General features: G+C 35.0%; 2 protein-coding genes and 1 long non-coding RNA gene across 5 annotated transcripts; 2 read left to right on the forward strand and 1 right to left on the reverse strand.

Annotated features, from left to right (window-relative positions):
- Positions 1-18,486: 18,486 nt before the first annotated feature.
- On the forward strand, positions 18,487-24,589 carry LOC114262900 (protein CANDIDATE G-PROTEIN COUPLED RECEPTOR 2). 2 transcript variants are annotated; one of them, XM_028203328.2, is made up of 6 exons: positions 18,487-19,134; positions 21,479-21,670; positions 23,521-23,683; positions 23,794-23,896; positions 24,004-24,085; positions 24,186-24,589. In XM_028203328.2, exons 1-6 carry the CDS (start codon positions 18,826-18,828, stop codon positions 24,261-24,263), a joined length of 927 nt encoding a protein of 308 aa, XP_028059129.2. In that variant the 5' UTR covers positions 18,487-18,825; the 3' UTR covers positions 24,264-24,589. The 2 variants fall into 2 exon arrangements, 1 of the variants encoding a protein (XP_028059129.2); XR_014327727.1 differs by lacking the exon at positions 24,004-24,085 and having other exon boundaries at positions 18,542-19,134; positions 23,794-24,003; positions 24,086-24,589.
- Positions 24,590-28,304: 3,715 nt separating this feature from the next.
- On the forward strand, positions 28,305-35,243 carry LOC114262901 (PLASMODESMATA CALLOSE-BINDING PROTEIN 2). The gene is made up of 4 exons (XM_028203329.2): positions 28,305-28,548; positions 29,529-29,768; positions 30,569-30,602; positions 34,617-35,243. Exons 1-4 carry the CDS (start codon positions 28,497-28,499, stop codon positions 34,888-34,890), a joined length of 600 nt encoding a protein of 199 aa, XP_028059130.2. The 5' UTR covers positions 28,305-28,496; the 3' UTR covers positions 34,891-35,243.
- Positions 35,244-64,738: 29,495 nt separating this feature from the next.
- On the reverse strand, positions 64,739-69,704 carry LOC114262956 (uncharacterized). 2 transcript variants are annotated; one of them, XR_014365764.1, is made up of 4 exons: positions 69,294-69,704; positions 67,700-67,735; positions 66,573-67,091; positions 64,739-64,998 (listed from the first exon to the last, which is right to left on the reverse strand). It is a non-coding gene; the product is annotated as an uncharacterized LOC114262956 (long non-coding RNA). The 2 variants fall into 2 exon arrangements; XR_003629498.2 differs by lacking the exon at positions 67,700-67,735.
- Between the last annotated feature and the right edge of the window lie 2,385 nt (positions 69,705-72,089).

Genomic DNA, 72,089 nt, shown 5'->3' on the forward strand with positions numbered 1-72,089 from the left:
AAATCAGGGTTCATCCTTAATCATACGTGGTGCATCCATTAGCGCTAACAAAACAGATACAGAATAGATGGTGGTTATGTATAACTAGTTCCATAAAGGAACCTTCAGATCCAGGTAACATATAACACATATGCTGAGCTCCATGATGAGCCTCCAGTACGGATAACAGATAACACATATAATAAGTTCCATAATGAAACCTCCAATATCGGGTAACAGTTAGCAGATATCACATAATGTTAAGGATGCTACGAATACATATCATAAATTGGACAATCATTCATTGTACAGAACATAACATTTCAGAAAACAAATCTTATTTCATCATACAGAAAATAAATAAAGTTGAACATAGCTTCACTAAGTTATTATTCACAGATGGTCCGAAAGCAGGCAAATAGAGCAAACAAATCAGATAGCTTATGGCGCGTGACCTACACAAATAGAACAGATACATACTTGAAACACACACTCGGATAAAACTTAACTTAGTTCTTTCTTAACTTGGCGTGTTTCTAATCCTTATCATCATTATTATGTCTTAATCTTGGCTTAGAAGTGCCTAGGATACAATGAGGATGCGGAAGTGCACTTAAAAACACTTAGTCAAATATGCTGGAAATAGGGGCCTTGTTTGAGCGTAACTTCTTCCTCTTGAGCGGAGGATCAATTATGTGAGTGGTCGCTCGAGCGCAAATTCCTTCGCTCGAGCAGTCTGCAAACTTAGCATAAGTACTAGTTACTTGATTTTTCCACTCGACGCATGCTTGACGGTCACTCGAGCGTAAGACTGATGTCTTCACTCGAGCGTAACTCTAGTCGCTTGAGCAGTCTGCAAAAATGTGTAAACTTCTGAGAGTATACATTTTATGCTCGAGCTAACTTTTGGTCACTCAAGCGGAGATGCAAAATCAGGAATGGTCGCTTGACCACAGGTTCTATTGCTTGAGTGGAAAAACTGAATATGGAATTTCCAAATTACTCTTCCAAGTTCAAAACTCGAATTCAAAGCTGTAAAACACAACCTTTGGGCCCCCAAGCTTGAGAAAACACTTGTAAACTTATGAAACATCATGAATTAAGGTTCATAACACAAAATCAAAGCCTAAAAGCATGTGAATTCTTCAAAACCAAACTTGACCAATATGTATACATAATATGCATGTGTTGTCAAGAACTTTAACCTTCAAAAACATGTGTGCAAAACCACAATGAGCTCCCATAGTTGAACAAAAATAGGTCCTTGCATGTGAGAATTTGTTGAAATCAAAACTCCAAATCCATGAAATGCCCTTGTATGTATGAAATGTTCACCGTCTCTATTTTACTAGCCCATTTGTTGCATAATTCAACTTAATCCCCTAGAAATCATGTCCTAAATATCATAATTATATAATCTAAGTGTTGAATCATTACCTTAACTTCTCAATTAAGCTCTAGTTGGTGAATTCACTAAGGCTCCAAACCAACTCCCTTAAGTTCCCTAGCAATTTCTTCCAAGCTCAAGTTTTGATCTTAACCCTCTTGGTCTTCTCTTCCTTTCTCTCACATTTTGTTTCTTGTAGGCTCAAAGATGATAAAGAAAAGATGACTCAAGTGGTGTGTATAGGCCTTATATAGACTTTCTTAGGGAATTAATTAAAGCTAAGCAAATTGACATGAATTATTTTAATTTAATTCGTTTCGAATCGAATTTCAATCAACCATGCCATAAAATTCTAAAAATATCAAATAACACATAAATCAAGTCAATTTTGTGATTAGATGCCCATAAGGCCTTCAATTCGCAGAACAAAACAGAAACACAAACATATATACCTACAATAGACATATATAAGCATAAATAATGCATCACACATGCAATTAATTCAGAGTTTCATCTTAATTACTCATTAAGCATTCTTAATCATGATTTTGTGGCTAATCATAGTTTGGAGTTGTTACAAGTTCATATTTTAGGCTTCGTCGAGTACATTATATATGTAAAAATAAAGTTAATTGGATAACGACAACCACGTGTTCGGATCAGTTTTATATGAAAAAAGTAGACGGTAAAAAAAATAAACGGTTCATATAAAACTGATCCAAAGACGTGGTTGCCATTACCCGATCGACTTGATTTTTGGCAAGGATGATGTATTCAATAAATTTTAAAATATGAACGATTCGAATTGTTAAAATAAGACTAAAAAATTGGCCAAATAGACTTAATTGTCTAGTCCAGTCTGATTTACGATGGGAGAAAGTCCAAGTCCTTAAAACAATATTCATTTTTAAGATTAATACCCCTTCCCCTCTTGTTATAAAAAAAATAATAATAAAAAAAAAACTCGAATGAAACAAAAAAAAAATAATTTGACAGAATGAATCAATTCTAATTGACATGACGAGAAGGCTGAAAAATTGATCATCTAATCGATTAGAGATAAAATAGATTAAGATGGTTATTAGTATTGATTTACAATCTTAAAAATAATATGAGTTTTATAGACTTAGGCCTGATTTGGGATGGTAGAAGAAATTTAAAAAGTTAAAAAGTTATAAAAAAAGAAAAAAAAAAGTCATCATTATTCACAAATTAAAAATATAAAAAAATTAATATACATAATATGTTAATACAAACCAACTTTACACTGTGAAAGGTACTGAATTGATGGAAAAGTAACGTGAAAGGAACAAAAAAAAATTACATATATATATTCACTAAGTTGGACGGTAATGTTGGGCCCGTGGAGGCCCACCACGGGTCTCTTTTTGATAAACCGAACCGTTGAATATGTATAACTCGTCCAGTACTATATGCCTGTAAAAAATCACGTTGATCAGATATCGCTAACTACATGATCAAAACAGTTTTGTATAAAAATTGGATGGTGTTATAGTTAACGGTTGACAAAAAAAACTAATCCGATCAGATAGTTATAGATATCTGATTAACGTGATTTTTTACAAGTATATAATAATCGACGAGTTGTACATATTGAACGGTTCCGATTAATAAAGCGGGACCCATGGTGGGCCTACATTGGCCAAAGAGCACCGTCCTAATGGTTGCTCGAAAAGGAGGCGACCATTTCCTATTACACCACTCTGCAAACTTTGCTGCCCTACACTGTCCAAACTTTTCTTGCACACTAATTTATATAATTTTTTAATACATATTTTTTCGTAAAAAGTCAAAAAGTAACCCAAACATCCATATTTTTTCCTCAACTTTTAAGTCTAAGGGGTTGTTTGGGATGACCTAAATAAGTGTACTTTTTGTCTTTTTATGAAAAGATGTGCAGAAAAGTAGAGAGGTAATGTGATGGAAAAAAGATAAAGAGATAAAAAGATGAATTATTTTTAAATTGCCAAACTTAGCCTAAAAAAATAAAAAATACACTTATTTAAGATGTCCCAAACAATCCCCTAAAAACACTTTAAAAATGTGAGAGGAGCTAATTTTTATTTAGCTACCATTGCAGACTTGGAATACATACAATTCAAGTTGCTAAGTTGTTTGTTTTTTTATTTTTTTCAAACCTTAATTTATAGTTGTAGTAAGAAGGTAATGAATAGTGTAAGTAAATCATAACCCTACATTTGTGAAACACTTTGTGGTGGAGATTTTATTTCTAGAAAGATGTTAAGATAACATTTTTATCTACGGTAAAAAAAATATCTAGAAGTAATCTAAAGATATCTAAAGATATCTAGACATAAAAGGTGAGATGTGGTAGAAAATTCTAGTTTGAATAACAAAGTTAAAAGTAATGACAAATCCATTATTTATCTACGTTAAAAAAAATATCTAGAAGTAATCTAAAGATAGTTTGAAAAACAATGTTAAAACTAATGACAAATCCATTATTTATCTACGTTAAAAAAATATCTAGAAGTAATCTAAAGATATCTAGACATAAGAGGTGAGATGTGGTAGAAAATTCTAGTTTGAATGGCAATGCTAAAACTAATGACAAATCCATTAAAAAAGACTCTCAATTTATTCAGTTCTAAAGAAAAGATGGAAAGACAATGTTTGATTTATTAATCCATTGAAAAATGTTTTGGAGTTTTAATTATTGAATTTTAAATTCAATTTTAATGAGTTGAAAGTAGACTCCACCTACTCTGATGTGATATTTTAATCTTAGTTTGTTTGTTCTTTTCTCTTTGCCATGTTATTAGTGCTCCTTAAAGTACTACAATTAGTACTTTGAATCATTGTTGTAAATTACTCCATTTTTTTAAATAAAATTTTATCAAAATATTTTTAAAATTTCTCCCCTTACCTCAAATTTTATTTTTTTATCAAATTTGAATGAGCTTTTATTTTATTTTATTTTATTTATATATATATATATATATATATTTTAATCTCCAACTTTTCATTCTTTTTAAAATTTTATCAAACTCAAATTTGATTTGATGAGTTCTCAATTTAATAAAAAAAAAATTAATCTCTATTGATTTGATGAACGTTTAATGAAATGATTGAAGATAATTTTTGAACATTTTTCTTTTATATAAAATTTAAATTACAATGAAAGAAATAGTAAAAGATTGGAGATGCTTTTAGAACTTAAAAAAAAAAAGTATTTTACTTGTCAATTATTTAAATCGGTAATTACTAATTGAATGGGTGCGAAACTGTTTCATAAAAATTAGGCATGGTCGCGGATCGGTTTTGGACGATTTGCGGATCGGTTTGGACCTGTCTGCATATATGTGATTTGGAGAAAATTTCACCCGTAACCACCTACAGTGCGGGTTGTGATTTATGCGGATAAGGTTCTCGTATGTTTAGGCTGTTGCAGGCGGTTTGCGGATTGAACTTTTTTCTTTAAAAATTTATTTTGAAGCCTTTTTTTTTCTTCCATTTTGTAAATATTTATTTTAGACCTTTTTTTCCCCCATTTTCTAAAATGCTCCAACAGTAATAATTAATGAATTTAAACTTATAAAATTAAAAACACAATAAAATTAATTCCTAACTGTGGGGAAGTGGTTTTGGAAATACTCTTATGATCCAATAAGACGCTCGAGATCCTCAGCTGGTAACTTGAAAAAGAATGAACACTCCGGTCGGGGGTGCCGGAATTACCACACTGACGGACAAGTTAGTGTATACTCTCTTGATTGCTTTTATCTTAAGTTAAGCATACTAATTTTCACATACCTCTCTTTGGATTATATTCTTCTATTTATATCTTTTTCTTTCTTGGGCTTCATGGCTGGGCCCACCTTCAATTCATTGTACAATTATTTACTCGGCTCCTTTTGTTGTAAACTGCTCTTCACTCGACCTCTTACTCAACTGGTTATTTGGCCGAATAGGGTTCTTCTGGATTTGTATGTATAAGACAGGGCCGAATTTGATATATGAATTTTGACTCTCCGGATCCAACTATTCGGCCTCTTTACGTGTCCCATTATTCGGCTCCCCATAATTGCCCCCCAAACACTCCTCTAACGACAGTTAGCTGGTGTGTTTGGTTTCGAACTCGAAAAGTCAGAGCCGAAATTCGGCAGCTAACCTCATTCCAACGCGGATGTCAGAGCACACGCCTTTCGGTCATCATTTCAACTTCTTACCCCTTCGTACGCTTCCATTTATTGTGATTTAAAATTTTGTCGTCTTTTCGAATACATACACATTTTTGGATGCTTGAAGTTTTTGGACTGTCTTCCGACTCACCTCTGCAACTTCCTTTTAGTCTTCATTATCCTCTCCGTCTCTTGTAAGTTCTCTTCCTCTCTACTTTGAATCTTTTTTCCTGGTTTGTTTTTAGTTTAGCACACTTCTATAGGCTGACGAAAATGGCAAAGCATTTGAAAGACCTTATCTCCGCGAATCGAGTCTCTGGCTTTCGACGCCATTTTTCTATCCCTAATGATGTCAGTCTGCCACTTGTGACAGACGGCACCCTTGATATGGAGAGGGCTGATAAAAGCACAATCGTCTTCCCTCTCTTATCAATCGCAGAGGGCGGAGTCCGTTTCCCCTTTCACCCATTCCTTAGGGCTGTCCTTCGTCATTAGAGTCTAATCCTTTCCCAACCCAATGTCAACATTTTTATAATCGCAATGGGGATTATAGAATTAAATCGTCGTCTTAGAATTAATCTCGGCATATCTACTATTCAGCCTTGTTATGCCTTGGCCAAGTCTTTCGGCCGACATAGACGCTATTTCCTTAGGGCCAAGGACACTGACTATCATTTAGTGACTATGCTTTCCAGTTCTGGCAAGCGAGTCGATGATGTCATGGTCGTTGTCTGAGGTAACTGGGAATTCGACGAAGGCGAGGACCACCTAGATCCTATTCCTAAACGGAGGGGCAAACCAGGTGGCCATATAGCTCCTTGCGTTTATTTTTCTTATATTTACAAGGCTTTGTTTTTGCGGTCTCATGGTTTTGCTTGTGCAGGAAACGATTTGAAGAAAATTTTGATTTCAACCTACGACGCCATTCTTACGGAAATTAAAGTCACGTTCAAATACTTCAGTCGTCCAAGCCTTCAAAAATAAGGGAGGGCGGTGCACATTCTTCTTCGATACGAGCCGACGTATACGACGTTTTCGGCAGCAAAAAACATCCCAATTTCGAGGGGTAAAGAGTTTCTTACGACTCTTGTTTTAACCAACTTCAAAAACTTATGGCAAGTTAGTTTCGACGAATCCGCCTCGGAGCGGGGGGAAGTAGCTGAGGTCGTCGAAGAGTCAGACCAGTCCGAAGCCAAAGTAGACGAAGCTTTGAAGTTGGCCTTTGAGGAAGCCGACCTCAATTTAGCCAACCCTCCGTCCACTTCAAGCCAAGGGGACCTTTCCTTCGACGACATATTTACTAGTTTAGAAGACCTTCTCGGCGCGTATCCCGAAGACATGGCCGGGTTCTCACTCACACAACTCGTCAAAAAGAAAAACGCAGAAAGAATGGCCGCGCAGCGGAGAGTAGAGGCCATTCGATCTGAAGTGCCACCCGCCGCTGATGCTGAGCCCTCCCTGCCTGTTATCGAGGAAGAGACGGCTCAAACCCGAAATACCGAGTCAGAACCGGTTGTGCAGGTGAATCAGGAGGCTGAGCGAATGACGGAGAAACGTCATACCAAAGTCGAGGCCGGCTCTGAAGAAAGCCCCGCCGACAAGCGGCCGCGCTTAGAGAAGTCAGATGTGGTTGTGCCTTTTGTCGTTCAACCAAAGATAAAAAACATGTCGATCTCCTCTGACGCGTCGGCTATGAAAGACCCAGCCGTAGCGTTGAGCATGGCTTTGTCGGTCTCATTGTCGGCTGACAAGGCGACTTTCTGGGCGGAGCCGGATCTGTTGGCAATAGCATTAGTCGCTCAATCAGCTCTTCTAGTATATAACTTGATCTTGTCTTTCTCTTTTATGCATATATTGTTTTGGTTTTAATTTCCTGTTTTGCAGACGGTCGGAAGGATAGCCGAGATAAGCCGTCGCCAGCATAATGCCATCGAACGAATTGGCCGTTTACAATCAGAAGTTAAGGCCCAGAGGAGTAGGGCCAAGTTCGAAGCGGTGAGGGTGAAGATGGAAGGCGCAAAGACCGAGGCCGAGATGGAAAGGGCGAGAAATTCAGAGCAACTCAGATTGGCCGCTGAGGAGAGGGCAAACGCGAGCAAAGATGCGCTCAAGTTAGCCCTATAGGCGATTGCCAAACTGGAGGCTGACTTGGAAGAATTGAAGAAGGCGAAGGAAGCAACCGACTCTGAGACTTCCAAGGCATACGAGGCTGGGGGAAGCACTGCCCTCACAAATTATGTGGAAGAAGTCCCCAAATTTGAGAATCAAGGATTCAAACACGGCTGGCTCCAAGCCCTTGCTGCTACTAATGTGACATTGGCTATGCCGATTCCATATGAGCAAGTGGACGTTAAGCCATTGGATTCTGACTCCGAGGATTGATTAGGGCGACACTTTAGGTGTTTTTGTTTAAGGATTTTGAATGTATTGTTGCAGCTTTTCGTTTGGTAGTTTTTATGTGTAAAATGGCTACAGTTTTTAAGTTTTTGCAAGGCATTTCCATGGATACTTGTAGCTTTTTGTTTAGTAGTTTTCACATGTAAAATGGCTACAGTATGTGCCCAATTTACTAATGAAAATTTCCCTTGTACTTTGCTACTATTTGTGCTTAATTTTGTTATTGATGAATAGTATTGTTTTTTGTTACTTTGGATAAAACATTCGCGTACACTTGCCGATTAGATAACTTAGGCAATTTAGTAATTTATCCTCGTCGAATAGCCGATCAGATTAATAAATCTGCCTTTGTCTCAGCCAATGTATGAACTCCGAAGGCCAAATATCATTAGTTCATAGAGTGGCTGCGGCACATGTCGATCGGCATCAGGCTAAGATATTTGGCCAATCAGATTAATAAATATACCCTTGCCCCAGCCAATATATGAACTCCGAAGGCCGAATATCATTAGTTCATGGAGTGGCTGCGGCACATGTCGATTGGCATCGGGCCTAGATATTTGGCCGATCAAATTAATAAATCTGCCCTTGCCCCAGCCAATGTATGAACTCCGAAGGCCGAATATCATTAGTTCATGGAGTGGCTGCGACACACGTCGATCGGCATCGGACCAAGATATTTGGCCGATTAGATTAATAAATCTGTCATTGCCCCAGCCAATGTATGAATTTCGAAGGCCGAATATCATTAGATCATAGAATGGCTGCAGCACACGTCGATCGGCTTCAGGCCTATATATTTGGCCGATGAGATTAATAAATCTATCCTTGCCCCAGCCAATGTATGAACTCCGAAGGCCGAATATCATTAGTTCATGGAGTGGCTGCAGCACACGTCGACCGGCATCGGGCCAAGATATTTGGCCGATCAGATTAATAAATCTGCCCTTGCCTCAGCCAATGTATGAACTCCGAAGGCCGAATATCATTAGTTCATGGAGTGGCTGCGGCAAACGTCGATCGACATCGGGCCTAGATATTTGGCCGATCAAATTAATAAATCTGCCCTTACCCTAGCCAATGTATGAACTCCGAAGGCGAAATATCATTTGTTCATGGAGTGGCTACGGCACACGTCGATCGGCATCGGGCCAAGATATTTGGCCGATCAGATTAATAAATCTGCCCTTGCCCCAGCCAATGTATGAACTCCGAAGGCTGAATATCATTAGTTCATGGAGTGGCTACGGCACACGTCGATCGGCATCGGGCCTAGATATTTGATCGATCAGATTAATAAATCTACCCTTATCCCAGCCAATGTATGAACTCCGAAGGATGAATATCATTAGTTCATGGAGTGGCTAAGGCACACGTCGATCGGCATCGGGCTTTTGGAGTTTAGCATTAATGAAATCGCCTCGAGAGCACTGCATGCATTAGGAATAAATGGGGTGGGTTCTTCGCGCCCGTAATTCCACTTATTGTGTTCAGACTCAATTTAAACCAGTTTGTTGCGGAAGGTTAGATAAGTGCGGATGTCAAATAGACTATTCTTCAATAGCAGAGGAAAAGGGCGGACATTGGCTGAGCTTGATACTAAAATGAATCGCATTAATAAGCCCGTATACACAGAAAGTAAGACGTCTAGGGAACGGGAAAAACGCCAGCCCCCAAGTCGTCGAAGTAAATCACCCCGAAGGGAAAAATAACAATGGGGCAGCTCCCCTCGACCGCGACTGAGGAATAAGCCCGATGCGACGCCGCAACCATTGAGTTTTGTGGTTTTTGTGGGGAATAAACTGATGACGGAGGCAAATCCTATTGTTCACGACCCAGGTGTAGCAGTCGAGTTCGCTCGACAGATTTTTCCATCGAAAGTCCAGTAGTCGATGGTTGGTCGACAGGATTTTGAAGTGTTTCGAGAGGGCATCCATGGAATAGTGAAAGAGCTGTATACCGCCTATGAAATCGGCATGCGTCTGCACGCCGTGCGGCGGGAGACAGAGAAGAAGGACGAATGAATTCGAAACTTGGAGGCTCGTGCGGAGAAGGCCGAGCGTGAGCTAAAGAAGGCCCAAACTGCCGAGCCGCGTGCGGTCAGACAATCTAATCCGATTGTGGAGGAAATAGTGACCCAACGGCTGATAAGTCATGCGATTGCCGATCGAGATACGACAAGCATGTTTGCAGTAGAGACTGCAAGGTCCATGGGTTATGAAAAAGGCTTCCACGACGGTAAGAAAGTCGGGATAGATAAGACCAAGGAGAAACTCGCAGAGGAGGTATGCCGATACGAGAATTGGGGCTTTAGGCATGGGTGGATTAAGGCACTCCAAGCAGCAGAGGCTCTCCAAGAAGCAGAAGTTGAATCGACATCGCCATTATACTAACGTCATCACTTTCCTTTTGGCGCTTTCGATATTGAGAAGAGCAATGATGAGGGCGACGCTGAATAGAATTGAACATATTGTGAACGCTCCAACGCAGATTGGGCGTCAACTATGTATTTATTGGTTAATTTAATAAAATACTCTGTTTTAAATATTTGCATGCTTCAACTTGTTTATACGGTTTGTGCCGGCTCAACTTAATGAAGCATTTCATTTTGAAACTGTATGCTTTAATTTATGTTTATACGATTTTTGCTAGCTCAACTTAATGACGCATTTCATTTTGAATGTCTGTATGCTTTAATTTATGTTTACACGGTTTTTGCCAGTTCAACTTAATAAAGCATTTTATTTTGAATGTTTGTATGCTTTAACTTTCGCCGTGTATTGTGGTATCCTTGAGGGGCGTTCAAAATCCGGAGTCTTTATTCGGCCCAAACAGGATGGGGCTCCGGATCCAGAGGCTTATTCAGAGCAACCGTGACTTGCGCGAATGGTGCTCCGAATTCGCGCTAATGGGGCTCCGAATCTGGGGACTTAATCGGCTCCGAATACGGAGGCTTGGTGAGTCGTGATATCTACGAAGGGTGCTCCGAATCCAGAGGCTTAGTCGGCCCAATAGCGTCTTGCGCTGATTGGGCTCCGAATCCAGAGACTTATCTTGGCCAATCATGATATCCACGAAGGGCGCTCCGAATTTGGAGGCTTAATCGGCCCAAAAGTGTCTTGCGCTGATGGGGCTCCGAATCTGGAGACTTATCTTGGCCAATCGTGATATCCACGAAAGGCGCTCCGAATCCAGAGGCCTAATCGGCCTAATAGCGTCTTTCATTGATGGGGCTCCAAATCCAAAGACTTATCTTGGCCAATCGTGATATCCACGAAGGGCACTCCGAATCCGGAGACTTAATTGGCCCAATAGTGTCTTGCACTGATGGGGGCTCCGAATCCGGAGACTTATCTTGGCCAATCGTGATATCTACGAAGGGCGCTCTGAATTCGAAGGCTTAATCGGCCCAATAGCGTCTTGCGCTGATGGGGCTCTGAATCCGGAGACTTATCTTGGCCAATCGTGATATCTACGAAGGGCGCTCCGAATCCGGAGGCTTAAGAGTTGTAACGAGTTGAATTTCACAGTGAGGAAATAAGAGACTTTGTATTGCAAAAACGAAATGTGTACATGGTGAATCATTCAAAACGAATACCTTGCCCCACAGGTTGGGTTTAATGATAAAATTTACGCAAATACAAAGAATTACAAGGGCGTGGCAGACTTCTTCCAGACATGTCTTTGAGCCGATATACCCCTGTTCCTGCGATTGAGTCGATCTGATAGGGGCCGTCCCAGTTAGGTCCCAATTTCCTGTCAGCCGGATTCCTGGCAGTTGGAAGCACTTTCTTCAGGACCAATTCGCCTGAAACATAGCGGCGCAGCTGAACACGTTGATTATATGACTTAGCGAGCTGTTGTTGGTACCGTGCTATGGATGCAAGGGCACGGTCTCTTCGTTCTTCAATCAAAGTTAAATCCAAGGCTAACATCATGTCGTTTCGGCCCATATCAAAAACTTTCGATTTCAAGGTTAGGAGGCCGATTTCCAAGGAGATGATGGCTTGATTTCCGACGCACAAGGCGAACGGCGTTTCCCCAGTGGACCGTCTTGGAGTAGTGCGATGAGCCCACAATACACTCAGTAATTCTTCGACCCATCTGCCTTTAGCTTTCTCCAGCCTTTTCTTGATGCCGTCCAGAATGACTTTGTTGAAGGCTTCAACTTGGCCATTGCTCTGTGGATAAGCGGGGGTGGAGAAATAGGGCCGAATACCATACTTGCTGCACAGTTCTCTGTAAACACCGCAATCAAACTGGGTGTCGTTATCTGAGATTAGTGCTCTTGGAATGCCGAATCGCATTATGATATTTCTCCATACAAAACGCTTCACATTAGTGTCTCGGATGTGCGTTAGTGCCTTCGTTTCTACCCATTTTGTGAAATAATCTGTTACGACAATCAAAAATCGCTTGTTGTCCGGGACGCGAGGCAGCGGTCTGACGATGTCAAGTCCCTATTGGGCGAACGGCCAAGGACTGGTTATAGAGCTTAACTCCTCAGCAGGCAGGTGGGTTAAGGGAGAAAACTTCTGGCACTGTTCACATTTCTTGACGTAACATTCGGCATCAGCTCTCATTGTCGGCCAATAATACCCTTGTGTCATAGCTCAATGGGCCAGAGAGCGCCCGCCAGAATGGGCACTGCAGCTACCTTCATGTATTTTAGTTAGGAGTCTCTCGACTTGATCCGGATGAACGCACTCTAGGTACAGGCTAGAAAGGGATTTTTTGTAAAGTTTTCCTTGCGGGTCCAAATAGTATCGCAGGGCTCTATTTCGTAGCTTGCGTGCTTCTTTCTTATCCAACCGGAGCTGTTTGAAAGATAGGAATGCAGCAATGGAGTCTATCCAACTCGAACCTGACTCTATGACATTGATCTGGACTTCCTCTGAAGGGCCAATGCTTGGTTTAGGGATGAAACCCACTTCGATTGTCCGTTTAATCTCTGAGTTAATGACGGAGGCTAGGCAAGCCAGGGCGTCTGCATGTGTGTTCTGATCACGAGTTATTTGGTTCAGCTCATGATGGTCAAATTTTGCCAGCAAGGAATTTGCCGTTTTCATGTAAACGACCATATAGTCGTTTTTGGTCGCGTACTCCCCCTTTAGTTGATTGATCACCAGTTTCGAATCGCAAAATATGAGCAGACGCCGAGTACCCAAGAGATGAGCATTCCACAAGCCGGTTAGTAGGGCCTCATATGCGGCCTCGTTGTTTGATGCTTCGAAGCTGAGTTTCACAGTCTGCTCGATTATTGCTCCCTCGAGAGCCATGATCACTACTCCAACCCTACTGTCGCGTTGATTGGACGATCCATCACAGTACAATTGCCAAATGTCCCCGACATAAATTCTCCAGTTCGGCTTAGGTTGAATTTCATCAACCTTGAAGTCGGCAAGACCCCCAGTGAATTCGGCTACAAAGTCAGCAAGTACTTGCCCCTTGATTGAGGTTCTAGACAGAAACTGAATATCGTACTGGCCGAGTTCAAGAGCCCATTTTGAAACGCGTCCTAACGCCTCTGCACTACAGAGTACTAACCAGAGGAGGTGGTCCATTAGTACTCCAATGGTATGGCCCTGAAAGTAATGCATTAGCTTTCTTGCTGCCGTGAGGAGGGCTAGGATGAGTTTTTTCAACGGAAGGTATCGTGTTTCGGCATCAACCATTGCCTTGCTCACATAACACACTGGCCGTTGCTCCCCAAGTTCTTCCTTCAACAGTACGGCGCTGACGGCCCGGTCGAAAACTGCTAGATATAGGATGAACGGGTCACCTGCCGAAGGTGTTGTCAAGAGTGGTACTGATCGAAGGTAGGTCTTCAGACCGTTGAAAGCGGATTCGCACTCAGAGTTCTATTCAAAAGCCTTGCCCTGCCGTAGGGTGTGAAAGAATTGCGGGCAGCGGTTTGTGGAACGACTGATGAACCTGTTGAGTGCGGCGGCCATCCCCATCAACTTTTGAACCTCCTTCACCGATTGAGGGGAGCTGATTTCTAGGATTGCTGTGATTTGCCTCGGGTTGGCTTCGATGCCTCGGTGATTGACAATGTAGCCAAGGAATTTGCCAGATCTAATCTCAAAGGCACACTTGGCAGCGTTCAGCTTCATTTTGTACTTGCGTAAAATGCCGAATGTCTCTTCTAGGTCGGCCAGATGAGTTTGCTTTTCCTTTGACTTCACCACCATATCATCAATGTACACTTCCATAGTACGACCGAGTTGCTCCATGAACATGGCAATGCCTAGTCTTTGGTAAGTTACCCCTGCATTCTTCAGCCCAAAAGGCATAACCTTATAGCAATAGGTTCCTCTTGGGGTGAGGAATGCAGTTTTGTCTTGGTCCTCCGGATGCATGGCAATTTGATGGTAGCCTCTGTAGGCATCGATAAAGCTCATACGCTAATGATGTGCTGTAGCATCTACAAGTTGGTCTATTCTGAGAGGGGAAAATAATCATTGGGGCAAGCTTTGTTTAGGTCCATGAAATCAACGCAGACGAGCCAAGTCCCATTTTTCTTCTTCACAACCACGGTATTCGAGAGCCATGTAGGGTAGGTCACTTCCCTAATTGCTCCGGCGTCAAGCAACCAGTCAACCTCTTCAACAACGGCGGCAGTGTGTTCTGCGGCTGGCCGTCGGCTTTTCTGTACAATCGGCTTACATTTGGGGTCAACGTTTAAACGATGCTGAGAGATAGATGGATCTACCCCCGGTATCTCATACGACGACCATGCAAATACGTCGAGGTTGCCAAGTAAGAAGGTAATTAGCCGCTGTCTGTCTTCATCATTCAGGGAGGGACCGATCATGAAGAACCTATCAGGGTTCCCAGAAATTTCAACTTGATCCAAGGCTTCCGTGGCCTTTTCACTTGGCAGCCATCCAACATTGTCGAGGCTCTCTCGATCCGGTACCTCAATAGAATTCACTTCTAGTTCTCTTGGTGTCTTCGCGGCAAGGAGATAACATGCTTGTGCCGATTTCTAGGAACCACAGATTTATTCAACGCCTCGTTCAATCGGGAAGCGGAGCAATTGATGATAAGTGCTTGGCACGGCCTGCATGATGTGCAGCCAAGTTCGTCCCATGATGAGATTATACGGCGAATGGGGTTTGACAACCAAGAATTCCACATCCACTGTTCGCGAGCCAACTTTAACTGGTAATGTGATTTTGCCCAACGGGTATTCTGGATTAGCATTGAAACCGAATAATGGATAAGGAGATGGAGAAAGATCTGATTCGGTGAAGCCAAGTTTGGTGAATGTCTTATAATACATAACTTCCGATGTGCTCCCCGGATTAATGAGTACGCGCTCAACGGTGAACCGGTTTACTCGTAACTTGATTACCAAGGGATCGATGTGAGGAACTGTCACTCCAGTCAACTCTGAATCATCAAAAGCAATGCTCGTAGCTTCATGGGGCCGTTTAGCCAGGGTGAGTTGATTTTGAGGGTCGAGATGCGACTGAATTGTATTCACCGCGGGTGTTATTGGCAGACTACACATCATGTGGATCACGCGGAGTGGAGGTGAATTCTGCCATAAGGCTATTGCTTTGGTTGAGTTGCCTTTTCGGACGTACTGTTTTAGCCGACCATCATGTACCAATTCCTCCAGATGATCATTCAATGCATAGCAACTCTTAGTATTATGGTCGTGGTCTTTGTGATACTCATACCGCCTATCCCGTCTTCTCGTGTTGAGAGGTCCCATCATTTTGGATGGCCATTTGAAGAATGGAAGGTGTTGGACTTTAGACATAACCGCGCTGATCGGCTCTGACAACTCCGTATATTTCTTGTCCGCGCGCCTGGTGCGCCTGCTATCTACTTGAAGTTGTTCACTAGCTCGGTGGGAACATTGGTCGTTTGTTCGGCACAAATCCCGTCTCTTGTCGCGCTTAGTCCGACTCCGTGATTCAGGGCTCCGCGTTGGTACAGAGTTTATCGGCTGAACAATCTCAGAAGGGGCCGTCTTGTTAGCCTTGTTTCTGGCTTTAACCCGCAGAGCATCATCTTTCACTTTGAAATATTCCTCGACTTTCTTCATCAACGCCCAGACTATTTTTGGGGGCCCTTCTAGTCAAGGAACTGCGGAGGGCACTATCAGGATGCAACCCTATTTTAAAGGAGGTGATGGCCATGGAGTCATTGCAGACGTCATCCACAAGATTGAAACATTCCCAATAGCGTGCCGAATACGCTCGTAGAGTTTCTCTTGGCTGGATCTGCATTGCCCATAGAAAGTCGGCTTGCTTCGGCTGGACCTCGTTGGTGATGAATTTTGCCCTAAAGGATTTTCTGTAATTGATGGAAACTTTTAATCGATGCCGGCTCAAACTTATAATACCATCTGACGGCCAATGGTTCCAAACTGCTCGGAAATATTCTACACATGAGAGCCTTGTCATCTGCATGCAACGTCATGGCTTACTTATAATGATAGATATAATCAGTAGGGTCCGATTTCCCATCGTACAGGGTGAACGACGGAGCCTTGAACTTCTTGGGTAGTACTGCCTTCGCGATCCGTCGCACAAAGGGATCGTACTGGTCTTCTTTGTCTGAACCATTTCGTCTTCGCTTATGCCTTACATGTGGACTCTCTTCAGAGGAACTGGTAGTTTCGAGTCGTCCCTTCTTTTTGGGCTCCAGAGATAATGAGTCAGAGTCACTATCACTATCTTGTCTCTGAACTCAAGGTTTTCGACCATCCGCTCTCAGAGGTCGTCCCGGATCTTGGCGCGTGACTTGTTTAGACTTTGCCACTTCTAAGGCCAAATCTTGCCTAAGGCACTCTTTTTCAACCTCTGTTCGTTTTGCTTCACATGTTCCATGATCGCTTGTATTGTCTCATTTGCTGAAGTTGAAGGTGAGGTATAGGCAACGGAGTCAAAGTTCAAGGCGCGTCTCGCGATGATGTTCTTCGATCCCAGCATGTTCGTTGGAGTGAGGTCATCTCTCTAGTCGGTTTCGTCAGTGACTATCAAAGGATGTTCCGTTACGCCCGCCATGGATGTGGTTGGGTATTCCCACATACGACGCCAATTGTGGGGAAGTGGTTTTGGAAATACTCTTCTGATCTAATAAGACGCTCGAGATCCTCAACTGGTAACTTGAAAAAAAATGAACACTCCGATCGGGGGTACCAGAATTACCACTCCGATGGACAAGTTAGTGTATACTCTCTTGATTGCTTGTATCTTAAGTTAAGCATACTAATTCTCACATACCTCTCTTTGGATGATATTTTTCTATTTATATCTTTTTCTTTCTTGGGCTTCAGGGCTGGACCCACCTTCAATTCAATGTACAACTATTTACTCGGCTCCTTTTGTTGCAAGCCGCTCTTCACTCGGCCCCTTACTCAACTGGTTATTTGGCTGAATAGGATATTTCTGGATTTGCATGTATAAGACGGGGCCTAATTCGATATATGAATTTCGACTCTCTAGGTCCAACTATTCGGCCTCTTTACGTGTCCCATTATTCAGCTCCCCACACTAACATAAACAAATCATTCAAAATCTTAAATTTTTAAATCAACTCATAAACTAAGACAAGCACACATATTTTAAAATCCTAAATTAGATCATCAATTTTATTCACTATCTACTACCCAACAATACAATTAAATTAAAATCATTCAAAATCATAAATTTACCTAAAAGTAATTCTTCATTAACTTTTGCATTCATCCAAAAAATAATAATAAAATAACAACGGTCTAGGTTAAAAAAAAAATGAGTCAAAGTGCGGGCGGGTTCTTGCGGGTGTGGGTTAAACCTGCAACCCACAATCATGCCATATTCCAAACCACATCCATTCGCATTGTATCTGCGAAATCACCCATTTATATGCGGATCAATTCAGGTTAGCGGGTTGTGCGGTTCGAATAACCTATGCCCAGTCCTAATAAAAATATTCTATTTCATCCGTACCAAGTGTGCTATTAAAATTTTAGGATAAATTATAAATATCATTCTTAAGATTTATTTAAAATATGAATATTTATGTAGTTTAAAAAATTCAAAATACTTTATTATCAAATTTTTTTGTTTAACAGAATTAACTGAAAAAAGTAAAATTTCTAACTAATTTTTTATACAATGATAAAATTAATTAAATTATTAATTGAAATAAATTTTTAACATCATTAAAAAATTATTAATTGACTAGATGATTTATTAATAATAAAAAAATCATTTGCTATTATACTAAAAAATTCAAGAGACGAAATATAATTTTCAAACTGAATGACACAAATCATATTTTAAGTAAATCTTTAAGATCGTATTTATAACTTATTCTTAATTTTATAATAACTAGACCAAAATGTATATATAATGCCTGACAAATTAATAAAAAAATATATTTAAAAAGTAAATATATATAAGAAAAATGAATAGTTATAATTATTTTGAAATTGACAAGTTATTTTTTTAAATATTAAAATTAAATTAATTAAAAATAAAATAAATGATAAAAGTATTTGTATAATTTATTTATTTATGTAATTTAAAACAAAAATTTCAACGCACTAACTTTACTTGTGTTTTTTACATTTAATTAATTAAAATTAATTGTAAGAAAGGATAATCATTTTTTTGGGAAGGTCCCAACCAAACACTGCCTAATCCTGATTCACCGACTACCAAGCTCCGATTATGGTCTCCATTCCTAAGTCTTGGAGCTTTTCTTCCAACTCTGTCTAGGGTTTTCACTTTCCTGCACCAAATTCTCTCTCTCTCTCTCTCTCTCTCTCTCTACACTCATGTACGTATAATCTTTCTTCTCTCTCTAGACCTCAACGATCTCCGCCTAAAAATTTGGGTTTCAGTGGTGTTGCTTTCGATTCAATCCGATCCGATCTTCCCTTCTCTTCGGATGAGAAATCTCGAAGAACTCACATTCGAAATCGCTCACTCTCTATCTCCAACTTCGAGTTTTCCCGCCAAAATCGACGGCCACGATGGTCACGGCCTCTCTCCCCCCTCCCCTGCTTCCTCCGGGTGCCATGGATTCTGGCGCGACGCTGCTCTGGCGGTCCCTTCAGCCCTGTTCGTGCTCTACTTGGCTTTTCACGCCAAGGCGAATCTCAGGAAGCTCAGTCATGGCCGATCCTATATCATGATCTCGTACTATGCTCTCCTTTGGTTCGCAGCCCTCCTAAACCTCGCTTGGTCCTCTCTTCAGGTACTACAATCATTTGCTTTTGCTGTTCGTCTCGTAAATTCTGCAATTTCTAGGTTTTCTTTTTAGTTGGTTACTTAACTGAATTTGGAGTGCACTAATGCGGTTTTGTTTCATGTTGTTTGGTTGGTAAGAAAAATGAAAAGAAATAAACCTAATTGAGTGAGATAATTTGCGCTGCCAGTTAGCCAAGTGATTGATGTTGTCTTGGAGGTTTCTTAGAGGTTCCAATATGTATTTAAAATAGCATAAGCTGGACATTTAGTTCTCACTTTTGACAACCAACCCCCCCCCCCCCCCCCCCCCCCCCAAAAAAAAAATGGTACTTTAATATATCATATCTCCAAATGAAAAGATTAGTACAAAGAGGGTGTGCCAAACTGCCTTTTATTTTATATAATTTGAATGTATGAGATGAATGCATGATTATCTTAATTTTGATTGGATAGTAGAATTTAATTAATTGTGGTTAAGATGAGTTTGAATGAACTTAAATTGTAACACTTCATGATTAACATTGAAAGAAGAAATTAAGATATTACCATTGTTGAAGAATTTGCTTTGGTACATAATAGTTAAACTAATACTTTGTGACCAATTCAGGACAATCAACTAAAGGGTTTAGAAATGAGAATATGGGATTAAGGACTTGAAAAGATAAAAAGATTAGAACTGCTATATTCCCCATCTCCCCTATCCCCTCCTCCTCTAGGACAATTTGAAAGAAAACAAAATACTGGTCCTCCTTTGTAAAGTTTTTTAATTTTCCTTTTTTTAATGAAAGTTCTTTGTGTCGCTGATCAAAAAACAAAAAATTGAAAGAAAACAAAATAAATAGAGGCTATAAGCAAAAAAATGGGGGCCACATATGGGAACTTAGAGGGCAAATTAGAAAAAAATCTGTTAAATGTATAGGTAATATTATAATTTCCAAAAAGTTTAGTATATTGTGTATAAATGACTATGATTCATCGACACGGAATTGTTGTATTTACTTTCTCATTGCAAATATTAGACAGATGCACTAAAAATTTTTTGAATTTCGATAGGTTTCAAGAACTTATGGTTAGTTTTGAAGTTTCAAAATTACCTCTCAGTTTGATGTCCTGCAAGTGTTTGGAAGCTCAATACTATAGATGATGATTGACACATTAAATGTACTTACTGGATACTAGTTTGTCAAAACAGTGTCGAAGTGTTACTATGCTGAAACATATTTTATGTGAATTTGAAGTGCTTTAGTTTGCAGTGTTGGTATGGTCCAAATAGCTTACAAAGATGCAAGAAATGTTCCTAAAATTGTTGCAACTGGGAAACCTGCCAGTTTGTAGAATCGGCTGAAACAATTTGGTGTATTGCATCTCAAATGGCCTGACTTTTCCTAGCAGTCTTGGAGCATAAGTGGAATATGTATCCAGCCATTATGACTACTAGTAGTAATTGGTGAAGCATGCATGCTGCCGAATAGGATCAATTTCTGCTGCTATTTGTGTACTTATTAATAGAATTACATTAATTGGGATTTTCACCTTGATTGTGTTTCAGATCTTATCCTTTTCACTATGATTTCTAATGTTTCTACTGCCAGTAAAATGACCATCACTAAGGACACATTTGGTATGCAGGGAATGGATATTCCATACTCATTCTCATTCTACTGTTTGCTTGTTGATATAGAACAATTTTTTGGTTATGATTATGACTTTCCATAATCTGGAATGAAAAGAAATTTCCAAATTACAAATTACATTATATATATATAATCAACATAGCACATTTTGTAAAACAGTATTACAAAAAACAAAACTTGAATAATAGTAAATTACTAATAATAATAATAATCTGATTTTTACCATTTGCTTTAGACAATGTTTCATGGAACATTAGGTCATTAATCATACACAAAAACCTTTAGGAACAAAATTTTTTATTATTTATGGACATTTTCAAAAAGATTTCCTTCGAACATCAATCCATAAGGAGTCTTCATTTGCACTTTCAAATACATTGTGAAGCTACTGAGAAATGGTTGTTCCGCAAACGTATTGTAAGATGACTGTCATGTGTCACTAATTCTTGCCGGATTTTGATTTGGCTCACCAACGACTTGGGATGTTCTACGTTGATTTTTGAAATGCTGCACGAGAAGGGGAAAAAAAAAAAACTGTAAAGCTACCAATATGATTTAATAAAGGACTATAAGAAACCTTTTTTTGTCATTTAAGAGAATATGATTTCACTTGTGTCAACCAGCAGTCTTAATTGTGTCCATATTATCAGCAGTCAGTTCTGAGAGCCACTGATTTGGATTGGTAATTCATCATATGATTTGCTTTCTGTGAAATAGGCATGGCAGTGTTCTCCGGGGAAGGAAGTTGCATGGAACGTGTTGTCAATGTTCACCACAGCTGGGATGCTATGTTTGGAGATTAGCTTATTGGTTTTCTTATTTCAAGATAATTATGCTACTGGGTTGGAAACGCTATCACGTGCTTTTGCTCTTTCAGGCCTCATTGTTGGTGCTGATATACTTTTCAAGGTAACACTTGCTTTAGCTTTATAAATTAGTGCCTGTGATTGTGTGTGTGGTTTGTGCCAGTATGTGTTTGTTTGTCTTTGTATTTTTTCAAGTAACTGCAAATGTCATGTTTGTAGATCTCAAGTGAATATGGTTAGGGCTCTGGTTGTGCTCAAATGTCACAGCCTTAAATGAATGTGTGCGCTTGCAAGTAGTTATGACTTGGCTTGTTTGAGCATTCACCAGGAAGCTTGGTGGTAGTTCCACATATCCTAAGGTAACCTAAAAGTAAGATGGTTATTCTTGCTTGCATCTTCCTAAGGTCTTCTAGAGAGAGTGTCTTTAACCCCTGGGCTGATGTTTAGAGGGGTTGGGGACCAAGTTAGGATATATAGTATTCTAGATGATTCTAAGGTTTCTTGTACGAAATAAGGCTACAAGAAAAAAGGGAAGTCCTTGGGCAGAAATCTTGAAAGGTCCACACTCTAGGATCCCCGGGACCAATGTACCAGCTTGACAAGGACTCTTTGGGCTGGCACACAGGGTGCCCCCATTTTAGGGTGTTTTTGTATGCTCCCAGTCACCTTACTCTTTAGGTCGACTTCAAACAGACATTCTGGACACATTCGAATTCCATTTTTTGCAAGCCGTGTATTGCTGGAGAACTTGAAGAGATTAATTTTGTCTCCCATTGGTTTGGTTGCTAAATTCTTAGTACCATTTGAGTTATGACCATTTACCCTGGCAGGTCAATAAAGAGTCATTTTTGTAAAATATTCATAACTCTTTCATTTTAGATCAGGTGACTCAAGGCCCATTTTATATGCCTGGAAGTCCTTTCAGTAGGTCAAAATGAGAAGTTTTGCACATACAACAATGGGTGCAAGTCGACCTTTTGGAGGGCATCTGGAGGCAATTTGGTTATTTGCTCTGTTTCATGATTTAGCTCAATTCTAAACCTGGAAAACCACTTCCTAATGTTAATTAAGTTATAAATTGAGTCCTAAAGGAAGTGGACATGCTTGTGATTGATTGGAAAATTTGTTGCAATCTCATTGAAATTTGAGCCACTTGATTGCTCATCATCGGGTAGTCAAGAAAATTAGCTCAAGTCTTATAAGCTAGCCAAAATGAGGCCTCTAAGTGAGGCATGAGTTTAAATGGAATTTCAGCCCCAAGTTTTTACTTGAGTTTGTTTTCAAGGTTAATCTTAATGCACTTTGTTACAAGCCTTTTGAAACTATGGTGGAAACATAGAATACAAAATTTGTGTGAAGAAGGATTGAATGGGAAGACCAGTGCAGGATCCATGAACTCATACTGGCAATTGGGAGAATTAATGAGTTTGGCATTCCAAACCACGATACTTGAACAGGTGACTGAAAGGCTTGGCATGCACCATCATGATCCGTACTAGCGTTTTCACTTTAATAGAGAATATAGTAGGATTTCTTACTCACTAGGGCTCACTTAAATTTTGTAAGACTATTTCTTATTTACAACTATGATTTCTATAAGGGGGATACGTTGCTCAAAATTTGGCTTCTTTCGGTTATCTTAGTTTTTATCCTTTTTTCCCATTTTTAGGTGGATGCGTTGGAATAAGTCTGGCAAGTTCTTGGCCTTTTCTCATGAGAATTATTGTTTAATGCTCATGTTGATGAGTTAAGTTCCCTAGGTACAGATCACATGTTAGGCAAACTATTCTCCTTTATCTTTTCACAGGCACGGTGTAGGATTGGATTCTTATCTTTCCATTGCAAGTACCTGAACTTTTATTATATGTAGTTTTCCTCCGCATCTGACATTTCATACTCATTTTTTAAACAAACAGCCTTTTTCCTTGAAGGCTTACCTTTTCCATTTTGCAGGCAATTTTTGTATTTGGATTTGGGGTCCCCCTGTTCATCGACAGCAATGAAACTACACAGAGGATGAAGTGGGGCTTGTGGACCATCCACAAGCTATTGTTTACAGCAGTTTATGGCTTCATATTATTTGTGCATTACTTAAAATGGAGAGACAGGTTGCCTCGTAAGTTCAATTTTGATGCAGTGATCATTGTTCTTTCTTTCCTCTCCTCTCCCTAATTTCTTCTGTTTCTGGATTTTACACAATCTAACCCCCCCTTTTTTTTTGGGCAGCAAAACCCATGTTCTACAACTACGCTGTCGTCATGTTTGGGATTAATGCAGTGGCATTATTTGCTTGTGGACTTGCAGGAATTGGGGCTGGCTTTGGACTTTGGTACCATTAAATTAAATTAATTTCCTAAGCACATAAGAAATAAACTAACCAAGATTTCTTTTAGATGACCGTAACTTACCACTTGTGAATTGCCTTCTCATCTGCAGGTTGTACAATTTCACGTTTATCTGCTATCACTGTCTTTATCTCCCCTTTCTGTATGTAACCTTTTCAGCTGATCTTTTCCAGGTGATTCACTCTTTACCCTGTCTCTATATTTAAGATGATCATGATTCAGTGCATTTGTTCCATATGATGATGACGACGATGATGATGATGATGATTTCAGGAGGAAGATTTGCTTTTGGATAATGCATATTACTCTGAGATGAAAGATGCAGGGTTCTTTGATGCTGATTGGGACTAACTTCCTTAGCTCATTTACAATTGGTGTATATATAGGAAAATAATTGTCCCCTGTATTTTTATATTTATTTTATTTTTTTTTTATTTTTTTTTTTGGAGGGGGGGGGAACAATTTGGAAATGCAATTGTTAATATATGTAGGTGAATAATAAGGAAATAAACATAAAACCAAAGAATTGTATACCAGAGGCAAGTGAAAGAGACTGACCAGGACTGTTTTTAGCGTTGGAAACTTTCTTGTTTCCTCCCTTGTGACTGTAATTGCATATCTAACACCTAAATGTAGCAGAGAGTAAGAATAGGTTAAAGTTGCTTCATTTCAATTAATTTTTCATCTGATTTAAATTTTTTAATTTTTTTTTACTGCAATTTTAGTGTATATATATTGTTCTCTTTTATAGAGTATGCATAAGAGTTTGTTTTCGTTTTTTTCTTTAAAGTCACAAGAGGAGTTTTGCTGGTTAATTTTACATGACATTTGACATTAGTTATGATTGGTTGGCAGGAATAAAGAGGCATAATGAGAATTGTATTCTATATGTTTCGATTATTTATGGGATTTGTGTGTGTGTGTGTGTGTGTGTGTGTGTGTGTGTGTGTGTGTGTGTGTGTGTGTGTGTGTGTGAGAGCGCGCGCTCGCGTGTGAAGAGTTATATTTATGGTCCACTCATGTTGAGATTCATTTTAGGGGTTGTTTGAGATGGCTTAAATAAGTATATTTTTTGTCTTTTTATGAAAAGATGTACAGAAAAGTAAAGAGATGATGTGATGAAAAAAAGATAAAAAGATAAAAAGTGTGTACTTATTTAGGATAGCCAAACTTGGCCTTAGTTATATGTTACGTGAAATGTTGTTTTGCAAATTTTTTTTTTTAGAATATTCTTGCAAAGTTTATTTAGTAGATCATTTTTCATAAAAATCCAAGTTGGTTGGATATGACAGTTTTACATAATTGAAATATGTCCTAAAAAATTAAAGAATTATTCATAGAATAAACTGTTTATTTTTATTTAAAAAAATAAATATAATTTCATCATGTGATTATTGATATTTGATTAATTTAATTTTTTTATGATTGTTTTGCTCAATAAATTATATAAAATAAACAGTTTAAATTATTAAAATAAATCCTGAAATAAGCTGATCCAATCCAACTAAGTTATTGATTTTAGTAGGTAATGCTAATCTAAATCACAGCCTTTAATTTGAACTTGTGTCTGCGAAAAAAAACAGTACGAACATTGCCACAGTAACACACAGAAGAGTCACATACCTCAAAAGTATTCTCAATTTTGATTTTGAATTTGAATTCTTTTTCTTTTTCTGTTTCTTTTCTTTCTTTTTTTTATTTTTAGTTAAAAAATTTGATTGATTTTGCACCTCCCCATGAAATAGCCTATCTTCTCCTACATATGGGGTAAAGATTAGACTAAACGGTGGAAAGAAAAATGGTTACTCTTTTTTTCTCTCTCCCTCTCATATTATGGTTGAAATAGCACCAAAAACAAGGTTCTCATAAACCGACACTAGCCTGGTCCACCTCCATCCCATCATACATGGAATTTTTTTTTATGGGTTACACTGACATTTTGAAGTTTTTATTTATATAGTGTTTCTCTCTTTCTATGAAAAATTGTAGAGATCTAATTTGTAGCTCGAATTTAGAGGTTTAAATTTGGCTCAAATTTGGAGAAGAGGAAGAAGAGAAAAATGAGAAGAAAAACTGGACTAGAGGGGGGCCATCAAAATCGGAGGTGGAGGCAGAGGCGGAGGCGGGGACGAGCGACGAGCTGCGACGCCAACAAGCTGTGTTCAACGACGCCGACGAGCTGTGTCCGATGAGTTCTGTTTCTCTCTCGCCTCTGCTCTGCTCTCTCTCGCCTATGTTCAACGAAGAAGAAGAAGAAAAGAAATAAAGAAAATGAAGAGAAAGAAAATGAAGAAAAAGAAGAAGAAAAAAAAAAGAATGGCAAAACGACGTTGTTTTGCCATTCGAGCCAAAATCGAGCCATGAAATTCGAGCTACCAATCATTTTTCAAAATTATATATCTTTTATCAAATTAAAATAATATATTTATTTTTTAAACTTTATATATATAAAATAATAAAATAATATTAATATTTAATTCATGTCATTTTAAGAGAAGTAATAATTATTTTCTTTGATTTAACTTAAACAAAAAATTTAATTTTTTATTTTTCATTTTTTTACTGAATTTTTAAAAATATTTTAAGTAATTTTTTTATTTTTTAAATACATATAATTTAAATATACTCAAGAAGTATAATATTTTGTGATTTTTTTTAAATTCACCAATACAAAAAAGAAATAAAAAAATTCAGTAATACTATAATAAATGTGAATGACAATATTTGATAATATTATAATAAATGTGGGTGAATAGACAAGAAAAAAAAAATGATGCTGAAAATAAAAATGAAAAATTCTATTCATATATAAAAGTTTATACAAAAAATATTATAAAAATGTTGTGATAGTGATATTATTGTAAATATAAATCATAAAGCTTCGTTTGGGAAGCAAGATTTGAAGCTTTTTTGGCTATTTTAGGCACAAAAAATAAAATAGGCTTTTTAACCCAATAAGATAAAACATCACATCCAACTCATAATCATTACATTCTTTCTCTTACAAAAAAAATCAAAAAAGTTAAAAGCCCTTCCAAAACTAGGCTTTTTAGCCTCAGGCTAAAATAACTTAAAAAGTCAAAAAGCCAACCCACTTTCCAAACGAAGCCTTTATGGGTGTTTTGTTTTAAAGTGAAAAGTCATCATTAAGTTATATTATTGTGTTTAAAAATTTTATATAAAATTTATGTTTGTATATTATCACTTAATAAGAATATGTTCAAGTAGAATTTAATGATAAAAAATTATAAAATGTACTCACGATGATAAGAAAAAAAAATGTAAGAAAAATAACAAAATGGTTATTTAAAAAAATTTATGACATGATATCAGCAATCTATGGGAACAATTTATAATGAGATTACAAATCTCAATGAGGGAAATGTAATTTTTTAAATGTGAGAGGAGGTTTTGTATTAAACAGAAATCTCAAGGGGTGTCAGTGTAATTTACCCTTTTTTTTAAAAATTATTTATGTACATCTATACATTATAAAAAAAAAAGTATAGCTTGTCTTTAATTGGAATCAAGACTGGACCGTCCAGTCCGCACTGTAAGCTCACTTTTGGATTTCATTTCTATAATTTAAATTGTTCATATTTTAAAATTCGTCGAGTATATCATTTAAGTAAAAAATCAAATCAATCGGATAACGACAATCACGTATTCAAATCAATTTTATATGAATCATTAATTTTTTTACCGTCTATTTTTTTTTTATACAAAACTGATTCGAACATGTAGTTACTGTTATCCGATCAACTTAATTATTTGACAAAATGATGTACTCGAAGAACTCTAAAATGTGAACGATTTAAATTATCGAAACGGGACCCAAAAGTGAGCCTACGATGTCGACTAAACGGGTCCAATCTTGATCTCAAACTGGAGACAAATTGGACCCTTACCAAAATCTCTATAGTATTTTTGTCTCATCATCTACTACTGAAAAAACATAGAATTAAAGTGAAATTTTAGTGTATGCATATGCATTTGAATAAAATTTAATAAAAGGTAAAGTATTTAATTATACAAGATAAATATAAAATGTCAATCTTAAATTGTGAATGTTTTCGTCACAAATTAACATAGCAAACTATCAAACCGAGTTGAAGTTTGGAATATTTTGAGTTCAATTCGTTAAAAATTAGCCAATTTTAAACTTGTCTTGTCAAATATTTACCAACCTTAAACTCAATTTAAACTAACTTGATTACATACACGAATAGAGTTAAAACTTGGAAAGAAATATAAAATTAAAATAAACATGTAAATTGAGAGAGAAAAGAAAAAAAAAATTATGAATAAAACATAAATAAATATCTTATTTTAATAAGTTTTATTTATAGTTTCCTCATATCCCTAGATAAAATAAAAAATAAACGGGGCAAAAATGAGATTTTATAAAAAAGTAAAGGGTGTGTAATAAAACTCCATTGTTTTATATACATAGCTATGACCTCCCACATACACCCCTCCTCTCCTCTCTCTCTCTCTCTCTCTCTCTCTCTCATCTTCTGCTAAGCTTTTGCAGGCTTTTTTTCTGAGCACCATTGATATATAGCTCTTCTTCTATCTTTCACCATGGATGGTTTACTGTATGCAGCCCTTATCTTGGCCTTGGCTGGTCATTCAAGTAAGCTCTCTCTCTCTCTCTCTCTATCTCTCTCTCTCTCTCTCTCTCTCATCACCCATTTTTACTTTACCCTCTTCTCATTTCTAGCCATGCCCAAACCTTCAAACCATCATATTGTCTCTGTGTTTAGTGTTTGGGATGTCCTATTTTTACTTACTTTCCTTCTATGCTTTTTTCTCTGATGAATGCTCATACCCATCATTTTTTTTTTTTGTTATTTATTAAAATTTTTAGTTGCTTGTAATTCCTTAAAATCTGAGCTCAGTTTAGATTGTGTATAAATCTTTCAAAATGTGTTTGCAAATCCATGTTAATTTATTTTATTATCTCCTCCAACTTTTTTTAAAGTTGCATTTAACCCCTTTTTTGCTTTTTTATTTTTTATTTTTTTTATTTAGGATTTAAGTTATTTATTAAGTTCAGTTATAGTGCCTCACTCCTATATTAGGCTTATGATATTAGTTTTCTATCTCCACCACTTAAATTATTTTTTCTCGTTTTAAAAATTTAAAAAAAAAAAGTGTATGTCTTGTAACAACTTTTGAGCTTTGGCATTGTTTTCCAAAGATGAATTTCTTTATTTTCATTTCTTTTTAAATCCCATGGAGCTGATTCTTTTGCTTCCTCCTATTTTTTTTCTTTCCTTTCTTCCTTTTTTTTTTTTAAAAAAAAAAAAAAATTACTTTGATTTTTCTTTCTTGTACACTTACAAGGTTCTCATCTCTCTGATGCGTCAATGATCTTGTCCATTCATATAAATATCTGTGTGTTGGTAGCAGAACTGTTCTTTAAAATAAGTTTAAGAATACATAAATTAATTATAAAATTAGACACGAAATGTATATGAATGGGTTTGATTCTTTAGGCGAGATCTCACTAACAAATTTTATAAAATTTTGTTCATTCACATATATTCTACGTTTGATTTTTATATTTGTAACTCTTTAATTAATTTGTTGTTGACGTTGGGTATGGGGTAGGTGCAACATGGTGTGTGTGCAAGGATGGAGTGGGTGATGCAACACTACAGAAGACATTGGACTATGCATGTGGAGCTGGGGCTGATTGTAACCCAATCCACCAGAATGCTGCTTGCTACAACCCTAACACTCTTAAGGCTCATTGCAACTATGCTGTTAACAGCTTCTTCCAAAAGAAGGGTCAATCCCAAGGATCTTGTGATTTTGCTGGCACTGCCTCTGTTACTACTTCAGACCCCAGTGAGAACCTCTCTCTCTCTCTCTCTCTCTACTTGTTCTTGTTCTTGTTCTTCAATAATATTAGGACAAATTGCATTTAAGTGAAAATGACTCAAAATAATTGCATGTTTGCATAATTGGGTGGAACTTAGATCAGTATTGCATGTCACAACCTTCACTTGTATCGGACACTTACTTTTATTTCAATGAAAGCAATAATTGTTTTGAATTATTCTCACTAAAGTGTTATGTGTGGAACTTAGATCAGTATTGCATGTTCTTGTTCTTATATAATATTATGTGTACATAAAATAAAATAAAAAAAAGAAGATAAATTATATTTTTCACTCTTATAATTTGACATGATATTTACTTTTGTTTATATTATTTTAATTTGAATAATTTAATTCCTACACTTTTTGTTTAGTTTCAATTGGGCTCTTCCATTGGATAATCATCAATTTCTTCTATGTATACACCTCAAGAGACTTGGCCTCATTCAAGTCTTGAGACCATTACTTTATACATTATATGCTAAAAGTTAAATATATATATTCAATCTTTTCCTTTTCAAATACATATTAATGTGTACTAATTGGACGTTATTTTTTATACATCTCAAGAGATTGACACGTGTAACAAACTCGCTAATTTTAACATCAAATTTGAACGAAATGACCGAATTGTTCAAGTTGAAATAATAACAACCAAAATAGAACAATTAATGTGTGGCTATATGCACATAGTATTGGTGTTACAGGATTCAAATTTTTTCTTAAAATTTACCCTTTTCTTGTTTTTTTTCTTATGGTGATTTACAGGCTCTACTGGTTGCGTTTATCCTGCTAGCGCTAGGTATGCTTTATTTATTTATTTGTTTTATATGTTTATGATTTATGTACAAGTTCTTTTATTTTCATTTTTTGTTTTTTGGACTTGGTGTGAAGCTGTGAGCCTCTCAGTGTTGGAGGTTGGGTGTGTTTGGGGGTTATTGGGTGCTTTTCACGGGCCATGTGAAATGCCGATAATAACCCTGAATCCTGGTGTGTGGTGTCACACATCACTTTGGTCCTTGATACTTTGGTACTATATAGTATATTGTCTTTTGCCTCAGTGGATCCCACTTATAAATTCAGCATGTGGGACACCAATCTTTTCTACTATATTTTTTTAAATATATATTTGACTCTTTAATCTAATTTTTCTTAAGGCCAAGATTGGCTTAGTGGCTAAAACGTTCTTTTACTCAAAATGATGTCTAAGTTCAAATTTTATTGTTACGTTAATCAATTTTTCATATTTGCAATTCCTTTCTATTGATTGTTAACCAAATAAATAAATAAATAAACTTTTGTGCTCCAAAAAAAAGTGAATAAATAAATTTTGAATAATATGATATACCCAATTAAAGATTGAATTCTCCCTCCAAAGTTTGGCCAATGACATAAAAATGTGACTATATTGAAGTTTTATTTATTTTGGAAAATTTTTTTTTTTTTTTTGGGGGGGGGGGGTTGGTTTGGAATGTATGAAAATAAATATAACAATATGAACCTGTGGGATTAAATATCATGATACAAAAGCTTAACGCTGTGTTTGGTTGGGGGATTTGAGGAGGGATTTGGAAAAATAAAAGGAAACGTTAGATGAAATGTGAATAAAATATACTTACATTTCACCTAGTTTCACACATCTTTTCTCTTTTTCTTTTCAAATCCCTTTCTAAATCTTCCAACTAAACACAGCATAAGGTGATTTTGTTTTATGTTGCAAATACTAAAAGGGCAGTCATATTCACATTCTCCATTTTCTAATCATACATTTTTTTTAATTCTTAGGAAGAAGATAGTTAATTGTTTCCTTCAATTTTTAAAAAAATTGGGTATGATTGTCTTTTTATCCTTAATAAGACAGAAAAAATATATAAAAATACAAAAGCAGAGTGGGATAATACTTGAAACTCATTTCTTTCAATTCTTTTCTTCCTTTATTGGGATGGGCATCTCTCTTCTTCTTTGGAAAGCATGCTTTATGAAAGCATTTTCAGCCTCTCCTCCTTTCTGTACTATTTTGAAATTACTTCTACTTTTTTTAATATTTTATTAAATGCTAAACATGGTATGCTTATATATATAACAATCCTATCTTTTTTGACTTTTTGAAATATTCTATGTGGGCTCTTTTTGTCATTTTGAATCGTATTGTAATTGCATGATGATGTCCCTGACTCATCACCCATTTATTGGTTTTACAGTTGTAGCTTTCCCTTTCTTTCAAAGATACTTCAATTATTGTTATGATGGTATCCAAAGACTCTTTTATTATTTACTTTTATTTATTATTTTTTTTTAACTAAAGGTAAACCCTAAATAGGGTTCTATGGTACAAAGTGAGTACCATTTTGCAAAAAGACCATGCTATCCCTTAAAACCCTTGTATGGCACTACTAGCTCATGAGGTTGTGAGGTTTATTTGGTCAATATCATAGCTAACCAAAGGAAAATTACTGGGTAGTCTTTAAATATCATGTGATATTGTGTAGATGATACTCTCGATAAATGAAAAATTACAACACACATTTGGTGATCATCCTACAACTCTTAACATAAGCAGGCAACCAAACACAAAATTAGACATCGAAAATATATGTATGAATAGGATTTTACAAGATGTTTTAGTGGAGTCTACTTGTGATTTTTATTCTTTCTTTCCCCATGGCTATGACGTTATCAGATTAATAAACTAAGGTCAAGTTTGGAAAGATTAAATAAGTGTATTTTTTTGATTTTTTATGAAATATGAGTTGGATTTGGGTTGGATTTGAAGTGATGTGTTAGAGAGGTGATGTGACTTAAATAAGATGATGTGACTTAAATAGAATAGTGACTTTTTGACTTTTTAGATTTTTTAGAAGATGTTAAACTTGGCTTAAATTACTATTAATGGACGTTCAATACTTCTTCATGAGTTCAAACCTCGAACCAAACCTCTCTGTACAAATCAAGGGGTACAATCACTTGAGCTCTCGTTTAGAAAGTAATTATTTTAATTAAAAAATTATTATAAATTGTTATATTATTTTTATTTTTATTTTTATTTTTATTTTTTTATACATCATTTCATAAAAAATTTAAAAATAATTAAAATAGTCTATTCCTTAACGAGGCGATGAAAAATTCTATCCATCAATATAACTTTTATGTTGGATTTCGTGTTTAATTCCTGGATTTTTGACTTATTGTAACAAAAATAGATCAACCTTATCTCATTCCTAAAATCTTCATCATATCATTGATTTAGAACAATATTCCGAAAATACAAGATAATTACACAAACCAAAGGTGTGAGAGTGACAAATCAAGGCCTGTCCGCATTTTTATTTTTTTGAGAAGAGCCTGTCAATGTGTAAACAAAAACAAATTTGTGTTGCTGGCACTATCATGCTGGTCACAATTATGTGTGTGATTGTGTGGGGCCACATCTCTCAAAGCCCTTGGATGAAAGGACTTTTTTGAGATCTGAGCCAACTTTTTGACTGTTTTTGAGGGCTGTGCAAGTATTGTCCCACTGTTGTTATGGTGGGACCGCCCTCTCAGCACTTGAGATGATGTGCTGTGTAATAAAACACCCCCTGGTGTTTGATTGGTTAAGCATCAAAATTTTCCTTTGCCCTGTTTGAATGTTAGTTTCATTTTACCTTATCTTCCAACCAAAGCTAGTGGCTTCTATTTTTTTTTTTTTTGTATGGTACCCAAAAAAAGAAATTAAAAAAATAGTAATTTTTGGATATTATCCAAAAAAAAAAAAAAATTCCCAACAGTTAGATCTAAAGACAAAATCTAGTCATTAATTGATATTGTCTCAAAATTGACCATTTTGGTCTTTTTTTTTTTTTTTTTTTAACGAAAAAATATGCAGAGAAGTAAAAAAAAAAAGAAAAGAGGATAAATTATAAATACACTCTTTGAGATTTGATTAAAATACGAATTGTTCTTTGTGATTTTAGAAATTACATTCCACCCCTGAGGTTTTTAATTTTATAACAAATTGTCTATTTTATTAATAAATCATCAGGTCAATTAATAGTTTTTAATGATGTTAGAAATATGTTCAAGTTAATAATTTAGATAATTTTATTATTGTATAAGAGAACAATTTTGAATTTTATTTTTTAGTTAATTTTGTTAAATAAAAAATGCTAACAAAGAGGTATTTATAATATTTCAAACTACAGGGAGACAATCTATACTTTAAGCAAATTGGGGGGATGTATTTGTAATTTATCCATAAAAAAATGATATGATAATTTATAACGATTTTTTGATTTTTTAACTATTTTATCTCGTTTCGTATCATAGTAGGATCACAGTGACTGACTATGTTCAGTTTGGTCGGTGTTAAGAGTAGGTTAGGTTTAGCACCAAATCAATTCTTTCGGTTTTAATAATTGAGAAACTAATATAGACCATATATTATGGTTTAGTTCTATCAGTTTAATGTAGAAGTGGGATTTACTCGAATTCTTGAAACTGTTGGAATGAAGCCCAAAAACACTATATAACTTCTCTGAAATAAATCAAGTTGAGGTGGCCATTAAATGGTCCCCAAGGTGTTTTGGATGATATATCATAAACCAAGATGAGCTTTGATAGTTCCAAATGTGGACATGCTTGCTTTGTGTAAAGAGTTTATGAAAAACTTCAACACTACTTTAGCTTTGTCTATATTTTTTACCAGTGAAATTTCTCACTTTCTCAGTTTTTAATGTTTTCGTTAGCTTTCTTAATGTTACTTTCTATGGTGTCTTAGTTTTGGGTACAAATTATTTTGAGCTTGTATAGTGACCTTTTCTCTTTTCAATTGGTTCAGTTCCACTAGCACTAGTACATCTCCGGTGAGCACCACACCCTCATCCACCACGCCTACTACCACGACGCCTACTACCACAACACCTTCCACCACCGTGACACCATCCACCACCACTCCCGTGGGTGGTTCTCCTTATGTGACAACTCCCACAGGCGTGTTAGGACCTACAGGAACCGGCATCAACACTGACGTTAGTGAGGGCGGGCTTATGCTTCATCCGACAAGTGTGTTCTCTTCCTTAATAATCCTCATGTTTTCGGCATTTATGTTCTGATGAGGTTAGAAGAAGTCGATGAGAAGTTTAGGGTGGTGGGGTAGAATGGTTGGTATTGATGTTGAAGTTGATGTGCAGAGGCTGGGGGCGTGCATGTGATTCTACTACTAGTTTGTGGGAATATATCTAAAGACAACTTTATTTTATTTTTTGTTTTTTTCCTTACCTTTTTAACTTGGGACAGAAGATGGGCTTTTGAGTGGTACTGTGGCTATCAGTGGGTGTTCTCTCTCTCTTGTAACTCTAGATCTAGTTATTTATTAATTTGGTGAGAATGATGCACCCCATGTTCCTAGTTAGTACTTTGCAAAACATTTGTTTTAGATAACTTGTCATGGTGTGGCTTATTTTAATTTCTCTATCTAGATCCTTTTTGTCTTTGTTTTAAGTCACTTCTCTACTACCGGGGTTGGTCCAGTGATAAAGGTATTGTCTTCCCGTAACAGTGAGTCAAGTTTGACTCCTAAGAGGTGCGAAATGCTGAATTTTTCAATGGTTTTTTTCCGAGACCTCACGTTATACTCCGATCGAATCTTTGTTCTGCTTAGGGATGGCAATGGTGAGGGTCTTACCATTCCCAATTTCCAATTCTCAATTTTTATTTTTTACCATCCTCCATTCCCAATTCCCAATCCCCAATCCCCAATGGTGACCAATTTTTTACTATCACCCCCGCCCCTCATGGGGATTGGTTTTTTCCGCCCCTAACATCCTCACCCCATTTGCTTTGCTTCATTGCTTTGCTTTTGGTATATCCCCGTTAATATAAACAAAATAAAAGCAAAAAATTAAGAATTGAAAAAAGTGAGTAAAAGGGACAAATTGATTAAGATTGTGTTTGATTTATAAATTTGAGAACAAATTTGGATAGATTTTATACACTTTTTTTTTTTTTCAAATTTCTTTTCAAATTCATAAACCAAATACAATCTAAAATTAATGATTTTTATATATAAAAAAAATAACTATACTGTTTCAGTTGTTTTTTTAATACTGCTTCATTTTTTTTTTTCCCTTCCTTCTTTAGATCAAGTAATACTTCAGTATAATGAAAACAAACAAACAAAATTAAGAAGGAAAGTAAAAATCAATTAAAAGAAAGAAATAACTTTCAAATTATTGAAAGAATCTCACACCAAGAAAATATTAATTAAAATTAACTAAAGATTGTGTAGATCCTATTCGATAATTTTCTAGTTTTACACCAAGAATAGGTTGATTTAGGTTTCATTTGTTTTGATATAAAATATTTTTCATATAAATTAATTTTACACACAAAAAAATATTTTGTATTTGTTTTTCAATGTTTAGTTCATAATTGAAACGATAATTTTATATTGCATGAAAGAGTTAGAAATAGTTTTGGGAGTTTTGGAAAAATTAGATTCTATCTTAACTTTGGTCTAATTTTTAGGTGGAACCCATGCTCCAAAGTTGATGAGTCTAAGTGGTAACGCGCTCTATGCTGTGTTATGATCCACGTGATATATTTGATTGCTCAAAACCATTATCAGGTGAATGAGAAATTGATGCCAAAGAGAACTCCATGGAAATTGTGTTTTTGGTGAAATTTCCTAAAGGTTTGAATGAAAGCTTGTTCCACATTGATTTGATGGGAAACTGTGAGTGGATTTACAAGGCTTGGAGTTGGAACTTGGGGTAGGCCCCAAAGGGTACCCAAGTTTTGTAGAGATGGAGGTTATGAACAAAGTGGGTTAGACCCAATGAATCTAAAAATAAACATGCGCGTTGCCGCCGTCTGAGTGGGTGGTGTGAGGTTGGGTTGGGCTTATGTGGCCCAATACTAATTATTTTTGGGCCAAAAACTTTTGAATTTTATTTTTTTAAATTAAATTTTAATTTTTTGGAATTTGAATTTCGAAAATTAATTTCAAAAAATTCTGCCCGATTTTTTCCTCCACCAAAATTCTGTCCGGGTTTTATCTGTTTGAATTTAAACCAGAACAGATTCAGCATCTGTTCAAATTCAAACCCAAACAGTGCATTGCCTATTTAAATTTAAACCATACCTGTTCAAACAAGTTTGCACCTGTTTAATTCAAACCTAACAGTCACAATTTCTTCTATAACTAGACTAACTCCTCATTTGCTGTTTTCATTCACAATTTTCGTACTTCTCCTCTGCAATAATTCTCTGCATTTTGCTGCATTAAATTTCTATGAGAAAGAGTGTAAACACTTTAGTGTGTTCGTTGTGCAAACAATTTGTAGTGCTGCTATTGTATGTTGTTGATCATTTTATTTTAGGAGATAGACATCCATAATCTGAAAGTACCGTAGAGAGGACGAATCTGTCTTAAGGACACAGTGTCAAACACTAGACTTGATCAGAAAATTTGTTCAACATATTAATTTGGTAAGTAATTAATTATTTTCTGTTTTATTATTTTTTCTGTTTTAGATTTTCATTTTGTTTTTGTAACAAAATAAAAATCTGTTTTATTTATTTTATTTTATTTTTTGGTTTGATTTTTGTAATCAAATAAATTCTCTCATTTCCTTTATTTCTTCTGTATTTCGTTTGTTGTTAAGTACACAAACATAATTTATTTTTTCAAATATAGTGAAAATTGTCTACCAAAAGTTAGGATACCTATTTGAAAAGTCAAATGCGTTGACAAAGTTTGATTACATAATTTTTATTGTCAAGTAGTTTTTGAAACTCTAATGAAAAACATTTTTACTCATATTTTGTTCAACCAAATAATAAAAAATGAATAGAATATTTTTTTTTTAAAAAAAAAGATGTTTTACATCAAAAAAAAAAAAACTTTAATAAAAATAGTTCGTAGTAGTAGTAATAATAATAACAATTTACCCTGAATAGGTAAAAAATTTACATGAAACTATTCGTAATTTTTTATTTTTTTATTTTTAATTCTAAATTTTGTAAATTAGGAAGCATAACATAAAAGAATTATTATTATTATTTCCCTATATTTAGTTATAAATTGGACTACATTGACTTAATTATAAAAGTTGAAAGGCATAAATAAAAAAATTAAAAGTATGAGATTTACACTTAAAATTTCAAAGAATTAAAAGTTTAATAATTACATTGAAAATATAATTAAATTTAGAAGCACTAATTGATAACTGATCATATATATATATATATATATGTGAGTGTGTGTGAAGTATAAAAATAGCAATAGTATATAAAATTATTTTAGGATAAAGAACCAATAGCTTGTTATTGCATTAGCAGTTTCATTATAACTTCATCAAGTATGGTGTTCAACTCACGAAGACTCTTTTGTTTTTACCTTGACTTGGAGACAAGGGTACGAATTTTTCACCATTGGGTATTCACCAACCCAGTCCTGAAAAAATCGAAGATTCACCAATCAATTTTATATCCAAGCCATGGGGGAAAAATTTCGGAAAATCCACTCTACTATTATAATAGGGGGTGGGGTGGGTTTCCATTGGGTTTGGATTTAATTGCCATCTCTAGTTCTACTAGGGGTGATTGATAAGCTCCACTGTACTTCAGTGGTAGGTTCCTTCTTATGAGTTGGGTTAAATCAAGCCGGCAATCGGTTATTCGGAGCTTGGGCCCACGAATATCGTGATGACAGAGCATCTTTTTTTTGAGACCTAAAAAAAAGTCACCTCTCTTTACATGATGTGTTTGATTTGGTCATGTCGTGAAATGGTCTGGGATAAAAGGAGATCCGAGTAGGTGTTTGTTGGTCTGGGATAAAAGCAGATCCGAGTAGGTGTTTGTTCTTTGTCTCAAGCCAATTCTCTACCACACAATGGTTTGTCTAATCTACTCATGCTGTGAAGTGGTATTGGATAAAGGGAGATCCATAGGGGTCTTTGTTTCCTATCTCAAGCCACTTCTCCACACAATTGATTTGTTTGATCTAATCATATGGTGAAGTGATTTGAGACAGTGGGAGATCTGGATTTGGATAGAGAATTTCTTCTCCTATTTTGCCCTCAATACAACCATTTGTACCTTTTGTGTTACTTTTAAAATGTTTTGTAATTCTAGTTGCATGGAGATATGTTGTTTTCCTTGACTATGTAGGAAGAGCATCATCGTTGTTTTGAGAAGCATTCTTGGTATGTTTCGTGCTAAAAAATTGAAACAAATTTGGGAGTAAAAACCCTAATGCACTTGTGAATATGTCAATTAGCTTAGCTATCCCGTCTCTTAAAGTGTAACTTTTATGCATGACCATAAGGCCAAAGCTGAATCATTCCCTACAATCCTGATCCAGCTAATTTAGTCCAACTGGGTAATAAGTTGTTAAAAATTTACTTAAAATTTGAAAGAGTTCCAAAATGTGTTTTGCCTTTTAAGTCGTTCTTAAACGAGTTTGAATTAAACTAATAGGTTGTTTAAGATTGACTTGAAAACAAAACAAGTTTCAAAATGTGTTCAAGTTTAGTTTTATTTATTTTTCAAGTTGATCTCAAAAGACCTTTTAATTGAACTGATCGCAAGTGATTTTTAAAAGTTTAAATTTTCATAATGCATATAACCGTGTTGAATTGATTAGTTTGATTTACAAAGCTAGCATAAAATGGTTTTCAAACCCTAATCATGCATGTTCAGTGATTGATTTTGTAGTTGCTTATAAACATTTTTTTTTTTTGTTGGATGCATATGCTCTTTGTAAATATTTTGGACTTCTCTCTTTGTGCTTGTGAGAGAACTCATATTATAATATTTGCAATACACTCTTTTGGAGTAAATTTATTCTAATAAATTATGGTACAAAATTTAAAATTCAGTAAACTTGTCCTTAATCTAGTTAATGATAATTAAATCTAAACCCAAGAATGTTATCTGCTTATTGCAATATGAGATATATGAGTATTAGTACTTCAGTTTTGGTTCCCAAAGCACCCCAAATCAGGCTATTTACTCTTTTTTATTTTTTGTTTATTTTTATAATGAATAGATTATTAGTTTCTTTCAAGAAGGTAACATATTTTAACAGATCTCTTGGAGCAATCAGGTTTTCATTGTGTTTGGATTAAGGGTGTTTATGTAAGAGTGTTCATGTGCCGATTTGGTTTTGTTTGACATTAAACTTGGAATCAACTTAATTATGATCAATTTCAAATTTTTAGATGTAGAATCAAAACCAATCATACACTAAAACCAACTCAACGTAACCCAATGTAGCTCTGGTTGGTTTAAGTTGAAACTGCGGTTCCACTATATTAAAAATAAGTAAGTCAATTAAGAGTAAATAATTAAAATAAACAAATCTTTAATTTTTAAATATAACACAAACAAAGAGCAAAATGTTATTTAATACAAACTAATACAAATTAAATATATTAATACAATCAATACAAATTAAATCAATTGCGAAATCTAAAGCTTTTGGTACTTACTTTGTTTACATAATTATTCTTATATGTGAAAAATTATTAGGTGTAATCAAATCTATTATTACAAAGCAATTAGATGAAGATATGTCGATATACGAAAATGCCTGGTAGCTCGAAGCTACCAGGCTCGAAATGGCTCGAGCGGGAGAGGGAGAGGGAGAGAAAGAGAGGGAGAGGAGAAAGAGAAGGGAGGGAGAGGAAGGTCGGCGTCGTCGCAGCCCCGCCCCACCGTCGTCGCAGCTCCGGCCGCCGCTGCTGCTTCCTCCTCCGTCGCAGCCCCGCCTCCGTCGCAGCCCAGCCTCCCCTCCTCCTCAAACCGGTTTTTATGGCCCCCTCCCCTCCCTCCCTCCCTCCCTCCCTCCCTCCTCCTCCTCCTCCTCCTCCTCCTCCTCCCTTCTCTTCTTCTCCCTTCTTCTTCTTCTTCTTCTTCTTCTTCTGCAAACCATCTTCTTCTTCTTCTTCTGCAAACCAGGGGAAAAAAAAAAAAAAAAAAAAAAAAAACCAAAATCGACACCAAAACGACGTCGTTTTGGTGTCGAGCCGCGTTTCGAGCCGCGGCATTCGAGCTACGTATCACGATCGGTCAATATAAATAAAATTTTAATATTAGTTCAATTTAGGCAAAGCCTAAACCAAGAATCACCTCAATACTATCGATTTGATGATTTGAAAACCTATAACTAAACTAATGCACTAAAAAATCAAAACAAACCAACCAAACCCAAAGAAGTCAATTTGGTTCAATTCTTCAGTTCACTGGGTAATTTGAACACAGTTTAGATTATAAATTTATATAATGATTTAAAAAGAAAAAAAAAATAGAAAGAAAAAAATTGATTTATATTTCTCACGTATGTTTCATTATTTTTTTTAATTTTTTTTTTAAATTCACAATTCAAATATAACCTTAATAAATTAGAGCTGGTATCATGTTTCAAAATAAAAAATAAAAACAAGAGTCTTTGAGTGCGGTTAAAAAAAATAATAATAATTATATATTTATTAAAACATGTAATTTTATGAATAATAAAAAGCTTGAGATAGAGAAATAATTGCTATGTTTTTCTATAATTTTTATTAATATTCTAATTTTTCAATTTATAAAATTAATTGTTTCTCCCTCCGCACCTATCACCTCTTGATTTACGCTATCCTTGATATGATAAGAGACAAGGGCAGATTACTGTCAACCCGCCCCAAACCCAACTCGTGAATAGATGAAAAAAATAAGATTCATCAATTTTTTTTTTTGTCTAAGTCAATAAATTTCTAAATAGATTTGATAGAAATCAATGCATTAATGTTGACACATGTTGAATGGAAAAACATCTATGCAAGACGAATAATACATATGTATTTGACAAATGAAGATTAAAATCGTCCATAAAAGGTTCGTATGCCAACAACGTGTACTTTAAGAACCAATAAAAATATATATATATATATATATATTCTCATAAATTCTACACATTATTATTATTATTATTAATATAAAGGAGTTCTCATCAAATTTCACTAAAAATACATAACCAAGAGATAAAACGCCAAATTCACATTTTCTCAAAAAATATTCTATTTTTCTTGACAAATAAACACGCCTAGATTGGTGATGAATTTCTCAATAGATTTGATAGAAATTAATGCGTTATACATTAAAGTATAGCGTTGACATGTTGAATACAAAAACGTTTGTACATGACAAAAAATACATATGCATCTGATGCCAACGACGCATTCTTTACGAGCCAATGGGAAAAAAAAGTCATAAATTAAAAAAAGTTCTCATAAACGCTACACGCTAATATATATATACATCTATTATATAAATGCGTTCTCATCAAATTTTTCTAAAAATACTTAACACCAAGAGAATAGACACCAAACTCACAATTTTTTTAGAAAATATTGTATTTTTCTTGACGCCTAGATTGGTAATGAATTTCCCAATAGATTTGATAACAATAATGTGTTTTGCATTAAAGTATAACATTGATGTATGTTGGAAAATAATAGATTTTTGGCAACTTTAATTTGAAATTAGAATGGGGCTCAATCGTCGGTTGAGGTGGGTCTGAATAGTTTTGTATTCTTTTAAGTGAGAAGGTGGCAATACAAAAATAATGAGCCGAAACCATTTAGTTGTGAATGAGAATTGTCTCATAAAGTGGACATCAATAAAGTTGGGCTTAGATTTGAACTTAGTTTTAGTTTGGACTAGGCCTAAGCTTATGCTTGTGCATATGCTGGGTTGGTCTTGGACTTAAACTTAATCTAGAGCTTGGGCTAAGCTATGTTGTGTTAGGCTTAGCTTATGCATGTGTTTGAGAATTGAGCTTGGATCGGGTTGTGACCCAACATTAATATCCATTTTGTAACCCGTCTAGTTGCTTTATTCAAACACTATTATATACATATTTATTTGTATATGTTAAGCACACGAGAAATGTAAATTTATGTAACTCTCATCTTTTGATGATGGAGTTGATGACCATATTAGTAGTCATAGGTTTTCAACTTTTGTAACTCTAGTCCTAATCGCCTTGGTTAATGGCATTTGATGGCCTTATTGATGTATAGCCTTCATAGCTAAGAATTCTTCTACTTGTATAAATAAAGACATTTCCCCTCCAACTTGAGAGGATAATTTTGGAGAAATATTTGATGGAAAATGGAGATAGTGTTTTAGAACAAAAAGTTGGAGATGGCTTTTTATACTAAAGAAAATTTCTCCTATCTTTTTTTGCTAACCTCTTCTTTGATTCTTGTTAGAGAGAGTGCATCTATTGCCAAGTTCGTTGAAACTATTCAGAAGGTGTTTCTGTATTAATTGTTTTTGATTGTCGTATCCTGAGAGATAGACGCTAATGTACCTCTAGCATCCATCGGGAAGCCGTGAATCTATTTTAAGAAAACTGTATAGTGCAGGTTTCGGTTTACTTATTTTCTTATCATTTATTCTTAAATTTTTCAATATTTAGTTTACAAAGATGAGTTCTAATATTTAATTATCTATATTAATAATTTGTTCTATTAGTATTGTAATCTAATTCATTTATGTATTTTTAGTTTGTCGTTTATTCTGTATTTCATCATTTTAATAAAAATTATTTTATCATTTCTATTTAGTTTTTTTTTTTTTTAGTTTTTTTATTTTTCTTATATTATAATGAAAAAATACCAACAACATATTGAATAGAAAAACATCTGACAAAAATAATAGGAAAATTTGATCAAAACTTCCTCAACTTATTTTAGTATTGGAAAAAGAACACTCTAATATTTTGTAATTGTTTAAGTCCCTCAGTTTTAAACTTTAATAGATAAAGTCCACCTTCTACGTATTTATAATTTTTTTGGACTTAACTACCCGTATATGGGTTAGAGCTTGTGGTTATGGTGTTTGCTGTCAGTAATTGAAGAGTTATGGTGTTGAGTCGAGGACGAAGCGATGTAATGGTGGTTCCATGGGTTCAAGATGTTTCTGTCATGGATTTGAGCCTGGGTTTTTTGGCAGTGACAGGGATGAGTGGTCCTATTGTAGGTGAAAATGAAAGTGTGGTAGCTTATAGAGCATCTCCAATCTTTATTAATTTCTTTTTTTATCAGATATTTTTAAAAAAATTCTAAAATTAATATATGAACTGCAATTGAGCTTCCGATTATCATCGTTAGTTGGCTTTTATGAAGGTTTCGACGAAGATTGAATAATTGTTAAAAAAAATCACAGATGGTGTAGAATTTCGATTAATTGTTAGTTTTTTCCTGTAGATTTGTTTTTGTTGTATGCATTGTTGGAATTTTTGGTTTTTTATAGATTTATTTTGGGCCAACTTTGAACCCAAATTTGAGTGAAGACGTTTAGAATCCACTCAAATTTGGGAGGAGTTATATTCAAATTGAACTTTGGCTCAAACCACCACATGCGCACCGTCGTCGCCACCGGTCGTGGGTTGTGGTTCGGGTCAGATCTAACATTAATTTTTTGGACAAACCAAATTTCTTAGAGGAAATTATTTGAATTTCAAATTTGAAATCCAATTTTTTGTTCAAAAATTATGCCTCTTTTTAGATCCAAATTCCACAATAGATTAATCAGTCCAAACAGTTTTTCAATCTGTTGAACTCTAGACAAGTTCAAACTATTTTTAACAGATAGAAAGCTGCCCAGCAGTTTCTGGACAGATTCAAACTGCCCAGCAGTTATTTGTTCAACACTGGTTGCATCTGTTCAATTCAAATTTCAGACCTGTTGAAGTTTAAATTCACACCTATTCGACCCTATATATACCTGGACCATTCCAGCAGATTTCCAATCCGAAATTTAGTACTTTCCTTCCAGTTTTGCTCTCTTGCATAATTTATTCTTCATATTATTTTAGGAAATTTTTTGAAAGTATAGAACACAGGTTTTGGTTCACCGTACGAATTGTTTGGAGTGCCACTACAATTTGTGAAGATCATTGTGTCTTGGGAGATAGACGCCATTTGTCCGTAAGTACTGTAGCAGGGCGAATCTATCTTAAGGACAGAGTGTCACACACTCGACTTGATCTTTTTGTATTTTTACATTTCGGTAAAATAAATTATGTAAGTAATTTATTTTTATTTGTTTGATTTGTTTCAAGTTATTTATTTTACATAGAAGATTGTTCTAACAATCTTAAGACAGATTCGAATTATTTTGTTTATACAGAATTTTTTTGTTTGTTTCCTTTTCTCTTTCTTCTTCTTATAGAAATTATTTTCTGTGATTTTACAAAATAATATTCTGGTCGAAAAAACAAATAGCAGTAATATACTGTTTAACAAATAGTAGTAATATACTGTTTATTTTATTTCACAACTAGTAGTAATATACTAATGTCATTAACAATTCAAAATATTTATTTGTGAAGTTTGTCAAAAATTAATTTTGGTTTTCAAAAATTATTTCTGAGTATTCATTAATTAAAATTTCGTTTCAGTATTTTAATTATTGAAGTGTTATAGAAATTTAATTTTCTGTGTGGAATTAATTTGGTTAAATAAAATTTTATTTTATTTTCAAATTAATTGAAAATAAAAGTTACAATTCTTGTTTCTTTTATTTTATAGAATTTAATTCTGTAGTTTTGGTTTAAATTTTCTGTGTAGTATAAAATTCTAATTATAATTTTGTTTTATAATTTAGAATTCATGACTATAGAAACTAGTCAAAATAATGTTCAAACCAGTACTGGTATGGTGGCTACTATTGCGCCAACCCCTCCTTATGTTGTGACTATGCTAGTGAATCATGGTAAAAAGCCAAAGAAGTTCTTAGAAACTGATTTTTGCAAAGACAAAGGAAGATCAAGCAAGAAGTCTGCTCAAGCCAATATGACCAAAGTAGACAAAATTTCCAATGATGTAGATGACATAAATCTTTTGGCAGTTGTTTCTGAGGCAAACCTTGTCAGAAATCCTAAAGAGTGGTGGGTGGATACTAGTGCTACTCGCCATATTTGTGCCAACAAAAAAATGTTCACATCTTATCCTGTAGTAGACAACGGTGAACAACTTTTTATGGGTAACTCCTCAACTTCCGAAGTTGAAGGATAAGGAAAGATTATTTTCAAGATGACATCTGGAAAGAAACTCACTCTCAACAATGTGCTACATGTACTGGACATTTGCAGGAATCTTATTTCCGGATCTTTGTTGAGTAAAAATGGGTTTAGGCTAGTTTTTGAAAGTGACAAGTTTGTACTTACCAAAAATGGTATGTATGTAGGAAAATGTTACATGTCTAATGGCCTTTTCAAAATGAATGTAATGACTGTTGTACCCTCTGTTATTAATAAAAGTACATCTTCTTCTTACTTGCTCAAGTCTTCAAATTTATGGCATGGTAGGTTAGGACATGTTAATTATAGATCTCTGCATATATTAATTAATATGGAATGTTTACCTAAATTTGACATTGATTCAAATCATAAATGTGAAATTTGCGTTGAAACAAAATTATCCAAAACTCGTTTTTATTCAATTGAAAGAAGTATGGAACCACTTGAATTAATTCATAGCGATATTTGTGATTTTAAATCAATTCAAACTAGAGGTGGGAAATCACTTTCATAAATGACTATACTAGATATAGTTATGTTTATTTAATTTGAACCAAGGATGAAGCTTTGGAAACTTTCATTCAATACAAAAATAAAATTGAAAATCAACTTAGTAAGAAAATTAAGAAACTTAGAAGTAATAGAGGTGGTGAATATGAATCATCTTTTGGTGAGTTTTGTAAAGAACATGGAATAATTCATCAAACCACTGCTCCTTACTAACCTCAACAAAATGGAATTGCTGAAAGGAAAAATAGGACTTTAAAAGAAATGATGAATGTCATGTTAATAAGTTCTGGATTACCTCAGAACTTATGGGGGAAGCAATACTTTCTGTTAATTATATTTTAAATAAAGTATCCTGAAAGAAAGTGAATCAAACACCTTATGAATTGTGACATGGGAGAGTACCATCCTACAAATGCTTAAAAGTATGGGGGTGTTCGGCTAAAGTGGCTATTCCTAGTCCTAAAAAGACCAAGATAGGTTCTAAAATAGTTGACTGCATATTCATTGGTTATGCCATGAATAGTAGTGCATATCGGTTTTTGATTCATAAATTAGAACGTTCCGACATGCATGTAAATACAATTATTGAATCTCGGAATGCATCATTCTTTGAACATATATTTCCAAATAAGACTGGACAAGAGACTAGTACTAATAAAAGATCTTATGATGCTATTACTAGTCATGATCAAGAACAAGAGTAAGAGATAGATCAAAATGATGAAGAGAAACTTAGGCGTAGTAAACGTGCTAGAATTTCAAAATCTTTTGGTCCAGATTTTCTAACATTTTTGTTAGAAAATGAACCTTTAACTTTTAAAGAAGTTATGTCTAGTCCTGAAGCTCCTTTATGGAAAGAAGTTGTAAATAGCGAAGTTGAATCTATCCTGCAAAATCACACTTGGAAATTGGTGGATCTGCCATCAGGTTGTAAACTTCTTGGGTACAAGTGGATTTTTAAAAGAAAAATGAAAGCAGATAGATCAATAAACAAGTATAAGGCAAGACATGTGGTCAAAGGTTTTAGACAAAAAGAAGGTCTTGATTACTTTGACACATACTCACCGGTTACTAGAATAACATCCATTAGAATACTAATTGTTATTGTATCGTTGTACAATCTAGAAATTCATCAAATGGATGTAAAAACCACTTCCTTAAATAGTGAGTTAGATGAAGAAATTTACATGGAACAACTAGAAGGATTTTCTGTTCCAGGAAAAAAAAAAAGAAAGTGTGTAAATTGGTTAAATCATTATATGGTCTAAAACAAGCTCCAAAGCAATGACATGAGAAATTTGACAAAGCAATGATGTCAAATGGATTCAAAATTAATGAATATGACAAATGTGTTTATATTAAAAACACAAACAATGGCTATGTTATAGTATGTCTTTATGTGGATGATATGCTCATCATAGGTAGTAATAATGGCATGGCTAAAACACCTATGAATGTTAATTTGTTTCTTTCTAAGAATATACAGGAAAGTATTTCTCAATTAGAGTATGCCCAAATTATTGGAAGCTTAATGCACTTGATAAATTGTATTCGCCCAGATACAACTTATGCAGTAAGTAAATTAAGTAGATATACGAGTAATCCAAGAGTAGAACACTGGAAAGCAATTATAAGGGTTTTAAGATATCTCTGATTTACTCGTAACATTGGGCTAAATTATACTAGATATCCAGCAGTTCTTGAAGGATATTGTGATGCAAATTAGATATCAGATACTAGAGACTCAAAATCCACCAGTGGGTATGTCTTTACTCTTGGTGGGCCGGCTGTATCTTGGAAATCTTCCAAACAGACTTGCATTGCTAAGTCTACTATGGAATCAAAATTTATAGCTTTAGATAAAGTTGGAAAAGAAGCAAAATGGCTTCGCCACTTCTTTGAAGTTATTTCAATGTGGCCAAAACCGGTGCCTGCTATATGCATACATTATGATAGTCAATCAGCAATATGAAGAGCACAGAGTCATATGTATAACGGTAAGTCACGACACATTCGTCGTCAACATAACACCGTCAGACAACTACTCTCTAATGGAATTATGTCCATTGAATATGTGAAGTCTAAAGACAACATAGCGGATCCACTAACCAAAGGGTTAGCAAGAGAGTTAGTTGAGAATTCATTGAGGGGAATGAAACTTAAGCCTATTAAATAAGAGTTGCCACAACGGCAACCCAACCTAGTTAACTGGAGATCCCAAGATCTAGGTTCAAAGGGACAACCAAGTTGAGTGTGACTCAGCAGGATCACTGGAGAGTGAAACTCTTACCCATTTCTATGATGAAATAGTGATATCTACAGCGCTTTAGGTTAAGTAATACTTTTAATAATTCTTATATCTAGGTATACCTAATGGAGTATGGCAGGATGCTCTTCACAAGAATCACTTATATGAGTGTAAATTGGGCCGGTTTTATGAGATTTGTGAAGGGCTATAATTCTCTAGGGCACTCATGAAAGACCAAGTCGTTCAGGGCCAAAATGAACATAATAGTGAGAACTAAACTGTGTCTGGGGATATACTGTGTAAGTTCTATTGTCTTGATTTACACAAATGGCTGAACAGTTCAAGACATCATGTTCACTGATTAACTAGTAAATCCGATAGTGTCTCACAAGGGAAGGTTCAAAGCCAAAAGGTACCTATCCTTTGCAGAACATTCCCAATTTATGTACTCTCAGTAACTAGATCATGTTGTTGCATTTTCTCTCCATCAAATTCCATTCATATGGGGGATTGTTGGAATTTTTGGTTTTTTATAGGCTTATTTTGGGCCAACTTTGAGCCCAAATTTGAGTGGGTCCCAAACGTCTTTTAAGGTGGGTCCAAAGAGGTAACGCGTTTCGTGCCACATGGCAAGTTACACGGTGAAGACAGTTCATCAAAACCATTTATGAGTGAATGAGAACTTGACATCGTTTTTGGGTTTGTGGAATAGGAAATTGAAGAAGTAAAATGTGGGTTTCCTTAAAATGGTTATCCCACATTGGAAACTTAAGAAAACTTATGTGTATATATAAGTTCTAGGTGGCAACACTTGGGTTGGGCCCTAAGGGGCACCTAAAGTTTGTAGACGGGAAGAGTTATAGACAAATTGAACCTTGGCCCAAACCACCACTACACATGCCGCCGCCGCCATCTGTCTGACCGGCCGGTTGAGCGGAGCTGTACCGGGCGGGGGTGTGGGTTGTGAATCGGGTTGGTTCTAACATTAATTTTTTGGACAAAATTTATTTGATTTTTTTTTTTCAAATTTCTTGAAGGAAATTATTTGAATTTCAAAATGAAATTTAAATTCAAATTTGAAATCAAATTTTTTGTCCAAAAACTATGCCTCTTTTCAGATCCGAATTCCACACAACAGATTAATCAGTCCAAATAGTTTTTTAATCTTTTGAACTTCGTATAGGTTCAAATTGTTTTTAACAGATAGAAAACTGCCCAACAATTTCTGGACAAATTCAAACTGCCCAGTAGTTATCTGTTCAACATTGGTTACATTTGTTCAATTCAAAATTCAGACCTGTTGAAGTTTGAATTCACACCTATTCGGCCCTATTTATACCCAGACCATTAAAGCACATTTCCAATCCGAAATTCAATACTTTCCTTCCAATTTTGCTCTCTTGCATAATTTATTCATCATATTATTTTAGGAAAAATTTTGAGAGTATGGAACACAAGTTTTGGTTCACCGTACGAATTGTTTTGAGTGCTACTACAATTTATGAAGATCATTGTATCTTGAGAAATAGACGCCATTTGTTCGTAAATACCATAGCAGGGCAAATCTGTCTTAAAGAGAGAGTGTCACACACTTGACTTGATCGTTTTGTACTTTTACATTTCGGTAAAATAAATTCTGTAAGTAATTTATTTTTATTTATTTGATTTGTTTCAAGTTATTTATTTTACACAGAAAATTGTTCCAACATGCATTGTGTTTGTTTATTAGTTTGTAAATATGAAAGTAAAATTTTATCTCTAATTGTTGTTATTGCTCTTTTAATATGTACTCTTCTTTTTCTTCTTCTTTTTTTTTTTTTTTTTTTTTTTGCTATTGCCTTGTTAAAAAATGACAGTAAAATTTTATTCTAGCAGTGTGTTCTTGAGTTATTTTTATATTATATAAATTTTATTGTGAAATAAAGTAACATTTTACTGTGAATCAGAGTCAAATGTTACTATGAAACAAAATAAAATGTTATTGTGCAATAAAGTAAAATATTACTATTTACGTCAATTTCAACAATATATATATATATATATATATAATTTTTTAATGAATTTTATAGTCAACCTGGATCTCGTTTGATAGATTTTGATGAGAAGATTATAAAAATATTAATTTTATTAAAAATCAACATCAAGATAAAAATTTATATCATTTTAAATGTTAAATATTAAATTAGTCACTGAGAATATTTTGGTAATAGTAATATGTGTTGGACTTTTGAAAGAAGTTTTTTTGTGCTTACCCTTAATATATTAAAATTTTATTATGAGGGGATTTAACCAAATCTTGCCCAATAATACATATATGTATCCGATGAATAAAAGTAAAAAACGTCTATAAAAAGTTCTTATGCCAACAACGCATATTTTAGGAACCAATAAAAATATATATTATAAAAAGTTCTTATATATAATCTCTACACATTAAATTCTTCTACTTTTTCATATGAAATAGTTCCCATAAAATTTCTCTAAAAATACTTAACCAAGAGAATAGATGTCAAACCCACATTTTCTCAAAAAATATTCTCTTCTTTTTTTTGGCAAACAAACACGCCTAGATTGATGATGAATTTCTCAATGGATTTGATAGAAATTAATGCGTTATGCATTAGAGTATAGCATTCATGTGTTGAATGGAAAAACATTTGTACATAACGAATAATACATTTGTATCCGATGAAGGAAATAAAAAAGGTCCATATAAAAAGTTCTTATGCCAACGAAGCACACTTTAGGAAACACTGAAAAAAAAAATTAAAAATTAATGATTAAAAAAAGTTATGATAAACTCTTCACATTATATATATTTATATAAAGGAATTCTTATTAATTTTTTCTAAAAGTACTTAACCAAGAGAATAGACGCTAAACTCATATTTTCTCAGAAAATATTTTATATTCTTCTTGGCAAACAAGCACGCATAGATTGGTGATGAATTTTGATAGAAACTAATAAGTATAGCGTTGGCATGTTGAATGGAAAAATGTCTGAGCATGGCAAATAATACATTTGTATTCGAATAAAGATTAAAAAAACGTCGATAAAAAGTTCTTATGCCAACGACGTATACTTAAAAAAAAAGTTCTCATAAACTCTACTGTAACAATCCTAACCTGTGATTAGCTTAAAACATATGACTAATGATGCATAATGAGTCATCAAGGTGAAAGTTTGCATTAATTACATGTGTATATGCTATATGAGTTTCTATCTGTTTTGCGTAGGAATATTTGTATATGATTTTGTTCTGTTTTGTGACTTGAAGGCCTTGTCGACGTCCGATCAAGAAATCGACTTGATTTATGTGTTATTTAGCATTTTTAGAATTTTATGGTAGGTTGAATTGAAATTCGATTCGGAACAAATTAAATTAAATAATTAATGTCAATTTGCTTAGCTTAAGTTAAGTTTAATTACTTCCCTTATCAAGCCTATATAAGGCCTATATACCACTTGAGTCATCTTTTCTTCATCTTCTTTAAGTCTACAAAAACAAAACATGAAGAGAGAGGGAGAGGAGAAGATTGGGTTCAAATTAGGAGAATTGCTAAAGAACTTGGAGGTTGGCTTGAAACTTCAAACAATTAACTATTTAGAGCATAATTGATCATCCAAGGTAAGAATTCAACAGTCACGACCCAAACCTGCCCTTATAGGTTTAGCATTATAACCGGCCAGTAATCCTTGGATTACCAAAGGCCTCTGAACAAAATGACATATAATTAGGAGCTGCGGAAGCAAACATATATATATATATATATATATACATACGCAGTCCATTGAGCTGAGCTGTACAAGGTGTGCGGATGAACAAAAACAAAACAAAATGTTCTTCACATGACAATTCTAAGCATGGTTCACAAAACTTGACTTTTTAAACGGGAACCTCCCCGTGAGACACAGTGGCTGGTTGACCCAAAACTCTCCAGACAACAACTTAGGCCTGGTCACATGCCTATTCATCTACATACATAATATAAATAGTGAGCGGAAGCCCAGTGAATAATAACAGAGTAAAGGGTTAAATGAATGATGTCCCAACAGATTCAGATAATAGAAACAGATTCATATTCATAATCTTGTTTGCATCGTATACAAAAATCAAAATCCATGCTTGTTCATGTAGGGTACATCCATTAGCGCAATAGATCAAATACAGAGCATTAAGGGTCATACTTGTCAGTTCCATAAAGGAACCTCTAGTGCTAGAAACAGATAACATACTTGTTAGTTCCACAAAGGAACCTCCAGTATTGGGAACAGATAACATACTTGTAAGTTCCATAAAGGAACCTCCAGTATCGGGTACAGATAACATACTTGAGCCATGAAATTGTTGTCACAAATACTTTTCAATATATGGACTATCATTCATTGACATAGAACATGGCATTTTAGAAAACAAATCATTTATTGTCATATCATATAGGAAAATACTTAAACGTAAACATAGCTTTACAAAGTTATTATTCACGGATGGCTCCAAAGTAAACAACAAAGCAGACAAATCAGGTAACTTGCGATGAGTGACTTACACAAATACAGAACGAATGCGTGCTGAATTACACACTCGGAATTATTAACTTAGTTCTTTCTTCTTTAGGTGTGTTTCTACTTCTTATCCTCATTATTATGTCATAACTAGGGCTTAAGAATGCCAAAGATGTAATGAGGATGATGAAATGTACTTGAAAACACTTAGGCAAATATGCTGAAAGCAGGGACCTTGCTGGAGTGCAACTTCCTTTGCTCAAGCGGAGGAACGAAGGTTTCAAAGTGGTCGCTCGAGCATAACATCGGTCGCTCGAGCAGTCTGCAAACTTTTGCAAAAGTACTGGTTGCTTGAATTTTCTACTCGATGGTTGCTCGAGCGTGAGAATAAGGTCTTCGCTCAAGCGCAACTTTCGTCGCCCGAGCGGTCTGCAAAAATATTAAACTTCTGAGAGCATGCAATTTACGCTTAAGCTAAGTTTTGGTCGCTCGAGCGGTGATGCAAAACACAAAGTGGTTGCTCGAGTGTAGGATTTGTCGCTCGAGCGGAAATGTAGAATTTAGAATTTCCAAATTGCTCTTCACTGCTCAAAACTTGATTTTAAAGCTTCAATCTTGTTTATTTTGGCCAAAAACCTTAGAAAACATTTGGAAACTTGTAGGAAAACATGAAATGATGGTTAATTTGTAAAATTAAGGCCCAAACACAAATCAATTCTTCAAAATCAAAGTGAAACTTCATGTCTCTACACATGCATGTGATGATGCAAGTCCAACTTTTCTAAAACATGACCAATTGAAGGAATACAAGTGAGACCAAGTTAAATTTTGACCAATTGAAGGAATACAAGTGAGACCATGCACTTCCGCTCGAGCGACCAAAAGTTGGCCCGAGCATAAAATGCATCCTCCTAGAAGTTTACACATTTTGCAGACCACTCAAGCGACAAGAGTTACGCTCGAGCGAAGACCTTAGTCTCACGCTCGAGCAACCGTCGAGCGAAAAATTCACACAACTAGTACTCTTGCAAAGTTTACAGACCACTCGAGCGAAGAAAGTTGCGCTCGAGCGACCACTCACATTTTTTAACCTCCGCTTGAGCGAAAAAAGTTACGCTCGAGCAAAGACTCTGTTTTCAACAAATTTGACTAAGTGTTGAACAACATGTTTTGACATCCTCATTGTATCCTAGGCATTCCTAGGCCATGATTAAGACATAATAATGAGGATAAAAATTAGAAACACACCAAGATAAGAAATAACCAAGGTAATGATTCCGAGTGTGTTATTCAGTACGTATTCGTTCTGTGACTGTGTAGGTCATGCGCTGCAAGTTATTTAATTTGTCTGCTCTATCTGTCTACTTTGGAGCCATCTGTGAGTAATAGTTTTGTAAAACTATGTTCATGTTTAAGTATTTTCTTATATGATATGACAAGAAATAATCTGTTTTCTGAAATGATATGTTCTGTATCAATGAATGATTGTCCATATATTGAAAAGTATTCGTGGCATCCTAAGCACATGGCCTTTGTCCGGGGATAACAATACCGTGGTCTATGAGCACAAGGCCCTTGCCCGGGGGTAATAATACCGTGGTCTCATGGCCCTTGCCGGAAGGTAACAATATCGTGGCTTAAGTATGTTATCTGTTCCCGGTACTGGAGGCTCCTTTATGGAACTAGTCAAGTATGACCCCTAATGCTCTGTATCTGATCTGTTAGCGCTAACGAATGTACCATGTATAATTAAGTATGAACTCTGATTTCTGTATGTGATTTGAACAAGAATATGAATATGAATCTGTTTCTGCTTTAGAATCTAGTATGGGACATCATTCATTTACCCCTTTATTCTATTATTATTCACTGGGCTCTCACTCACTTTATTTATATTATGTGTATAGGTGATCAGGCACATGACCAGGCTCAGAGTTGATGGCCTAGAGTTGAGTTTGTCAGCCAGCCTTTGTGCCTCCTGGGGAGGTTCTTGTTGAAAGAAGTCAAGTTTTGTGACTTATGTTAAGGATGCATTAGTTTTTATTTTCTTTTTGGGTATATGTACACTGGGCTAAGCCCTATTTGTTAATATATGTGGTTTACTTGACTTATGAAACTTTGACGTCATTTGAATAGATTCAAGCTTTAAATTTCTATCCCATGTACGTCAGCACAGCTCTATGGACTATGTATGTTCGATATCTACTTCTGCTAGCCCCTTAATTATTTGCTAACCTGTACAGAGGCCTTTAGTAATCTAAGGATTACTGGCCGGTTACGGTGCTAAACCCATAGGGGTGAGTTTGGGTCGTGACAGAGTGGTATCAGAACACGTGTTATACCGCACACACAAGTCCATATAAGCTATAGGATGTCCTAGAAAAGAATTAGGGACATTTCATTTGCATGTGCAAGTGTGTGTGTTAATTTTTGTAAATGTGGAAATTGAATTTGAACATGAACACAAGAAATTGAAATGAATGAACTAGGAATGAATGTGCCTAATATTACGAAAAGAACTATTTGCCTATGTTTATTATTATCCTGTTTACCTATAGCAATGGAAAATACAAGAAGTGATGGAATAGCTAAATCTTCAGAGGCTCGCATAAGCCGAATGGAACAAATGCTCGAAGCCCTAACTGAATTAATGAGACAACAACAAAGACAACAACCTCCGCCTCTACCGCCAATGCAAGTTGAATTAGATAACAATGACATTATCAACCTAACTCAGAAATTCATGAAAATGAAACCGTCGACTTTCTTGGGGGGTATTGAACCCTTAAAAGCATAGACCTGGTTACTGGAAATGGAGAAATTGTTTGAAGTGTTTCCTTGCTCTAAAACTTAGAAGGTTCTGTTGGCCACCTACACCTTAAAAGATGAAGCCCGAAGATGGTGGTTGTTAGTTCGAAATAGTAATAGGAACACGACATGGGCGCAATTCAACGAGATCTTCTACGACAAGTATTTTTCTCAGTGCTTTCAGGACTGAAAGGTTTCTGAATTACAAGAACTTAAGCAAGGCAACATGTTTGTAGCTGAGCATGAGGCTAGATTCACTGCATTAGCTCAGTTTGCTCCTCATATGGTGGATACGGACTACAAAAAATGTGAGACCCTTGACTTTAGTAACCCTATTAGGTCCCTAAATTTTGAATTATTATAATAAAGCCCTTAGTTTCCCGTTTATTTGCAAAATTAATCCTAGAACTGAAAACGCATCACGGATGAACCCGTACAAACCCTGATTGAACTTGGAACTTAGGAATCATTTCTAATATCCTAATACTGATTAATTGAATCCCTAAATATAGAATTACCACTTAAAAATCCTAAGTTTTTTTTCAGTCTTTATCACGTTTGTCAATTGATTGCCTTTTTATTCGGAACAAGAATTCAGACCGAATTAGACTCTCTAACCCTAATTTAATTTAATTCTACACTAAAATAAATGTCTCAATTCATAAATTAAACCCAAAGCCCTTACATTTTTATTAAATCGCTAATTGACCCAAACTAGTACCATTATACACATACACACACACACATATATATATATATACTTGTACCTTTCTTAAATAACTAAATTTGTACACAAAATATCTTCAAATTATACACACACATATATATATATATACTTGTACCTTTCTTAAATAACTAAATTTGTACACAAAATATCTTCAAATTATACACACAAAAATAAAATAATCCCCTCAAATCATCATCATGTGGCTAGCCACCCTAGAGGACCCTTTGTTGTGTACTTTTTGGGACAAAAATGCTTGATTTCGTGAAGAATTTTGACTAAATCCCCAAATTATGAAGATATGCTTGTACTAATTTTCAATCTAGTTCTATCTTGACCAAACTAGGACTAATCATGTTCCAAGTTATAATTAATCTTTTTAATCAACATCTATTCCATTCCAACCAATTACAAATTCTTCCATCCAATTCCAACCAAGGGCTTTTTAGACTTTCCACCACAATTTTTTTTTCTATAAATAAGACCTCTCCCTTTGCATTTTTGCACATCAAACACATTCACACACTATACATTTCAGCTGAGAAGGTGAGGAGATGGAGAGAAACAGAGTGGAAGAGAGCTTTGTTGGTAGAAAAAAGGAAAAAAGAGAAGAAATTGTGCAAACACTTCACTAGGCAATCAAGTAAGCCACAACACAACTCTCTCTTATTTCTTTTCCTTTCAAATACATACTCTTAGAAGTTTTAAACATTCATTCAGAAGTGTTTTGATGGCATTCTTGTGTTAAAAATGAAAGCAGTTAAGCCTTGATTCTACCCTTCTTGTATTTCTCTTAATCGGTAAAAGACTACCTTTTTGCATATCAAACTCTCAAAATTTCCAAAGGCACACCTTCACCTTAAATTTATGAGTTTAATAAATATAATTTAGCATGTTTTAATCACAAGATAAATGGAAAATTTCCCCTAGTTGACCTCTTTTCTAACCAAATTTCTATTTTCAAGAACTGTGCCAGAAAAATCTATTTTACAGCAAACTTGAAAAAATTATAGAAAAATGCATAAAAATATTATAGACCTCAATTTTATGTCAAAATCTTCCTTAAGGAGTTAGCTTTCATGAAAAATTGGTTTCATGGAAAACGAGTGAGTAGTTTGTGAGAAAATCCGATTTTCGTAACGGTTGACAAATCTGGACAGAGCTGGAGTATTTCCGAAATAACTAAAAATATGGAAAAGCTATTCTATTTTTGAAAAATGTTCTAAAAACTAGAGAAAATTCTCTACGAACCATGGGAAGGCCGGATTTGAAAAAAATCTGAAATGGCCCTTTTAATCTTGATCTTTAAGTGACTTTGAATCTGGAAATTTTGTTTTGCCTTGGTGATATGGCAAATGAGAGTTGTAGATTTTATCAAAGTAAGATTAGAGTTATTTTTGGAGATCCATAGAGAAATATCGAGATTAGAGTGTTGGCAATGGAGGAGATTGATTTGAGGTAATTCAGGTGGTATACAATATGCTTCTTTTAAATCTATTTGCAAATAGTGTTATTTTAATCACCTTCAATTTGTACTCCTCTTGATGATTTTGATAGTTTGATAAATTTTGTGGAATTATTCATTGTTGATTCATTTGATTACTCTAGTCATTTGATAAACTCTATGTAGTTATTTTATGTTGGAAATGTTGATTTGTCAAGCTAAATGATGTGGAAATGCTCCGTACATAGATCGAGTCGACTTTGCCAATATGCTCTGTACCAATAACCCGGATAAGCGGTTGTGCTTGGGTGAAGGGGGTGAGGCCGCTCACTAGTCATGTACTGAGTAGGACCGCCTATTTGGTCCTAGATAAATTTTCATACGTTAAGTTGACTTGTTTGTGTAATTTAGTAAATTGCTTAGTATCTCGAATTGAATCATGTGTGTAATTATTGGGTCCCTGTGAATTTATTCTTTGTCCGAGCTTTGTTATTTTTGTCGTATTGTATACTTCTTGAATTAATTTATTTTTCAGGTGCAGAGCAATTTAGTGGAGATTAGATTTGAAGTTCTAAAGAGATTATTGAGTTAGATATTTTTGGGCTCACCACTATGTATTATTTTTAGAGATTTGTATAAGATATATTTTGGATATATTTGTGTAATTATTTTGGAGATAAATTTGTATTTTTTTTAAGGTTATTAATTAGTTAGAGGTTTAAATTTGAGGCTGGGTTGATTTATTAATGGCTCGAAAGTTAGGGCATTACAAGAAAGCTTGAAAATTAGAAGGGGGATTAGATTTGGATGTATTTGATCGGGTAAGCATTCTGAAATTGTCTACATATGTAGAAGTACTTGACAGGGCATTGATGGCAAAAGCCACACTGGCAGTAAAGAAACAAAAAGCTCCAACAACTGAATGAAGAGGTAAAAGATCTGGATCCAATTTTCGGAAGGGTCGTTCGTCCTTTGTATATAAAAAGCAAAATACTGGATCTTCAAGCAGTTCAAGCCAAAGCAGTGGTTCTATGCCAGTTTATTCTAAATGTGGAAGGAAGCATAAAGACACATGTTACCATGCATCTGGTGCTTGTTTTCGGTATGACAAGGTTGGCCACATGATTAGAGATTGTCCGATGAGATCCGATGATGCTAACCGTCCTACGACAAGTTTAGTTGGATCCACCCCTGCACCAAGGACAAATGTGAAAACCAATATCGGGAGAGAAATTCTAAGGAAAGGTCGAGTGTTTGCATTAGTACCTGGTAATGTACAAAACACTGAGTTAGTGGTGTCAAGTATGATCACTATTTGTGCTCAACGTGCCTATGTGTTGTTAGATTCTGGTTCTACACACTCTTTTGTGTCGCATGCCTTTTCTCGAAAATTAACTAGACCCTTAGAACCTTTGAATTATTTATTATTTGTATCTGAACCATCAGGAGGCTCTATGTTTTGTGCTTATGTGTATCCTGCGTGTGACATCATGGTTGGAGATATATTATTATATGCTGATTTGCTACCATTGGCCATTACTCATTTTGATTGTATTCCGGTATGCATTGGTTGACTAAATACTATGCCACCATTGACTGTGTGAGTAAATCTGTCATGTTTTGACCACCCGGTGTGCCTGAGTTTGACTTTACCAGGAATGGGTTAGTTCCTCCGCCGTACTTGATTTGGTTTATGAAAGCCAGGAAGTTGTTGAGAAAAAGGTGTCGGGGCTACTTGTGTTGTGTATTGACTGTATCTTTGGTTAGTGCTAATGTGGAAACTATTGTTGTGGTTAATGAATTTCCTAATGTCTTTCCAAACGAACTGCTTGGGGATCTAATTGATAGGGCAAATTGAGTTTACTATTGATGTAGTACTTGGAGCACAACTTATTTCTAAAGCCCCTTACAGAATGTCAACATCAGAATTGAAAGAATTGAAAATCCAACTTCAAGAATTGTTAGATAAGAAGTTCATCCGACCGAGTACTTCACTTTGGGGTGCTCCAGGTTTGTTTGTTAAAAAGAAAGATGGGTCCTTGAGGTTATGTATAAATTACCGAGAATTGAATAGAGTAACTATCAAGAATAAATATCCATTGCCTCGAATAGACGATTTGTTTGACCAACTTCAGGGAGCCCAAGTGTTTTCTAAAATTGACCTTAAATCGAGCTATCATCAATTGAAATTTAAGGCAGAAGACATTGAGCAAACCGCTTTCAAAACTAGATACGGGTACTATGAATTTCTAATGATGCTATTTGGGGTAACTAACGCACCCGCCACTTTTATGGACCTAATGAATAGGGTGTTTAAACAATTTCTGGATGAATTTATAGTTGTGTTCATTGATGATATCTTGATTTATTCCAAAAGTAGGGAAGAACATAAGAATCATTTGAGAATTGCCTTACAAATTTTCAGAGAGAAGAAGTTATATGCAAAACTTTCCAAATGTGAATTTAGGCCTGACAGCATAGCATTTCTAGGATATGTAATCAACAAAGATGACATATCAGTAGACCCACAGAAGATTGAAGCCATTGTAGATTGGCCAAGACCAACCAATGTGCCAGAAATTAGAAGTTTTCTCGGACTTGTTGGCTACTACCATAGATTTGTGTAAGATTTCTCAAAATTTGCCATGCCATTGACACAATTGAATTAGAAAAATACACCGTTCGATTGGAATGATCAAAGGGAGTCTGTCTTCCAATAGTTAAAGACCAGGTTAGTAACTGCACCAATTTTGACTTTGCCAAATAGTACTGATGGGTTTTAAATTTACAGTGACGCTTCGTACAAAGGTTTAGGGTGTGTGTTGATACAAAATGGGAAAGTAATTGCTTATGCTTCTCGACAACTCCGCCCACACGAAAAGAATTACCCAACTCATGACCTTGAATTAGCAGCTGTGGTTTTTGCCTTAAAAATTTGGCGCCATTATCTGTATGGAGTGACTTATAAGGTATATACTGATTATAAAATCTTAAAATATTTCTTTTCCCCAAGAAAACTGAACATGAGACAGAGAAGATGTCTAGAATTGATCAAAGACTATGACTTGCAAATCTTATATCATCCAAGGAAGGCAAATACCGTTGCAGATGCATTGAGCCAAAAATCTATTAGGAATTTGTCATGTTTGCTCACCGGTCAGAAAGAGTTGTTATGTGACTTGGAGAAGAATAAGATTGAAATTGTGTTGCGTGAATAGGGCGGGATCTTAGCTGCCATTTCTGCTCAACTTGCAATCATTGAAGAGATTAGAGGGAAACAACTGCAAGATGAATTTCTAAAGAAGATTGTGAATGAAATTGGCTCAAAACCGAAGTCGGGATTTGTGATTGAAAATGGTGTGCTAAAATTCCAGAGTAGACTTTGTGTACTGAATTGTTCTGATTTGAGGAAACATGTTACGACTGAAGCTCATAATTCAAAATTTGCTATGCATCCGGGGAATACAAAGATGTACCATGACTTGAAACAAAATTTTTGGTGGCCGGGAATGAAGAAAAGTATTGCTAATTTTGTGGCTAGATACCTACATTGCCAACAAGTTAAAACTGAACATCAACGACCCGCTGGATTGCTTCAGCCGCTTCCAATACCGAAATGGAAATGGGAGCTTATTACCATGGACATCATTGTTAGACTGTCTCGTTCCTCTCGAGGTATGGATTCTATTTGGGTCATTGTTGATCTTTTAACTAAATTTGTCCATTTTTTGCTTATCAAATCTTTATATAATGCGGATAAGTTGGCTAACTTATATGTCAATGAGATTGTGAAATTGCATGGAGTTCCAATTTCCATAGTATTTGATAGAGATCCCAAGTTTACTTCAAGATTCTGGCAAAGTCTACAGTAAGCTTTGGGAACAGAGTTAAGACTGAGCAGTGCATATCACCAACAGACAGACGGTCAATTAGAAAGGACGATACAAACTCTAGAAGATATGCTTAGAATCTGTGCCTTAAATGAAATTGGGAGATCAACTTACCATTGGCCGAGTTTGTGTATAACAACAGCTACCATTCGAGTATCGGTATGGCTCCTTACGAAGCTTTGTATGGTAGAAAATGTCGTTCTTCCATCTGCTAGGCTGAGGTGGGTGACAGACCTTTGTTAGGACTGGCACTTGTGCAAAAATAACGAAAAATGTGAAATTAATTCAACAAAGATTGAAAACTACACAAAGCCACTAAAGGAGTTGCACGGATGTCCGAAAAAGAGATCGAGAATATGAAGTCGGGGATCATGTGTTTATCAAAGTAACTCCTATGAAAAGGAAGATACGGTTTGGAATAAAGAGCAAGCTAGTGTCAAGATATGTCAGGCAATATGAAATCCTTAAGAAAATCAACCCCGATTACGTATCGGGTAGCCTTACTGCTGGTCATAGAACATATGCATAATATTTTTCATGTTTTGATGCTACAGGAATATCTACGAGATCCATTACATGTCATTGAACCAACACATGTGCTCTTAAAGGATGACTACATGTACGAAGAGAGGCCAATTTAGATTGTGAATCGTAGAATTAAAAGATTAAGAAACAAAGAAATACCCTTGATGAAAGTTGATTGGCAAAACTACGGAGGGACATATGCAACATGGGAGACGGAAGAGGATATGATGAAGAGATACCCTGACTAGATCCTATATTCTACCAAAACAAGGTAATTCGAGTTTGGAGGACCAAACTACTTGTTAGACTTATTTATTTTGATGATTTATTTAATTATTTTGAAAGAGAAAAATAGAATCCAAAATTTATTTTGATGATTTATTTAATTATATTTTAATCAAAATTTATTTTGATAATTTATTTGAAAGAGAAAAATAGAATCCAAAATTTATTTTAATGATTTATTTAATTATATTTTAATCAAAATTTATTTTGATGATTTATTTGAAAGAGAAAAATAGAATCAAAATTTATTTTGATGATTTACTTGAAAGAGAAAAATAGAATCAAAATTTATTTTATCCCATTATTTCTCACCTAAACCTTTATCCTAAATGTTGTTAGAATGTATTTAATATTTGATTAAATTAGTAGTTCAAACAGCTCAAAACAAAGGTTCAAGTGGAAGATATTCAAATTAGTAATGATGGAAGTACAACGGCTATAAACGGCTATAAAGGTTCAAAAGGCCAAAAGGTTCAAAAGATTCAAGTGGAAGATATTCAAATTGATAATGATGGAAGTACAACTGCTATAAACGGCTATAAATTCAAATGACTACAACGGCTATAAACGACTATAAATTCAAATGAATACAATGGCTATAAATGGCTATAATTTTCATTATATATACCAAAGTCTCTAATGTGTGACAAAAAAACCTGAAAATATTCTTTGATCTATAATCACTCACATCTATTCTCATAAATTATACACTGAGCCTTATAGCTTTAAGCACATCTTTCCTATGCGAGATTTACAGAAAAATCAAAGTTTCATTTTATATTTCTACCTTTGAGAGATATTTATTGTAAGCTTTCTTTGAAAGCAAAAATACTATTTCATCTTGTAAAAGTGTTGCAAACACTGTGTTCTTGAAATCTTGAGAGTGATTGTAAATCACCTAAGATTTGCAAGGGTTTGGGCTTGTGAAGTCTGTGTAAAATCCGTGGAGGATTGCTCCATTTGTAAAGAGGTTGCTAGCACCCCTGTGAAGCTAGAAGATAGTGAAAAATCTCAAGTGAAGCTTGAGGAGTGGACGTAGGCCGAGTTGAAGCCGAACTACTATAAATTTGTTTGCCTCTCTTTCTCTTATCTTTTTATTTTATTTTAAATTGTCATAGTTATATTTCACATTTTTACTGTGCTAAGATCATTAACTGACATAGTTGTTAAGACACTTGTTTTAATTATTTTTATTTCATTAATTATATTTGTCTATTGTGCTAGTCATAATTTTTATTAGGGTATTATTAATTTTAATTATAAAAACCTAATTCACCCCCCCTCTTAGGTTGTCTTTTGGATAACACTACTAAAAGGGAGGATGGAGACTGTAACAATCCCGACTTGTGATTAGCTTAAAACATATGACTAATGATGCATAATGAGTAATCAAGGTGAAAGTTTGCATTAATTACATGTGTATATGCTATATGAGTTTCTATCTGTTTTGCGTAGGAATATATGTCTATGATTTGTTTTGTTCTACGACTTGAAGGTCTTGTCGGTGTCCGATCAAGAAATCGACTTGGTTTATGTGTTATTTAGTATTTTTAGAATTTTATGGTAGGTTGAATTGAAATTCGATTCGGAACGAATTAAATTAGAATAATTAATGTCAAATTGTTTAGTTTAAGTTAAGTTTAATTACTTCCCTAATCAAGCCTAAATAAGGCCAATATACCAATTGAGTCATCTTTTCTTTATCTTCTTTGAGTCTACAAAAACAAAACATGGAGAGAGAGAGAGAGAGAAAGACAGAGAGAGAGAAGAAGATTGAGTTCAAATTTGGAGAATTGCTAGTGTTATGACCCAAATCCACTCCTATAGCTTTAGCGTCGTAACCAGTCAGTAATCCTAGGATCACCAAAGGCCTCTGACCTGAACATCATGTAATATAAGAGGCTACGGAAGCAAATATATATAATACATTGTCCATAGAGCTGTGCTGATATACATGCAACATGAAATTTAAACTTAGCTATATACATATGATGTATAAGTCATGTAACACTGTTCAGATATTAACAAAAGGGACTGAGCCTAACGTACATATAAACAAAAACAAAGCATAACAAAAACATCTTTATCATGATTCACAAAAATTAACTTCTTCAGACGGGAACTTCCCCGGGAGGCATGGTAGCTGGTTGACTCAAAACCCAAGCTCCAGGTCATCAACTCTAGGCCTAGTCACGCACTTGGTCACCTACATACATAATATAAATAGAGTAAGCGGGAGCCCAGTGAATAATAACAAAGTAAAAGGTTAAATGAATGATGCCCCATATCAGATTCTGAAAGCAGAAATGGATTCATATTCATATTCTCGTTCAAATCATATACAAAAATCAAAGTTCATACTTAATCATACATGGTACATCTATTAGCACTAACAAATTAGATACAGAGCATTAAGGGTCATACTTGACTAGTTCCATAAAGGAACCTCTGGTACTAGGAACAGATAACATACTTAAGTCATGGTATTGTTACCCTCAAGCGAGGGCCATGAAACCACGGTATTATTACCTCCGGACAAGGGCCATAAGACCACGGTATTATTACCCCCGAGAAAGGGCCATGTGCTAAGAATGTCACGAATACTTTTCAATATATGGACAATCATTCATTGGTATAGAACATAACATTTTAGAAAATAGATCATTTCTTGTCATATCATATCGGAAAATATTTAAACGTGAACATAGTTTTACAAAGTTATTACTCATAGATGGCTCCAAAGCAGACAGACAGAGCAAACAAATCAGATAACTTGTAGCGCATGACCTACACAGACACAAAATGAATATGTATTGAATTACACACCCGGAATTATTAACTTAGTTCTTTCTTGTCTTGGGGTGTTTCTAATTCTTATCCTCATTATTATGTCTTAATCATGGCCTAGGAATGCCTAGGATACAATGAGGATGTCAAAACATGTTATTCAACACTCAGTCAAATTTGCTGAAAACAGGGTCTTCGCTCAAGCGCAACTTTCTTTGCTCGAGCGGAGGTTAAAAAATGTGATAGGTCGCTTGAGCACAACTTCCTTCGCTCAAGCGGACTGTAAACTCTGCAAAAGTACTAGTTGTGTGAATTTTCCGCTCGATGGTTGCTCGAGCATGAGACTGAGGTCTTCGCTCGAGCGTAACTTCTGTCGCTCGAGCGGTCTGCAAAATGTGTAAACTTCTAGGAGCATGGACTTTACGCTTGAGCCAACTTTTTATAGCTCGAGCAGAAGTGTAAAACACAAAGTGGTTGCTCGAGCGCAGGATCTGTCGCTCGAGTGTAGAAGCAAAATTCTGGAATTTTTAGATTTGCTTCCAAGCTTCAAACTCAAACTCAAACTTAAACTCAGAGCTGCAAATCAAGTTCTTTTGGGCCAAGAACTTAAGGGAACTTGTGTAAACTTATCAAACTTCAAGAATTCAAAACTATTTCGCAAAATCAAAGCCCAAAGCATGCCAATTGTGCAAAACAAAGCTCAAATCTTCGAAAACATAACATGCATGTATTACCTTGACTTCAAAGTTTCCAAAACATGATCATTTGATATAAAATGGTATCAAACAAGATGAATTCTCAAAATAAAGGTAAGATGGACACATGCATGAGAGAATTCTTGGAAATTAAACTCAAATTGTGATGAGATGGACATGCATGCATAGTATGATATATATTCTTTCATTTTAGCTCAATTCTAGCATTACACAACTTAATTCTTTGGATTCATGTGCTAAGTGATTCAATTCCAAAGTTACAAGGTTGAATTCTTACCTTAGATGGTCAATTATGCTCTAAATAGTTAATTGTTTGAAATTTCAAGCCAACCTCCAAGTTTTTTAGCAATTCTCTTAATTTGAACTCAATCTTCTTGTCACGACCCAAACCCGCCTCTATAGGTGTAGCGTCGTAACCGGCCAGTAATCCTTGGATTGCCAAAGGCCTCTTAACAGAATATCATATAATTAGGGGCTGCAGAAGCAAATAGCAATTAAACAACATCCATTGAGCTGTGCAGACTTATATGAGATAGAAAAAATTTAAAACTTTATATACATATATACACATCATCCTTACGTCATTATATATACACAGATTAGACAAAAAGGGACTTAGCTCTATTTACAAAATAGACAAGACTTGTCTAACCAATCAAGAAAACAAAACCTAAACTTTGTATCACATAGCCATAGTCACTTGACATATCCGGAACCTCCACGAGAGGCACATAGGTTGGCTGACAAAAACAGATTCCAAGCAGATGCCTTTAAGCCTGGTCACGCGCCTGGTCACCTACATACATAAATAATACAGTGAGCTAGAACCCAATGAATAATAACAGAGTAAAAGGTTTTAATTAATGATGTCCGTATCAAATTCAGAAATCAGATTTCAAATCTCTTATTAAATCAGAAACATAGTCATGTTCATGTTCATATTCGTATCAAAAACAGAAACAGAGTCATATTCATATTGATATTCAAATCATGTGTGGTACTTTCTTTAGCGTAACATATCATGTTGGTCAAGCATATCAAGTTCCATAATGGAACCTCCGGTACCGGGTAACATATTTCATACATCGGCTACGGTATTATTTCTCCCGGGCAAGGGCCTGGGCCACGGTATTCTTTCCCCCGGGCGAGGGCCTGGGCCACGGTATTCTTTCCCTCGGGCGAGGGCCTGGGCCACGGTATTAACCCCCGGGCTAGGGCCTCATGACCATAAGCCATAGTATTATGTCCCCTGGGCGAGGGCCTCTGCTAAGGATACCACAGTTACGTTTCAAAGAAAATTGAACAATCATTCATTCATACAAAACATAGCATTTTAGAAACTTGTCATCTCATATCATCAAAAAAAATTAAAGTTAAACATAACTTTACAGAGTTATTACTCACAGTGTTCAAACGCCTGGTTTACCCTTGTAGTTGACCCTACACAATCCATAATACACATAGAAATTGGGTCACAATACAATTGATTCCGTTCTTTAACTTGTTTAACATTCTTACGTTTCTTTTATGTTCTTTAATTCATTTGCAGTGTTTAATGCATGCCTAAGAGTGCTTTGAAACAAAAGAGAACGGAAAACGAAGCATAAAACATCTTTTCCAAATTTTTGAAACAGGCCCTCCGCTCGAGCGGACCCCTTTGGTCTGCAAAAGTACTGGTTGCTTGTATTCTACGCTCGAGCGGCAACTTCTCCGCTCAAGCGACAAAGCCAATTTATTGGTTTTCTAAAATGTTGATTGTGCTTCAAAGCACAACTTCATATGATACAACTTGCATGTTTTAACCCATATATCAATCATACAACTTCTAATCATGATATAATGCCAATTCTACAAGATTCGAAGTTCATATCTCCAAGGGTTTATCATACAAGCCCAAACTACTTCAAATTCATTTCCTCAAACTTCATAACTCACAAATTCTAAAACTTGAATTGAGCTTTCAAAATAATTTCAAGACTTGGGTTCATACATGGCTTGTCTAAAAACATACAAACTCTTAAATAATCAAAAAAATATGATCCATTTTAAATCATTTACGTCAAAACTCGTTTAATTTATAAATTAAGCTCATTGTTCATAAATCCGTAAATTTCCAAAACTTAATTCTTATTTCATCAAAGCATGAAACCAATTATTAGAAATCCATGATGCATGTACAATTAGAATATTAAAACTTGTAGAACTTGTCCATGCATGTAGAAATTAGACTCAATTCATGCATGATATTCCAAAGTCAAACCCAAAATAATTAATTTCTAAATTAATTTTCATAAATTTGAACATAGCTTCAATTTCTCATTTTCTTTTTAATTACATAAAATTGACTTCAAGTTCTTTCTACTTTCCTTCAAAACATGAATTTAAAGTTTTAACCTTCTTAAAAAAAAATCATTTGCATGTATGAAACATTTATCAATATCCCACCAATTCTACCTTATCAAGCTCAAACCATAATTAAACTTTTAATTTACACCAAACTCAATCACAAACTTATAATCTTTAAATTATGAATTAATTTCTTAACTTACATTATATGCATGGGTTAAAAATCTAATTATAAAATCAAAACTCTATCTAACATTCTAAATTTTCATAAACTTGATTCTCATAAAACATTTCATTTTTCTCTTCAAATATGAACTTGAATTAATTCATATTTTTCATAATCCATGAAACATATTGTAATTAGAGTATCAATTTGCTCATGCATGTAACAATGAGGTTTATTTTCATGAAAGATCACAACATCAAATTCAAAATAATTAATCCCTAAATTTATTCCATAATCATCCACATGAATGTAACCCATTTCATGTTTAGAACCCAACTCCAAATTAGCTTCCATAATCTTACACTTAAGTCAATTTTTCTTCATCTTCTTGCTAATTCCTTTTAATTACATGATTTGAGTCTAATTTCATCTTTAATTGTAAGTGTAAAGTAAGGATTCTACACAAATTAAGCATAAATTTCATACCTTAAGTTTTCTAATTCTTATTCTCCTTCAAATCTTGACCTCCTCTTTCAATTTCTCTTCTTTCCTAGCTTTTCTTTCCTTAGTCTCTTTTTTTTTCTTCTTGGGCTGAAATTCCTTCTTTTCCAGCAACAAGCAACAAAATGAAGTGGGTTCTCTCTAGACTCTCTCTTTGTTTCTCTCTCTCAGATTCCTTTCCCTTTCTTTCCTTTTTCTCCCCTTTTTTTCTTTCTTCCAGTAGGTTATACATTCATTCACATACACACACCTCACTTCTTGACCTCAACATAGCACACGTGCACTCTCCTTTGATTTCCAACGCATCACATACACACACATACACAGATTTCTCAATACACCCACACCCATTTACACCCCCAATACTAATTTAGTCCATAATTCAATTTACGTCTAGGAATAATTTAATTGAGCATCACTTAATCTTAATAAATTTTAATTAACAAAAAATTAGTTAATTATAACTAATCTCAAATCTCACATAATTTAATTAGTCTAATTGACTTCCATTAGAGCCTAATTAAATATATTTGAATTTATCAATCCAAATCAGATATTTAATCAAACTTCCAAAAGGCTCTAAACATCAAATTAAACTTATTCCCATCATCAATTTTGGTTCCTCAAATCATTAAGGTCTTCAATTTTGGATTAAACTTCAAAATCTTCGCCAATAATTACATATTCAAATTGGACACCCCACAAATAAATTTAATTCGTAATAATCACAATTCTCAATCCTCATAATTTAATTAACATAATTAACTCCAATTCGGACCCAATTTAATTGAATCTCAATTTTACTAAATTGAATCAAATATTTAATTAAACTCCCAAATGGGTCTGTAATTAAAATTAAATTGACTCAACTTCTTAATTTCACTTCCTTAAGCCATTTGGACCCTTAATTTCTAATTCCAAAATAAGCACTTAATAGAACCATAAATGAATTAATCTCCATAATTTTCGTAAAACCCAGATTAAATTGGAATAATTGACAATTAAATTTCAAATCTCCTTAATTAATTAAGTGTTAATCATTATCCGCGATGGGGTCGTTACACTTCTCATCTCCCTCTCTCTCCATATTTTGTTTTTATAGGCTCAAAGAAGATGAAGAAAAGATGACTCAAGTGGTATATAGGCCTTATATAGGCTTGATTAGGAAAGTAATTAAACTTAACTTAAGCTAAGCAACTTGACATTAATTATTCTAATTTAATTCGTTCCGAATCAAATTTTAATTCATCCTACTATAAAATTCTAAAAATGCTAAATAACACATAAACCAAGTCGATTTGTTGATCGGATGCCAACAAGGCCTTTAAGTCACAGAACAGAACAAAATCATAGACAGATATTTCTACGCAAAACTGATAAAAACTCATATAGCATATGCACATGTAATTAATGCAAACTTCCACCTTGATTACTCATTACGCATCATTAGTCATATGTTTTAAGCTAATCACGCGTTGGGATTGTTACAATCTCCCCCCTTTTTTGAGTTTGGTCCTCCAAACTCGAATTACCTTCGTTTTGGTAGAATATCGGATCTAACAGAAACAAGTCAGGGTATCTCTTCATCCATGTTGCATATGTCCCTCTGTGGTTTTGCCAATCAACTTTTACCAAAGGTATTTCTTTGTTCCTTAATTTTTTAATTCTACGATTCACAATCTGAATTGGCTTCTCTTCGTATGTGTAATCATCCTTTAAGAGCACATGTGTTGGTTCAATGACATGTAATGGGTCTCGTAGTTATTCCCGTAGCATAGAAACATGAAAAACATTATGCATATGTTCCATGACCGGCGGTAAGGCTACCTGATACGTCACCGGGTTGATTTTCTTAGGGATTTCATATGGCCCGACATATCTCGGCGCTAGCTTGCCCTTTACTCTAAACCGCATCTGCTCTTTCATAGGAGTTATTTTGATAAACACATGGTCCCCGACTTCATATTCTCGATCTCTTCTTCAAACATCCGCGTAACTCTTTTGGTGGCTTGTGCAGTTTTCAATCTTTGTTGAATTGAGGGAAATACTTCAAACAATTTTTCCATTTCTAATAACCATGTCTCTACCTTTAATGGTTCAATACCTCCCAAGAAAGTCGACAGTTTCATCTTCATGAACTTCTGAGTTAAATTTATAATGTCATTGTTATCCAGCTCAACTTGGACCAGAGGTGGCGGAGGTTGTTGTCTTTGCTGTTGTATCATTGCTTTAAAGGCTACGAGCATTTGTTCTATTCGGCTCATTCGAGCCTCAGAAGATCTCGCTGCATCATCATCTCTTGCATTTTCCATCGATGTAGGTAAACAGGACAATAATAAACATAGGCAAATAGTTCTTTTTGCAATATTTAGCACATTCATTCCCAGTTCATTCATTTCAATTTCTTGCGTTCATGTTCAAATTCAGTTTTCACATTTACAGAAATTAACACACACACTCTCACATGCAAATGAAATGCCTTAATTCTTTCTAGGACATTCTATAGCTCATATGGACTTGTGTATGCGGTATTACACGTTGTTATCCTAGTTAGGCAACCCAAAAGGAAGGTGAATTGGGTTATTAAAAAATTTTACAATGTTAAAAAATAATAAACACAATATTTAGAATTTTAACAAATAAAAAAAACAGAACAATAATTATCAATATAAAAGTAAGAGAGATAGGAAGAGAAAATCAAACACTGAGATTTATAGTGGTTCGGCTCGCCGGGCCTATGTCCACTCCCCAAGGAACCTTCTTGAGAATTTCTTTACTATC

Source organism: Camellia sinensis, chromosome 4 (assembly GCF_055761805.1).
Source record: "Camellia sinensis isolate YWXY chromosome 4, ASM5576180v1, whole genome shotgun sequence".
Classification (NCBI taxonomy): Eukaryota; Viridiplantae; Streptophyta; class Magnoliopsida; order Ericales; family Theaceae; genus Camellia; species Camellia sinensis.

Bases quoted from the DNA above. Each gene is read 5' to 3' on its own strand.
- LOC114262901 (XM_028203329.2), top strand. From the start codon at position 28,497: ATGGATGGTTTACTGTATGCAGCCCTTATCTTGGCCTTGGCTGGTCAT. The intron at 28,549-29,528 runs GTAAGCTCTCTC...GGTATGGGGTAG, and splicing joins GGCCTTGGCTGGTCATTCAA to GTGCAACATGGTGTGTGTGC. The intron at 29,769-30,568 runs GTGAGAACCTCT...GGTGATTTACAG, and splicing joins TGTTACTACTTCAGACCCCA to GCTCTACTGGTTGCGTTTAT.
- LOC114262900 (XM_028203328.2), top strand. From the start codon at position 18,826: ATGAGAAATCTCGAAGAACTCACATTCGAAATCGCTCACTCTCTATCT. The intron at 23,684-23,793 runs GTAAGTTCAATT...TTTTTTGGGCAG, and splicing joins ATGGAGAGACAGGTTGCCTC to CAAAACCCATGTTCTACAAC. The intron at 24,086-24,185 runs GTGATTCACTCT...TGATGATTTCAG, and splicing joins TTTCAGCTGATCTTTTCCAG to GAGGAAGATTTGCTTTTGGA.